We start from the raw sequence: 71,230 nt of genomic DNA, 5'->3' as shown, positions 1-71,230 counted from the left end.
TATAAAGTGGATTTGTTTCGTTTTACACCTTGCTAATCCAGTTTATAAAAATGGAAATAGTTAAAATTTGGGCTGCACGCGGTGCTGTGATGCCCAAATGTGTGCTTGTCTGCATTCCATCACTGTCACTGAGGAGAAACATGCACAAGGACAAAGCTGCGTTTCTAACAGACACACCCCCCCCCCCCCCCCACACACACACACACACGGTTCCTCATGCAAAAAGGTTTTATCCCTATAATTTTTACATCCAGCACATTTATAATTTGGATGGACCACTCTGGGACCGCAGGGTTAAATAACTGAACCGTGGCAACCAGCTTTACGCATGACTTCCCCGTGCGTGCCGTCCCTTTTCCTGGTCACATCGCTTTGACGCATGGAATACCAAAATCACAGCTAATACAGAGACACCGCGCTCGGATCAATTTGTTTTTTCTGTATTTTATTTTTAAAGACAGACGTTTTGCGCTTAAAATGGCAAGTGCGTGCGTTCTGGTAGGGTTGGCTCGGAGGAAGAGGTGAGAGATTTATATTGAAATATAACAGATATTCAGACTGAAAATTCTATTTGCTGATGTGCATGTCTTTAGTGTTGTAACAGTTTACCAAGGTACATCTCATAAGAAGACAAAAAAAAAGAAAAAAAAAGAGCATGGATAAATTAATCCGCGCAGTGGGAAAGATGACAAGTGGGTTAAAGCACGACTATAGACAAAAAAAATTGCTTAGGTTCGTAGCGCAATTTGTGTATGCAAATTATTACCCTCCTCTTGAAAGACATGGGCAGTTATATGGAAAGAATCACGGCTGGTTTTATCCGGTCACATCAGATTTCCATCTCTGTGTGTCCAGACACAAGGAGGTTACAATGGCAAAAAATGGACCTAATAAGAAATATTATGAACTAGAATTTGATTTTCCATCAAACAAGTAATCTGACAGTGATAAAAAAAAAAACCAGCCAGATATAATAAAGAGAAGCCTGCAACTTTCTTTGTTGGATTTGGCACAGCTCATTGGACTGCCTTTAGCTGCCTGCTTTGTTCTCAAACATTTGTTAACTGCTTTTGTATGGTGGCTTCATGGTGGAAAGAATCTTGTTTGTAAAATAGACTCTGGTAATATAAATCTTTTTTTTTTTTAATCTTTCTATGTACTCTATTCAGTCAGTCAGTGAAGTCTTTCTTACCAGTCGTCATCTGTATATTTTAGACTGGCCTTTTAAAACAACAGCTGTATATTATTTAAATGCTCCATATGTATTGCCATTGAAATTCCACATAATCTTGATTCCAGAGAAAAAAAACACAACAAATGAAATGTGAATCATTTCTCATGTGTCTATTGTCCTCTTCCCTCTGCCTTCTTCCTTTCTTCTTCAGGTGCTTAACCTCCCTCCTGCCAGTTCTGCATGGTCATGACCTGTCATCACGCCCCTTCCACAGCCCACCTCATCCTATTGGTCCTGCTCATTGTCACTCCACAGCTGGCTGGCACCGCCCCTGCGTGGGCTGAGGGAGGGGAGGGAGGGGTGGAGGGGCGCACACGGACAGACCCTAAAGAGAAAATCCTTGCCCCCTTTCTCTTGCCCCAACCCCTGAGTCTCTCCAGCCCTGACAACGAATCGCTAGACCGGGGCCAGGGCCCGGGTCAAGATAACCAATCCGATAAAGTGACGGACCCTGCACAGGTGCTCGCTGTTCTTTTGGAGGCCCTGGACCACCCGGGGGAGAGTAAAATCCAGGCGAGCAGAAACGGAGACTGGGAAGAGGATCACAGTCAGGAGCTGCCCTCGATTGAAAGCTTGGAGGGTGGTGAGATAAGGAGAACAGGGGAGACAGAGGGAGCTAGGGGGGTGGAAGAGGAGAGGGAGGGGCGAAGAGCTGATAAGGCTATTGAACAGCTAATTGTAGACCATTTGACAGCTGCTCAGGGCGATGACTTAGAGGAAAGGGATGAGGAGGATAAAAGCACAAGGTCAGAGGAGGATCAAGGGTGGTCTGTGGAGGATGTGGTACCTGATAGTGTAAGGGAGAAGGAAGGGAAGGAAGAAGATGAGGTGCAGGAGGAGGGAAATGACTTAGGAAGCTTCTTAAACAAGGCCAGATCGAGTTCCACCTCACATGGAGAGGATCCCTCTCTGCAGCGCAAAATAAGAGGCTATTTCCAAAACATTGACTTGGGTCTCCAAGATAATGAGATCCTGCCTCCTCTGAAGGGCTACAAGGCGTACAACACTCAGCTAGCACGAGCCGGGAAGAAGCTGCACTGGCAGGAGAACCGGTCGGGCAACCGACCCATCAAGGGGGGCAACTTCATGGATGACTTTGAGGATGAAGGAGAGGAGCTGGAGGAGGAGGTTGAGGAAGAAGAAGAGAGCCTCTCCCACATGGAAGAAGAGGCGAGAGCGCGTGCAGAGAAACAGGAGGTGCTCCGGCAGCAGGAGGAGGCGGAGCGAGCCAGAGAGGAGGAGCAGAGGCTTGCAGACATCGCCTCTGACATGCTGCTGCAGTACATGGGGAGGAAGCAGCAGTCCTACATGAAGCCCCGGCAGAAAAGCAGCATGGGGGCTGCCGGCAACACCGCCGAAGACAAGCGCTCAGAGGAGGTTCTTCCCGATGAAGATGACCTGGACCAGCAGATGATCGACAGGCTAATTGAGATCAGCAGCAAGCTGCACCTGCCTGCTGACGATGTGATTGAGATTATTAGTGACGTGGAGGAGAAGAAGAAGAAAAGGAAAGAGTTGCAACAGCAGCCAACCAACAGCAACCCTGTTGTCCCACGCTTCAGGCCTCTGGTACCTCCTCCTCTGGCTGCTCCGCCTATCTACCACTACACAGCCTCAAAAAACCCCAAGAAAGCCCCTTATAAGTACAACAAGTCCAACAAGAAATGGCACAAGGACAAAGTTAAGTCATTCAAGCAGGACTATTGGTACAAGCCTCAGAAGCAACTTGACTACTGGTATAAACCCCAGAAACAGTTTTTAGCCTTCCCCTCCTATCCATACTACCAGAAGCCATATCGAGCATACTACCCTGTTTATTTCCCATATCCCAAACCACAATATTATGGCAAGCCCTCCCCCTCCAGAGACCAGCCGTTTGGCACCCAGGAACTTGACCTCCAGGCCCCAAGGCGCAGGCACAGGGCTGGGGGTAAGAACCGTGGACAGGGCTGGAGGCAGCAGCCAGCCCCACGGCTGCCTCTCACCCCTTATATCTCTAACTATATCCTTCCTCACCCACGGACCTACCAACCCCTACCTCCGCCCAAACCAATAACCACACCCAGGAGAGGCAGGCGACCCCCGTACTACTATCCACAAGTCACACCGGGAGATGACTATGAGGAAGATGGGCTGGTGCCTCAGCTGGACAGTGAGGAGGAACTGGAAAACTTTATTGAAAGGATCTACATGAAACGCAGAATGTATTGAGAGACTTTTTGGACACTTGTCAGATCAGAAGGACTGACAGAGGTGTGATAGATATACAGTAGCTGGAAAAAAGCTAAAAGAGAGGTGAAAAAAAGAGGAGATATGTGTTATGAGCCTGATGGAAATGTAAGGTCAAGAAGTAAAGTTAGATTTAAGTTGTTGTTTTAATCACTGTACTTTTGTTGATTTTCTCAGTCAGGGAGAAGATGAAGGGGTCCCAGTTTAAGCTCCCTGTTACCATGTTCAGCCTCTTGCTCAGTTTACATTTTGAAACAGAACATACCATGGTGTATGTCTGCCTCCATTCAGGTCAATCTCTGATGCTATTGCATTAGAGTTTTCTAGAGGACACACACACACACACACACACACACACACACACACACACACACACACACACACACACACACACACACACACACACAGGCACACATGTACATCAACACACCTACATATATTCACATTTATGACACATTCACAAGCAGGTGTGCCCATTGTAAGAGAACCATGTTTACAACATCACTTTGTATCTTTTGTTTTATATTCTGTATGTCCTATTACAAAACTAAAGTAGTTCAGCGACTTCTTAGCTACACAAATATAAAAAACTGAACACTGCTATTGTCAAATGATGACAGCATATTTTTGTTGTATTTGATGTGTGTAGTTGCCTTTGTTATTCTCGATTGGATCAACTTTAAACAGCTGCAATTTGCAAAGGTGCCAAATACACACATTTCAGTTTTTTCAAACTCAAGATTCAGATTTTTGCCTTACAAGCACCATGGTTCTATAAAGGGAAATATCATATTGCATAATATTGTCATCTCAACCAGGTCCCAATGTAGAAACCCTGTGGACTCCAAAAGCACAAACTTAAACACTAAACACTTCCAACCTGGTGGACGAAGGGTTTTCAATCATTCTGGGATCCAGAAGTTATTGTGTCAACATATTTATGGAAGATCCACCTTAATCACCGTCACCACCACCATATTCCTTGTCCTTCATATTTTCTTTCATTGTTCATCTCCAAGTCACATCTTCACTCACCTATTGTTTGTGTTTTTTTTCCACACACACATCACATCCATTAACTCTCTTTATCCTTTCTTTCCAAAAAATACTTGAAATCACACTATCTGTTCTGCAGCCTTCTTGAACAGATTTCCACAGAGAGGCTGCAAACATTTTGTTCATTTTCAGAGGAAATTCACTGAAAAGTTTCAGGCCGGGGAGTCAGGGAATGTGCTTAAACCGTTAAATGCACGTCTTTCTACTTGCATCTTAAAAAATGAACAAAAAAAAGAACAAAAAAAGAGAAAAAATAAAACAGTATGGGGAATTCAAGATGGTTGTTTTCTCTGAATAAACTGTGAACATAAAAAAAGAAATCTCAAAGGAAGAGGGCCACTGTGTCAACAGTGAAGCCATCTGTCTTGTAAAAGGAGAGTGTTGTTGTTGATGTCACCTTTAGCATTGTAAGATGTACAGTGTGAAATAAATATGCCCGTGCAATGTGTAAATAACAGCATGATGATTAATAGTTTTGCTATATGATAAAAAATAAAAGCAATTATTTTATTAAAGTTCAGTTTTTAATGGCTTTTTGGCGAGTGCTATGTTGTACTTGTAGAGCAGCAAATATAGCAAGAACCCTTGATTCCTGAGTAACGAAACCAATCAAAATACACAAAAGAGGAAGACAATCGGTTGAAGCTAAGTGGCAGCACGACTCATATAGTTCACAGTTGCATCAGTATGGAGACAAATGAAGAAAAACCTATAGCGGGAGTTTATCATATGTCAAGACAATCAAAATAAACATCAGAGAGAATGCAAGAATGAGACTGAAAAGGGGAGGAATAACTGGAGAACAGAAAAATTCAGAAGGAGGGAGGGAAATGGTAACTGCAGTGATTGATGAGTCACATGATTGGTGGATGAGTCATCCATCTGTACACTTTACTGCGCAGGACCACACACTCACACACAACACACACACACACACACACACACACACACACACACACACACACACACACACACACACACATGCACATTCTCTTTGAGCTGTATAGTAATTTAGCTGCTGGCATTCAAGATAAAGATTGAGTCATGTTCGCTCCTGCCTCAAGCCAGCTAGTGGAAAGGTGTTTGGTAGATAGGTTTTGCCATATCTTGTTTCCACACCTCCTCACTCTCACTTCACGCGGGCAATATGCCCTTCTGCTAAAATTCCTTGAAGTGCTTCTGGCTGCCACTTGTTTGGCATCAAAACAAACCTTATGTACGCTGTCAGTGGTGCAAACACTGACGGTGATTAGCAGGCTGTCAATATGGTCAAATCGCATGTTATCTTGCCAGCTTGCTCACCAGTTGATTGGAACGGTACCTTTCATGGCTTTATCTTGGCTTGTTGAGTGATTCTTGGAAACCATGTTATGAATTCAGATTTTAACTGCAGCATGTACCTTCTGTAGATGTCCTAGCTGAGTATTCATTGCCAGACTGTAAGAGTGAATATGTTTTTGGTTATCTGTGGCCACAGTGATTTCAGTTCAGGCTGTTTGAGGCCACTGGGCACCAGCAAGCTGTGCTCAGTAAAACACAACCAGTTTCAGCAGGACTATGAGAGTCGCTAACTGTAACATTATACATATGCTATGGTTGCATTGTTGGCAGGAAAAGGCAAATGATTAGTTTGACATTTTGGATATTTAAGAGGTACATCAGAAGATCAATACAATTCTCATGTCTGTAGCAAGTGTCAGTAGGCAAATATCTTAGCATAATAAATTATCATTAGTTCCTTAACATCTAGGTTTCCCCTGCTGTTTCTCTTAAAGGGGAAAGTCTGTTAACAGGTGTTAGGGGCTACACCTTTGTGAAAAAAGTTGTGAAAAAAGTTGTATAAAGCACAGGCTGTCCTCCACAGAAAACCAACCAAATATGTAGTTTGTTCAGCCCGTCATTACGACCCGTATTTATTGTGGCAGTGACCTACAGTGGCCATATGACGGTAGCAAGGGAGGAAGTAGAGTGACGTAGCCTATTATAAATAATGAGAAAGGAGGTGGATTGTTAAGGAGGTGGATATGGTTCTACTGTTCACACAGTAGAACGGCTTTTGAAACCCATGTGAAACCAGGTAAATGATGAGAGAGTTTTAGTTAAATACTTCCGTCATGTGATTAACATGAGTTCTATCACGTGTGACCTCATGGTATATATGTGTCTTATGTGATGTAGGCTACTTATTGTAACCCAAAACACTACGTTTTCCTAAATCTAACCAAGTAGTTTTGTTGCCTAAACCTAACCAAACTGCAACCATTATACAACATTAACCATGTGTTTAATGTCATGTGACTTGCGTCATGTGACTTTCTATTGTAGTTAAGGTCTGGTCACCTGTCGCTGGGCTGATACGGGAAACTCTCATATGTGTCATAGTGGGAGGCATGGACAAACTACCTATTTTGTAGTTTAGGTTGCAGGACTTGTGGATAAAGCCTTTTGTGGCTCCAGATGGAGCTGCACGAACATTGCCTCAAGTGATGTCACTTGAGTCAGGCTGAGGACTACAAATTTGAAAGGGAAAAAACATCTGTGGAGTTAGTAAGAAGTGTGCTTACCATACATCTGCAGCGTGCTCTTCATCTATGCTTGAGTGTTGCGGCTCAAGGCGTCATTAGCTGCTACTAGCATAAAACACCCGAATATCCAATTGAACTGTCTGTGACTGAGTTGCCTTGTGTGGGTATTGTAGGTGCCATAGTTTTGACAATGAAGAAGAATGTGTGGAATAAAGAACAGCAACCCCTTCCATTTTCCATGCAACAATATTGATTATAGCTGCTTTAAGCTATGAAGTATTCACAGATTTAATCCAAGAGTGGACCGGACATATTGGTATGTTTTGAAACTTTGGGATGTCCACTAGAATTTAAAATAAACTTTTAGGTTTGGCTGCTCACTTTGAGCTTTAGATGAAAATACCATGCAGGCTGTTCTTATTCTGTAATTTCCAGTCAGCTCAAAAGTTGCCAGTGTCTGGATGTTGAGTTGCCCTGAATACTGCATCCATCAATATCATTGCAACATAACTTGTTTTTCTCCACATGCTCAGGTATGACCAAATATGATCTTTGAGCAATGATGGCTTTTTTATCTCTACAGATATAACAATGTAGTGTATCTATCTATCTATGTATCTATCTATCTTTCTATCTATCTAATTTGTAATTACATTTTTGTTGACTAATTGATTTACGTTTGAATTCAATTTAATTTAATTTAAATTAAGTACATTTAAATTAGAGTAATCTTATTGATTTATTAAATATGTAATAACATTTGAATATTACACCATCCATCCATCCATCTATCCATCTTCATCTGCTTATCCGGGATCGGGTCGCGGGTGAATATTACACATTCAATGTAATTTGTTTATTTAAATTGTGTTGTTTTCTTATTTAAACAATTTTATTCTAATCTAATCCAGTCTAGTTCCTTCTTATGCACTTCTACACACAATTCTAAAGATCTGTATAACATAATGAAATGAATCATTAAGAGGTGGTATAAAAGACCACATTGCAATAATACAAAGAGATTGTTGCTAAGCGGTCCTGTGCTGTTAGGCTAGTCGTCAGATATGTCAGTTACATCTAACGTCTCAAAATTGATGGATCAGAAACTATTTTATTGCCAAGTAGTTTTACACATACAAGGAATATGCTTTGGTGGCTAGGTGCGTAGCAGTTATAAAAATCTGAATAAGATTTACAAGTTATAAAAGATTAATAGAGACTGTGCAAAGTAGCAGTTATATACATGTACAGTCCTGCACCCCACATAGTGGTAAATACATGATACATAAACACCTGTGTAATGTCTATGCGATACAATAAGTTCAGTTTTTCTCCCTCAGTGGATTTCACAGGTTTGAGACCTTAGGATGTGGCTAAGCATGTCCACACTGATATATCATATGAGTTACACTCAGATTGTTGCTTCTAAAAGAAAGCCTTTCATAAAGTCCTGTTTCACACCTTGTTGCCAAGTCGTGAACACAAAGACCATTGTTGAGACGCTGCTATTTACATTCCCACATTCAGATTTTTGTGACATACTACACAATTGAGATTTAAAATTTTCCAGCACAATGGGATAATTGTGTGTCAGGCTTTAGATCACATTAAGTCCTTATAGTAATCATTTATATTTTGCCTGGTGGGTGTGCTATGATTAAAATGCAATTTGAATTTTTCAAAAGGTTCCAACTCTCACAGGCTCAAAATTTGGTTTACATCCAGCTCCTGGCACAAAAAAGTCTGACAGCACAGAAATTCATCAGTAATGGCCCCAAGAAGCCTGTACAGAAACGTGAGGGAAAATGTCAGCCATTAGTAGTATGAATATTGAATTAATACAGCTGTAAGACCTTTACAATCTAATTAAATAGAGATCACAAAATTCTACAGTAAGACTTTGGCTCAACCTTTAACTTTAAATGTCAGTATGATATTAGCTAAACTTAATGTACTACGCATCTCAATGCACTAGTTTACACAGTAGTAACACAGATGTTTACACAGTTAAAATGTAAAATGACCAACACTGGCAAAAGTTCTGGTTTTGCAAGAGTTCATGCACTGTGTGTTTACACGACTTGAAAAAAAAATAACATGAACACCACATGAAATAGGACGAAATCACCATTGCAAACTGACACCAAAATGGGTCATATTAGGTTGCATGGCAACTAGCAATATCTTGTTTATGGTTTTTGGTCAGTAAGTGTATATTGTTATGCATTGTTATGATGTTTTTTTTCTGTTTCCTTATTCCCATTCTTTCTGTGTGTGTCTGGTCTGTCTGGTCCTACATTCATGTGATTTTACTTGATTCTGCGTTATTTTTGATTGATGCACCTGTTTGAACACAAGATGATTTGGCCCCATTGAGCTCTGTAAGTGCCCTCTTGTTGCTTTGAAAAACCCAAGTCAAAGTGTTGATTTCCACACCTCTTTTGTAACTGAGAAATGCTGCTAATTGGTATTTAACCTGCAATATGAACCTATCTTTGTTGCAGTGTTTGTAGTTGTGATTAAATGACTTCAGCGTTAAAGACCACCAAGGCATGGCAGGATGTCTTTTCTGACCCAGTGAACTGTAGTCCAACATGTATTTGACATATCATCACTGAAAACCTGTACAGTGCTTCTGAAAAATGCAATGACAAGCAATGTTGTTGCAATTGGTGATGCATTTATATTCATAATTCCTGATTTGATTAGAACAAAGTATAAAATGTGATTTTCACACAGCTTTAACAGCTTGCAACTTGGTGGTTTGTTAGTTTGAAATTTGCTCAGCTTTGTAGGAGCTGAGGACATAAAACCGTTCAAAAGTAGAGAGAAACATGAGGTATGGCAAACACCAACAAATTGATTCCACCGGGCAAAATACAGGGTAACTATTAGTATCACAAAATGAGAATGCCATCAAACCTAGATACACCTCAAAGAATTTTATGCCTTGCGTCCGTATATGACACCTAATGGTGTAGCAGGTAAGTTGCTGAAACATAAATGAGTATAGGTGATTATTAGAACTCTAAAAGTTGCTCAAAGAGTCCAGATGCTTGAACTTTCTCATATGATGTGGCTCCTGACCTCAAACCTTGTCATTTCAGCTCTCACCTCCCCATGTTTGTTAATGTTGTCATCTGTTAAAGTACCATTGTTGAACATAATCTTTGCCACATAATATGCCTCATCAGCCATGCTTTCACTAGCCATTAGGACAAAAGAGGCAGAGCTGCGAAGGCCTCTCCCTTGAAACCGCATCCTTTGTTTGTGATCTCTGCAACCCTTGTCTTTTTGCTCTCTCCTTTCATCTTGTCTTCCGCTTTCTGTATCCCCCTCATTCCCATCTTCTCCCTTTTTTCCTTCAATTATCCATGGATCCCCCCCAACCCCTTTAATGCTCCCTAACACCCAATCTTCCTCTCCTTTTCTTCTTTATCCTCTCTCTATTTCTTGTTTTGTATGCAAGCCCCAAGGGAGAGGAATGGGTGAAAAGCACTCTCTCTGCACCACTGTCACAAAAGACTGGTGAGTCATCGCCACTTATGTTCCTGTCTCCATCCTCCCACAAAAAAACACACATATACAGGAAAAACACTCAAATTACTCCTTACCTGCCGTGCACTTACAGGAATACGCGCACAGGCACACACATTAGTGAATGTGCTACCACACACACACACACCATTTAGAGACACACAAGCACGTTTTCACACACACACACACACACACACACACACACACACACACACACACACATTCCACAGCTCTACAAAATGGCCCTAAAATTAAAAACCCATGTCACATAATTTAGTTGATAATTGCGGTTGAAAATGGCTATCATTGATGTGTGTTGCCTATCATATCTTACAGGATTATGTGGAGTTCGTATGGTGGAAACTCACGTCAGTGAGGAAATTAATGCAAAGGAATGGAGAGCTAAATAGAGAGCTGCTAATGCAAGAGATGCGCCTAGACTATGGGAGATAAAATAGAACAACTGGCAGATAAAATGGACAACAGAGAGGGGAAAAGAGAGAAAGACAAAAATTCCCTAAGGAAGCAATGTGGCTTTGGTAGGCCTATTGTTTGTCCAGCCACAAAGTGGCAAATACTCTTCCTCCATCTGCTGGAGGACTGAGTCACTTACAACGCAGTCATGCCGCTGTTGTGTGCACAAGATGGCAGTCCTGGATGAACACAATGTGTGGAATGACAGCTGCAGCTGATGAAAAGAATTTGAGACATATTTATTTTGTAATTATCAGTTTTTACAAGGTGTGAAAGCTATCTGTCTATCTATCTTATCACAGAGGAAGAAGTACACAGATCCTACTTACAGTAAGGAAAAGTACCAAAAAGTAAAAGTACATATTAAGCATCAGAATGCCTTTCATATGGTAAGAAGCATTTTAATGCAGCTTGTGAAGGTGGGGTTATCTACTTTATTGTTGAGGAGTTAAATCTACATAGAGGCATCAAATTTAATATGGTGATCATATGTTTTTCAGTGTCAAATCCTAATCTGTAAAAGTACCTCAAAACTGTAGGCCTACTTACAGGAAGTACAGTACATGGCTAAATGTATTTAGCCTACTGACTTTCCACTACTGGATATTTAGCAAGCTAGCTTGCTCTAACACTTGCGACAGTACATTACATAGTACATAGAATTATTTTATGTTTTTCAACAAATCATTCTAAACCTGATGATCATTCTCTCAATTCTCATTATTGATGTTTGATCTATATGTCAAACATTTGTGAAAATCATAATTTGCAAAAGCCAAAGATGATGTTTTATTGTGGGGGCGGCTTTGGCTCAGGAAGTACAGTGGGTCATCCACTAGTCAGAAGGTCGGTGGTTTGATGCCCGGGTCCTCTAATCTGCATGTAGAAGTCCAGGGGCAAAACATTGAACACCATGTTGCTGCAGGTGGCTGTGCCATCGCTGTGTGAGTGTGTGTCTGAGTGTTAGTTTGCTTTTCTGATGAGCAGTTGGCACCTTGCATGGTCTATGTAAGTGCAGTCCATTCACTGTTTTGTTTAACAGTCAAATAAATCGAAGATAGAAAAAACTGTTGTTAACTATCACAAAAGCAGAAAATCCTCACAGTTGAGAAGCTTGAACAAGTACAGTAATCGATTATCAAAATAGTTGATATAATATACTTTATGTCAATCGACTAATCACTTCCGCTATAAACCAGTCAATAATTAGCACAAACATTAAAACATACAACAGACACACACAGCAAGCAAAAAAGTTATGGAAAGACAAAGGTCAGATGGTGATTCATTCAAAGAAATAGATTTTACTGTAATGTTGTAAATAAGTCTCTGTATCAAGAACAAGACAAATCTTTGTACTCTGTTTATTGGTGCTGAATGAAGTGATTGTGCTTCTAATACATTTAACATATACCAGGGATCCTGTGGGAGCACTGTGTGGACACTTTCTAGGTTCAAAGCAAAGACATCAGAGCCCTCACCTGATTACTCTTTGCTTGTGAGCTATTCAGACACATCAAATATTGAAAGCCTGGGGTTTCCGTTTCACACACAGAGAGGGAGGGGAGAAAGCAGAGAAGCAGACAGAAGGAAGGATCGACAGGGGCAGAGGAAGAGAGGGGAAAGTCAAAGAACGGTGGGATTAAGAGGAAATAACACATCAGGCACCCTGGGAGGGAGACACGTGAGAAGGGATGGAGGAAGAGAGGGAGGAACAGGGAGAGAGCACCCAGAGGTAAGGCAAGGATGGTCTGAATGTTTATGCCTAATCAGGTGCTTGTCTTGAGTGTAACAGTAGAGGCTGTGACGGCGTAATCAGCTGTAGATTGATTGGCTGATAACCTTCTAGTAAGGCAGTTAGGAGGGCATGTTTTTTAATTCTGCTGCTTCTCTCTCAAACCTCAGTGGGACAACTTCTACCCAGGCTGACACACCGACTCAGAACTTCAGTGAGGAGAGCGATGAGCCCCAAAACCTACAGGAACCAGAGGAAAACGACCAGGCCGACAGTGGAGCAGGTGATGGAGTGGTGGAGCCCAACCAGGTCAGATTTAACAGGAAAACTTAACACTACACCAGCATTCTTAAGATGCACTGTAACTTTATGTCCATCAGAGAAAATAGGGATTTGGGGACACAAATTTCTGCTTAAGACATTGGTGTCTCTGTTATTTGGTGTGGCCGATGAAGGTTGGGGAGGATCTAAGTAGCAGTGACGCAGAGACCTTGCCACAGGAGACTCTGATACCCACAAACACACAGGACAATGCTGACTGCCTTCCATTGTCCCCCCTGCCAACACAGGAAGAGTTGACCCGCCCTTCAGTGTCATCTCATCCCTCCAACACACAGAGTAAGTCATGCACACACCCACACCCACACACGTTTACTTATGTTACTTTTGGGGATATTACATAGACTTACATGTATTACCCTACACTACATGACTAACTGACAATTGATTCATGGGACCTGTAGGGTCTTGATTTGTGAGTGTTGTTTTAAGGAAAACGGTGTTACCGCTAATACTGGTGTAGTACTTGTGTTTGTGTCTTCACAGATCGCCCGTCAGAACCCTGCTGGTATTGCCTGATGTCCCTTGACTCAGAGTATCGTCCTGAAACTCCTAAACAGGTTTCAACATTTTGGAATAAACGCACAGTTTCGCTGAAGCTGATACATTGAGAAGTGGAAAAGCTGTTTCTCTGAAATTATTTTCTTTCAAATTTCATTTGATAAACACAAACTGAATTGATAACATATTCAACTTCTTTGGGCAATGAATAATAACAACAGTAACATTGGCGCAAAGAAATGTTCCCATTTTAAAATACATGGTAAAAAGCAGCCTGGCCTTACAGGACATTCATACCTTTTTTATGGGAATAAACTTGTGCTTTTTTCTGTGACCTAGTGAGATTAGAAGAAATACTGTTTATAGTTTGCATGAAATAAATAATTCATATTTTAGACCTACTGTACTGAATGTGGCTGAAATGTATTATGCACAAGCTGATACATTTGCACAAATGTTGCAGCCCTGTAAAGGTACAGATAAAGATTTGAAAAACCAACTATTTCAATAGAGAGCCTAAGTCACTGGCTTCTGCTTTCGGCCCATAGGACCTTATGTTTGGAAAAAATAGGTATGGCAGCCTAGTCAATGGAGAGAGACAGCTTTTTTTATCCTATTTTAACTGTGCCCTGTATTACACACATGATGTTTGTCAATTAAAAAAATTATTTTGTCCGTCAAGAAAGTTGCAGTTTGTCGTAAAACATTTAGTTTTTTGTGAAAACCCTTCAATGAACTACATCTCTCGTCTCGCACAATATATGTCACCAACATGTAATGCAGTCATCTATGTTCCACGTAGAAATATATCTAAGCCGATGTGTTTAATCCAATGACTCTCAGCCCTTTTGTCACATCATCCTCTCATGTGTAGTTCTTTGACATTAGCTTCAGTAACGTTAGCTTCAGTCATTGAGAGAAAAATTTACGATGTCACATATGCGATTTTTGGGTATGTGGTCTTTGTAATTATGCATTTTCACTGTCTTATACCTCAACTGTTTTACATCAAACTGCGACTTTCTTGACTTTTATATGTATATTTTAAATTGACCATCATCATATGTGTAATTCAGAGCACAATTCAAACGGGATCAAAAAATTAGTTGTCTCTTATCATTGACTACAGTACATATTTTTTCCGATGTAAGGTCCCAAGGTGGTCCACCGGAAGGGGAGGGACTTAGGCTCTCTATTGTCAAAGTTTTGCCATCGAAGGAATGACTTTGCAGACCAGAGGAAATTTCATTAGGATAATCTTCTTTTCTTTTGCGCTTTCTATAAATGTTAATATTCCCATTAGAACATGGTGTTATTACTTTTGATTCAATTCAATTCAATTCAGTTTTATTTATATAGTGCCAAATCACAACAACAGTTTATCTCATAGAGCTTTTCATAGAAGAGCAGCTCTAGACCGTACTCTATGATATTATTTACAGAAACCCAACCATTCACACCAAGAGCAAGCACTAGGTGACACAGGCAAAGAAAAACTTCCTTTTAAGAGGCAGAAACCTCGAGCAGAACCATGGCTCAGGGAGGGCCGCCATCTGCCTCCACCGGTTGGGGGTGAGAGAGAGAGAGAGCGAGAAAGGGCAAGAGAGAGAGATGGCAATACCTAAGTCAGTTAATTGAATCAACCACCCTGTAATATTTCTTAAGATGTTTGATAATTTAAAAAAGTCAACAACTACAAAAAGCTGCTTTAAGCTGCGCTGTGTATCAATACCTGAAGTAATGATGATATGTTGGCCCATTGAGACTGAATTATAGTAATGAGCCTGTGGGTTTATAGAATTGTGATTAATATTGACCATCAAATTTAGTTTTATCTGAATGTAAGGCACGCTATTACAGTTTTTCACAATTGCTAAGACATTTCTTGAAACCATCCATTTCTCGAAAATTTAAACACAAAACCTAATATTTAAAATAAATTCACAAAACCCCTGACTCTTCTGGCAAAATCAAACAATCGCCCCAAAACCATGTAATCTATGCTGATAATCAAACACTGCTTTCAAAACATACTGTAAAACTTCAATAATCTGAGTCCAAAATAGCCGCCTACCCCGTTTACTGACCTGGTGTGGGAACACATTTTGGCAAATAAATGCAGGTCTCCGTTAGACACCTGGTCTGGTTTTCATAGAAGTTCTTTGGATGTATAAAACCTCTTAAAATTGCCCGCTTTAGCTACTTCTAAGCAGCTTAGATCGTGCTTACAAATATTAATGTTACCTTTGAAGTGCTTGTTAAGTCTGAATGTGTCCATTCCTTGATTATTTGGCCTATGTTCCTTTAGTCTGTAAGGGTCCACCGATCAAAATAATCAAAACAGCTTTTCATAAAAATTATTCCAAGTTGTGAATTCCGTCATGTGAAGTCCATCGCTCTCTGTCTGTTAACTTCTGCCACATCTTTTTCTCATCCTGCACCATGTTGTTGGGTATGTTTGTTTTTGTTATATTGCTGCCTACAGAATAAAAGTGCATAAGCTGTCTGTCGGAGCTAGATTAGTGTATTTGATATTATTTGATATAATATTTTTTTATGCAAGTAATATTCATACTGTTTGAAATAAATAAACTGTTTTCATAGTAGTTTCAGTTTTCTGCAAAAGGAATTAAAGGCCTGTCACATATGGACGCCTGTCCCAAATATAGGCAATCAATTCAGTGATTTTAGCAAACAAAAACACAGTCTATTAATCAAAGTTTTGTGGTAAACACAGCCAGTCAATATATAAAACACTACAGAGCATTCTTTAGACACTACATAAAAAAACACAGAGAAGAGAACACAGCGTCCAGGGCATGTAGTTACAAAAAAATGTTTTTTGCATATAGGAAACATCTCGGGTTACGTATGTAACCCTTGTTCCCCGAGAAGGGGAACGAGACACTGCGTCGGTGACGACACTATGGGAACGCCTCTGGGCGTGGCAGGGCTGAACTATGAATGAAACTACTCCAATCCTATTTGTGTTACTAGAACGGTAGTGTGTGACGGCGTAACCGGAGGGGGTATATAAGCACGCCGGCACATAGGACACATTAGCCCTTTCTATGAAGCAAGGCACTCCAGGCGGGGTGAGGTGTGGCGGACCGACGCAGGATCGGAGCCGCCGCGACGCCTCAGCGACCGCGGGGCCTGTGCCACGGGGGGAGCGCATCCGACCATCCTCTAGAAAAAGAGCCGCTCGAGACCTCAGCACCCTCAGGGGCAGGGCCTTGCAATGGTCGCAGGCAGCCCCCTCAAGCACACTGTCGGAATCGCTTCGACATGATCTGCTTCGTCTCGACTTCAGGTAGGATGATGGAGCTTCCAAACATAGCCAGAGTGCCTGCTGAATTGAAAGAAGCTAATGTGTCCTATGTGCCGACGTGCTTATATACCCCCTCCGTTACGCCGTCACACTCTACCGTTCTAGTAACACCAATAGGATTGGAGTAGTTTCATTCATAGTTCAGCCCTGCCACGCCCAGAGGCGTTCCGATAGTGTTGTCACGGACGCAGTTCGAGTTCCCTCGAAGGGGAACATATTTTCCAAAAAAAAAAAATAGTAATCACAACTTAGTACAGTAAATATATACTGTACTGTAAGTACTTCAAGTAATACAGTATTGAGTATCTGTATATTCAGCACTTGCATAAAAATACAGCACAGTAAGCCCAAAGAACAAGAAACAAAGAAAACTCTAAATGAAAAGCACATTACACTCAAAAATGTTGTGCAACTGCAAAATTAGAGTCAATGAGAGATTCGTTGTGTGTAAAAGATGACAGCTGTGTTGTAGTGTGTGTCTAACTTTTGCCTCATTCATTTACCGTTTTGCAACACAAATGCATTAAAGTGCAAAATGTTTTTTAGTGAGAATGTATTTAGAGTTTTGCAGAAAGAGTAGATGTGATTTGCAAAAAGTGTCTTAACTACCTGAACTTTTCAGCTCACTATATCCCAGTAAAAATACTTCATTCACTCAGTGTTTTCAGGATTAAATTCACATTTCAAAGAAATTCTTTTTTAAGGGCAGATCCTTCCTTTATTGTAATACACTCTCCCCCTGCTGTGTTGCAGGAAAACTCGGATCCCTTGTCACCACTTCCCTCTAGTGGCCAGAAAGTGAGCTACCAGACAGATCCTAGACCTCACTTTGGCGTAGCTTGGTCCTCCCACTCCACATGTCGTCCTCTGTGGGGCAGCGAGGGACCCTGCTGGGGCCAAAGACTCCCTGAAGTGCCCGATCAGACACACACCTGCCCTCACTGCCATCTGGGGCTTCCCCCTGACACACTGCGGTGGCATGAGGTTGGCACAGACACAGGCAGACATAAATAGAGACACAAGCTCACTATTTCCACCAAACATACCTCAGCCTATGCCACTCTGTTTACTAGAGATCTTCTGTTTTCTTTCTCTCTGCGCAGGCTAAGTGTGTTCTGTTTGAAGGGCTGAGGAACACAAAGAAATAAATGGAGTCACCGTCAGAGAAAAATGTTGCTTGTGCTTTCTAAAAAGTAATGCTGTGTCTCTGTATTAATACTCTCAGGAAATACATTGCATTTAAAAGCTATGTGCAATATCTGTTTCTGCTAGTAAACAACTGTATGTTTACACCTAGGCTTAGCCATGTCCATTTCTTATTTCATGTATGTTTACTCATTGAGTTTATGTTTACTTTCTGCAATATTTTTATGATGTGTTATAAATAAATAAACAGCATGTGTATAAAAAACCTGTCTGTTTTTTTAAATATAAAAGGAAATATTCTTTCTGTCTATGAAAGGAAGGCTGTAGGCCCACCTCTGCAAAACAGAGAGAAGAAAGGAAAACATAAACAGTACTGATATTGACAATATTGACGTTTCATGTCTATAGTAATACATAAACGTTTTTTAACTCACACGTCCCTTTGTGAAAAGGACAAGAATCATTGCATGGTGCTGTCTAAAATTATTGGCAAAACACATACATCACTTGCACATGCATCCCTTGCATAGAGCTAAAGAGCTCCTCAAAAACCCATATACAATTATGAATGATTCCATATATTTCCTTTATGGCCACCAGAAGTTTGGCTGTAGGCTATTTAAAACAAATAGAAGGCTAGTTTTACTCCATAAAACATAAAATAATTAATTTTATTCCATACACTCTATTATTTTGTAGTTTGTCTGATAAGGTAGGGCTTATTAACTATTGATAAAGCTATTATTTACAACATATAAGTCATTTACAAATATTTATGCAGCTAATAACGTTCTCTGTAGTTATAAATGTTAATAAGTGCAGCTAATCTCCTAGAGTCCTATTGTTTTTGTTCTCATTCTTCTTCTTATTATTATTTTTCTCCACTAAAACTGTTTGTGCAGCAAAAATTGCTGGACAAAAACTCACCAAAATTGTCAGGTGTATTGGAAGTTCCACCTACTACTCAGGCTAAAGAAATGACGCTCATTGTCCTCATGGTGATGCTATAACAATCAACTTTATGTTTTTACAATTATCTCAAAAACAGCTTTTCTTAGAGTAAATATTATTTGATCATTTTAATCTCTGCATTCTTTTGCACTTTTGCAACTTTTTCTCACAAAAAAACATGCCTTGCAGTTTTGTGACCTGCTTGGTCCCGAACTGAAGGCATTATTCATTTTCCAACAATGAATTGAATTTTGGCAGCCTAAACGTGCTTAATAAATCTCAAAACTTTGCACAAAATTCAAACGTGGTAAAATTTTACATCTCATATGGTTGTCACACATGTCTGCTATACCTACTAGTAAGTGGCCTACTGTGTCTGTGGTGTAGCCCCTGCAGCATGAGGCCTGGCATATTCTTGCTGAAATAAGCATGGATGTCCCGGGAACAGACGTCACCTTGATGGCAACATACTGTATGTCTCTAAAATCCCAATAATTCCCTTTGCCTAAGTACCTTTACACACATGCAACCCACCCATGCCTTGGTATGGTATGGGGGCACTGATGTACCATTTTACCATCACAGATGCTGGCTTTTGCACCTTTGGCTGATAACAATCTGGATGTTGTTTTTTTTTTTTTTTTTTTCCTTTTTTGGGATGAAGAACTAAATGTCTGTTTCTCCCGAAAACAAGCTGAAATGTGGACTCAAGAAGTACACCCAAGCCCATGTAGCTATATTTATAACAGAAGCATGATGGTTTCTTAGGCAGTGCCACCTGAGGGCTTGAAGGTCACGCACATTCAACAGTGGTTTCCATTTGTATGTTCAAGACGTCCTCTTTGTTTTGGAACCGACAGAGTTGTCTTTCGTCGAATTGGACAACCACGGTGAAGTTAGTTTTAAGTTGGATATTCGAGAGACATTCACCCAGGATCCGGTGAGGGCTTCTTATTCAGTCACCCACAGTCAGGCAAGTGAAACACACCTCTTCATATTAGATTTCAGTACTTGTTTTATTTTATATAAATATTTGTTAATATTTTATTGGAGAAAATTGGTTTGGAGTCCATGAATCACATGACATGGAAGCTATTTAAAAAATACTCAAATCTCATATGAAGAGGTGTGTCTGATTCGCCTAGTGTAGTTCTACAAGTCGGCATTGGAGTCGGTAGGTCACATGACATGGAAGCTATTGAAAAAAAGCATTATTTTCCATAAATAATTAATAAATATTAATATAAAATAAAACAAGTAGGCCTACTCAAATCTAAAATAAAGAGGTGTGTCTGATTTGCACAGTGTAGCTCTACAGTTCGGCGTTGGTTTGATGTCTTTGGATCACATGACATAGAAGCTATTGAAATAAATGATGATATTCCCATAGCACTATTTTAACAATTGTAATTTATTGATGGTCCCTAAGCTGACCCCCAGTGGTTAAAAGCGAGCTGTCAGAGGTGAGCTAACCGCATTTATACTGCCGACACTGGGTGGCTGAATAAGAAGCCGTCACCGGATCCTGGGTGAATGGCTGTCGAATATCCAACTTGAAACTAACTTCACCGCGGTATTGGACCGGTAAACTACTGCAAAGCATGTGAAATGAATTGTGATTTTGTGAATTAGTTAGATAACGTTAGCTTGACTGTAAAAACAGGCTGTATTTTAGCTGTGAAGGTAATAATGTTGCTCTGTGTGATGTGTGTGCAAAGACAGTGAAATACTTTGGCAACACCGCAAACTTCGCTAAACATCTGAGATTAAGTCTGTCACAATAATAGGATGATGTTATGAAGCGGCAGTTCTGAACAGGATATTTTTTATTATAATTTAAGAAGACGACAGTAGTTTGATGTCTTGTCATTATGCAGCTATTATTTTGAAATGGTAAGGCTACAGCGTAAACCTTATTTCTCTCATAAATACAGAAACGGGAGAGGGAGGTCACATTAAACTAGAAATAAAAGATGTAAAAAGTATTGGTATGGGATCGGTATCGGCAATACCAGCCAGGGTATTACTTGGTATTGCATCGTATAGGAATTAAGTGGTATCGCACATCACTATGGGCCGTTTAGCCGATCAGAAATTAAAATGTGTTGTTTCCGGGTGAATTCCGTGATCCCGCTGCAAGCATGTTCGTGACAAGGCAACATGGATGCGCGTGCACACACGGAGTGGCAGTTGGAAGCGCAAGAACCGATGAATGCGGCAACTGGATGATTTTATGATTCCTGGACAAAATCACTTGCCTGCAGCTAGTGACAGCGGCTGATGTTGGGGAGTACAGCCAAATTCGTGCTAAATTATTATTGATGATGCAGTGAAAAACTCTCCAACCTCTTTGCAACCAGAAGCTTTGGCTTTTTTTGCCAGTGGTGAACAAAGTACCATAGGCCTATTCAGATCCTTTAAAAAATTGAAAGTACCAATACCTCACTGTAAAAATACTCAAATACTGCTTTGAAAAAGTTAAGTAAAAGTATGTAAGTATTGTGTATTAATCACACAATATTTCCCTTAAAGATGTGATGAAGTAGAAGTAGAAAGTGGCATGAAAAGAAAATACTCAAGTTCAGTACAAATACCTTGTGTACTTAAGTACAGTACTACTTTGTTACTGTCCACCACTGGGCTTAGCTTTGGCTACCTGAAATTAAGGAAAGGACTAGAGATGTTTTTCTATATTTGGGCTCTGGACAGAGCGCTTTCATCCATCATGATGGTGAAAATTGCTGACCTTGAGCCACAGGGCCTCAAGTGGGAGCCCCCTACCCCTGTCATCAAGAAATTAAAATGTGCAACAAATACAAAATTACCCACACAAAACACCATTCGTAAGCTGAAATGTGTAGCCTACTCACACACACAGCTTGGCATGCGTAGGGTAAGTTCTGCCATCCTTCTGTAGGCCTGTGTGTACAGCACTTTTAGTTTTGATACATTTCTGTTTTTGAAATACAAGTATATGTAAAAATGGTCTTTTATCAGATTTACCTATTGTTATCATTTCTATTAGTGCAGGTCAATCATGAACTATAGGTAAAATTTAACTGCTAGTAACTTAAGAGAATTGGCTTTGGCAGAGGGGCCGCTGCTGCAAATATTTGAGTGGCTCCTCCTCTAACACGTGCTATCTCACTCCAAACTTTTGATAAATCTTGAGAGCCCTGCATAAACCATCTGGTGGCAACTGACAACTAAAAACAAGCTACAGCCACAATTATGGTACTTTGGACAGTATATTTACTGTTGCCTTATTGGTGTATTAATTGGATTTAACACCAGTGTTTTCTCACTATTTGTTATCTGTGTTGTAAATAGCTGGACAGATTAAATAAATTAAGTTTTATGCATATTTTGAAAACTGTAAGTCTATACAGTACGTTTTGAGGTAATTATATTGAATTACAAGTTATATTTGGAGCAAAAAAAAGTTTTTTAAAAATACTACAAAATTTTTTATTTATTATGATATGCATCTGTTTTACAAAACAATTAACGAATGAACAATAATTGGTCACTTTAGTTTGTCGTTTTGACGCTGAATGTTTTTCTCAGGGAGGTGGGGGGTTGTGGGTGTGTGTGTGAACCTTTATACAGTCTATGGTGGGAACACTGACCTACTTTCACTGGAAAGGGTGGTCTGGGGAAGCAGTGTGTGTATGTGTAACGTTATGCTCTGGTATGGCGAGAGCACTAAGGGAACAGGGATTAAGAGGCAACAGAAATATACTCCACTCTTGATTGCGTGACTCATGACACACTAACAAAGGAATAAAATATATGGTTCGCTTTCAATCTTATTAATAATACTTTATTATTATTATAATAATATTCTATGGCTCTGAGAGAATTAGTGTACATCTGTATCTATCTATCTATCTATGGTGATAAATTGTTGTGGATCATCAGTTCAGTCTGGCAGACTAGAAATAAACCTCACCACATCAGTAAAACAGCGTCCTGCACGCTATTGGTGGCCAAATGTCATGCATAGTCACATGACATGAGTAATTGCATTAGGCGGCGTGGTGAGCCAATGGCGTGGCCCATCACCTGACCGCTATTTGAATATTGATGCTCCCTCAGCCGTCACATTGGTGCGCCTTCCTGGTGTTGTTGTGTGAGATTGCCTGCTTTGGGCCATCACCACAGTGAGAGATTTCTATCACCAGACCCGGCGACCAAAATGTCCTCACTGCTGAAGCCGTTTTCGGTGTGTGAGGGGCCGTGCGACAGCTGCTGTGTCAGGAGAGGATGTCCGAGCTCGGCTCCCCATCAGCAGCTTCCATCCCGGCGTCTGGCCGCCGCGGCGGGGCTTGGATTTCTGCCGACACACCAGCGGTCATCCGCGGCGAGGAGAAATCTGGCGGCCGCTGCCGTCGGAGGGAGGAAAATCACGCATCCTGGAAAGGCCATCCTTGCAGGTTGATTTTGCAACGCAAATATTCATCCCGCAGATGTCACCCTCACAGTCGCCCATTGCTTTGTGCGCAGCACATCCTAACGTTAATCTGTCTGTCGCACATTAAGGCCATGCAGAACTGGGTCAAAACGCACCCATCCAGCAGTGATGCTACAGCAGTTGCTTGATGTAGTTGTTTATTTATTACGGCACACATTTTATTCATTTAAATAAACCTAAAAACAAAGACGTTGAAAGGTTCATCCTGACTACAGAGTAGAGACGGGTATATTCAGTAGTCCACTGCTATTATTCCAACTCAGTACAGACGCTGCTGTGTAATCACATTAGCATTTAATTAAAACACAAGATCTAGCATCAGCCACCTCATCTGTTTTATACTGAAATAGAAATGCTGGTAAGTCCTCTCAGAACATTCAAGAACAGTCATGCAGAGTGAGTCAACAAATCCCGTGTTTCTCTCCTTTCCTGCCTCTCACTCAGGTGGCATTGCAGGAGGAATCGAGATCTGTATTACCTTCCCTACAGAGTATGTCAAGACCCAGCTGCAGCTAGACGAGAGAGCCAACCCGCCACGATACAGAGGGATCGGTAGGTCACTGGGACATGTATGACTGCTGACAGACTGCAGGTTTGTGTGCCAGTCTTCTGCTGGGTTACTCACTCCTGGATGCTGTGTGTGTGTGCACGCGTGTGTTCAGGTGACTGTGTGAAGCTGACCGTGCAGGATCACGGGCTCAGAGGATTGTATCGAGGTCTCAGCTCTCTGCTCTATGGATCAATACCCAAGTCTGCAGTGAGGTGAAGATGCACACACATGATATAAAGTTGCCTGTAGAAAAGCACATTTGGTTCATAGCATTACAGGGTTTTAAACTTAAGTTAGCAGCTGACTGATTTCAAAGCAGTGACTTAGCATTTCTTGGTACTTAAATTAAAGGCAGCAACATGTGTAGAGTAGGAATTAATGATTATTTTCATTATCAGTTAATCTGCAGATTATTTTCAAATTAATGACTAATTGTTTGTTCTACAAAACATAAAAAAAACAGTGAAAAGTGGCTCATGGAGCTCAAAATGATCTCAAATGTCATGTTTTGTCCTACCAGCTATCCCAAACCTGATTGCCATTCTCACATTTGAGAAACTGGAACAGTTATCAAGACAGATCAACATGTGGAGCTGTGTTATTCTTACATTTGTCACCTTCCCATCTTCCACAGGTTCGGCACGTTTGAGATGCTCAGCAACCCAATGCGAGACCCCACGGGACGGCTAGACAACACGCGGAGCCTCGTGTGTGGTTTAGGAGCAGGCATAGCAGAGGCCATCGTGGTTGTCTGCCCCATGGAGACACTCAAGGTCTGTGAAGCTGCATGCTATTTCCTCTACTGTGGGAAGCTCTTTCCACATCGGTTTTTCTCAACAAATCACCTGAAAGAACAGACTGATTAAATGGTTCTTTCCTCATCCTTCAGGTGAAGATGATCCATGACCAGTGTTCCCTCAGACCTCGCTACAGAGGCTTCTTTCACGGAGTCAGTGAGATTATCAGAGAACAGGGTAAGGGAGCAGGATGACTCAGCATAGTGGAAACAAGTGGCTCTTATATCAATACACTCGTTAACACACAAAGACTTCATATACATAGGAGTATTTGAGTCGAGAGTCTCTAACTACAAATATGCATATGTGTGGTTTGCGCTCCATAATCAAACATGTTGGACTCATTTAGGTGTGAGGGGGACGTATCAAGGTCTGACAGCCACTGTGCTGAAACAAGGAACCAATCAGGCCATCCGATTCTATGTGATGAACTTGCTGCGCAATTGGTACAAAGGTGAGAAAGCCTACAGCAAAAAATCCAAAGTCTCTGTCCTTACTTGACCAGTATTTTTCCTGTCCTTTTAATTGATGCATTTCCCTCCTATTTCCTGTCATTCTCCATGAATCCAACATTTGGATTCTGCCTCTTAGGTGACGACCCCAGGCGAGAAATGCACCCAATTGTCACGGCGATGTTTGGAGCGACGGCGGGAGCTGCCAGCGTCTTTGGAAACACACCTCTGGATGTGGTGAAAACCAGGATGCAGGTAGGAAAACACACCCTGTGATGGTATTATGACTATCATCAGATCTGCCATTTATATGACACTTTTTTTTTTTTTTTGTAGGGTTTGGAGGCCCACCGCTACAAAAACACAGTGGATTGCGCCTTCCAGATCTTGAAGCACGAAGGACCACAGGCGTGAGTAACCCTGCTGTTTCAGTTTTTCACCCCTGAAGACAAACCGTCTAACCTCATCTTATCTTGTCCTTCGTGCAGTTTCTACAAAGGAACAGTCCCCAGGCTTGGCCGCGTGTGCTTGGATGTGGCCATAGTCTTCGTCATCTATGAGGAGGTTGTCAAACTACTCAACAATGTGTGGAAGACCCAGTAGACAGACCAGACCAAGGTCCAGAAGGAAGCACAGATCAGTGCCTCATGCTACGCACAACTGAACACCTCTATTCTCCTTCATACTAGCTCTTTGCGTTGCCCTGAGCTGATGACTCTTCATTAGGACCAGTTTCCACTATGTTACATGTCAACAAGTAAACGACTTGCAGGACGTATCCTAAACACAATGATGAAAAAAGGGGGAGGGAGATTGGTTGTACAAAACAAAAATACTTAGTAATCAAGAGGGATCACGTGATTTAGAAGAAAAGGCAAAAGTCAAAGGAGGTAAGGAAACAATGTTATTCTGTGTGTTTGATCAAACTTGTAGACTCAGTTTCTTGAGTCTTATTACCGGAAACATTAGTGTATTTAGAGAAGAAAGATTACTAACCAAAGGCTGAAATTAGAGGGGGGAGGAAAAGAAACAAATTACTTGAGTAGGTAAAAGGGATATTGCGTATGTCTGATGTTTTAGCTTTCTATGACTGTTGTTACCGTACATGTTGTAGAGTGAACACTTTGTACTGAAACCATAAACGTGTCTTCTGATTCTCTGAGTACTTATCTATACTGAGCGAAGAACAGAGATGCTACCGGACAAAAACAAACGTCCATGCAGCACGTCAACACATCTGGGCGTTGGACATCATTGCTTCCTTGACTGTGCTCGTGGCGTCGTCACACTACAACATTCACAGTGTTATCCTCGCTCTCTTGGTGATGATTGTGCATTTTATGGCTGCTGCTGACTATACAAGATTACGGCTGCATGAATCTTGATGTAGCATCTGTCCTGTTTATACGCTGAAAGTGGCTCACAGCACTTATTGTAGGAAACAAATCCACATGTAGCACAGTCTTCACACGCAGTCTTACGAGTACAATAGAAGTTAGTGAGTTCTTTGTTGCCATTCTGGGAAAATTCCTACCATATCAACATCAGACAAGTTCCCGAGACTTTCAGTTGGAGGGCGAGTTCTCTACAGCTGCATGTGAAGGCTTTATTTAGGAACATTTGACCAGTAATGCTTTGATCAGACAGTCAGGCCGCTATTTCCAAGATGGTGCTTGTGTGCAGTCTAAAATACAAAAGTGATTTCACTTCTATTCAACATGTCCAACTATGTAAGCCATATGACTTCAATGCGCTTGAGCCTTCAGTGATTTTCTTGCGTGCTTATTGATTCAGTCATCCAACACTGTCCTCGTGTCAGATATTTCCACTTGAATATTCTTTGTCGTCTCCAGCCAACCTGCTTCATAAGCTTTTTGTACGCAGACTGATGAAATCGTTTATTAGCCATGTTTGAATGCACTCATTCTTCTCCAGTAAAGTGTTTACACACGTTGAACGACATCACGGGGACAGTAGATATGTCAGAGGCTCGATAACGTAACAAGTGACTAGTGTTTCAGCAAGGCCCAGGTTTTGATCGATCTAGTTGCACCACACAGCCTTGCACAGAAGCCTTTTACTCCTTTTTGCCAAACTATTTAAGTTGACTTTCTAATGTTTTATCCCTGATAGGAGCAAATCTTTATTACACATTAAACCAAGAGCGGCAGCATATTGCTTAATCTTTGTCTGTCATTTTGTTTTCATTCAGTCAAGGCACATTTTTACTATATGGACTCTTAAAGTGTTAATGTTTTGCAGCTTTTCATAAACAGCATGCATACCTCACTGTACAGCATATCAGATTTGGTGCGCTCACTCACTTTCAGAAGGTCCTGCAGACTGAATGATTAATTTGTGTTGAGGAAAAGCTGAAATGTGTTGGTATGACATCATAAGTGATATTGTTATAAAACATCAGTGCTCCAAGTAAAATCTACATGATGAGGAAACCACTTGAATAAACATTTAAACATAACCTGCTTTCACTGGTTTCAATTGTGATTAATAAACCCGATATGTATGACTCTGGAAATTTGTTCAGACATCTGTAATACTATAGGGCACGTGTGATATATGGAGGAGCCAACTCAGCTTCATAACAAGTGACTGCCTTTATTTCTTCCCCGTTTTCTTGGTAAAGCAAAAACAGTTAATATTTTTATATACAGCTTTAATGGCTCACTGAAATGACACCTGTAAGGGGGACAGCAAGAGAACGTTTATCTTGTCCCTCACCTTGACAGTAATTGCATCTGAGTAAATTTTAGCTGCAGCAAATGTCCAGTGACATACAAAGATTGCTGTTTAAAGTGACATCAGTGAACAGTTTAGAGTTGCCATACAAAACTCTAAATCTTATCATACCTGTATGTATCTGTTCTGGATGCAAATAGAGACCTGTTACTGGCAGCATTTAACATGAAGTTCTCAATGATGTATGACAAATGAAAACCTGTGAAACATTACCTGTACAGGGACAAGGAGTAAGAGTTGCTGGAAGTGGGATAGATGCATAGTCACACCCTAACCCTAGCTCAAGCGTTGGGTTACGCCTTCAAATCAATATTAATAAGCCACGTTGTCAACTGATCTTCAACTACATAAACACTTGACTTAAAGCTGCTTCATCAGGTAACGTAAGCTACAAGGTAAAAGTTGGGATGTAAATATTTATTGTTATTAAATATTCACAGCCAGACTCATACAGAAAATAAAACTGGTTATTTCAGCTGGAATGGTGAGCCTGCTTTTTCCTCAGTGGGAAAAATCAGCGGGCCGAGGCTTTGTTGATTGCAGGACAGAGATGATTAAAGGTTGAAGGAGCAGGGTGAGCGCCGTTGCTATTAACATCACAGAGGAAGGTATTAGCGTTCCCACCTGTTGCCCCGCCAGTCCACCTGTCACATGCAATATAGTCCGTCTAGCGAGGCTTAAGGTGAAGTAGGGGACAAGCTGCTGAGAAACAAGTTAACCACCTTATGTGCTGGTTAAATTCTTATAGACTTTTCATCTCATTTTAGAATATATTCTGTGTTGAGAAATTGAAGCATTAGGTTCAAATTTGAGATGCCGCCACTAACATACATTTTACACTGTACATTCTACGATTATAAACCTTTATAGTTAAGAATCCCACATCGGTTTCAAACCTAGAGAGGTTTAGGTTTGTATGATGACTGGACCTAGATTTCCATGACATAATGCCATTGACAGTGTAATAAAGCTGAATGGGGGGTTAGCTACAGTCTAGCCACCCTTGCTCCAGCTGGCAGGCTTCTTGTAAGCAGTAAATGTGAAATCTTCTGCCAAATTAGGAAGGGAACAGAGGTGTGGCTATCTTCTCCATCTGGAAACACAAGGCCAAAGGGTTAGGTTTGAGGAAACACTGGTATTTAACTTTAACTAACTGATAAAAAGATAGGATGGCTTTTTGGCATTGCACTCACATTCGGAGACATTTGTCTTTACCGCCACTGGCCACTCTTTGGCCATCAGGACTCCAGTCCACTGCATAAACCTACACACACACAAACACACACACACACACACACACACACACACACACGAAGGCAATTAGACCAAAAAAATAAAATAAATAAATAAATACTATCAACACAACTATCAGGAAGCTTCACATTTGTCCTTCCCTCACCTCATCAGCGTGGCCAGGTAGGTCCATGTTAAGCTTTCCAGTCTTGATGTCCCAAACTTTAAGCGTGCTGTCGCTGCTGCCACTGACCAGCAGCCTGCTGTCTGCCGACCACGCCACTTGATACACAGATGCCACGTGGCCACGCAGGGACGTTAAATACCTTTGGGCGAGTGGACAAGCAGGCAGAGACACAATTACACGGTGTGACACACACACACACACACACACGTTCCTCTATCTAATCTCGCTGAAAAAATTCCCCAGCCCCTTAACTTAACCTTTACCATCACAACTATGTGCCTAACCTGAACACTTACCCTAACCAAATACTGTAGTTGTCCAGGTGATGGTTCTGTAGGCCCAATATTTGTGTGTGTGTGTGTGTGTGAGAGGGGGGGGGGGTTTACTTATTCATGCCAGAGTTCCCACAACTGGCCCTAACCCTACCCCTAACCCTTGACGACTGCCATTTGATTGACACCAGCATTGCGTCGAGTCCTGCTCCCTACTCTGCCTCTGAATGGCTAATCCTAACCGGACCCTAACCTTAACAAACCCTAACCAAGGGTGGCAGTAAGTACTATTCAGAGTTGTCGAAACTCTGGCAGAAAGAATAAATAAATAAATAAATAAAAAAGGGCCACACTTGCAACTTTTAGGCCTACAGCACCGTCACCTGGACAGCTGCAGTATTACACACAGATTCATTTATAATCCACTCCACAAGACAAGCTTTGCTGCTCTTAGTGGTTTAGAGATCTTCTTACTTCCCAGTGCGTCCATCCCAGATTTTTATGGACTTATCAAATGAGGCGGAGGCAAGGAGCCGGGTGTCTGGGGAGAAGAGCACTTCATTGACCAGAGCGCTGTGGCCCGTCATCCTGGCCAGTGGCTTCTTATCTTCTGCAGGGTTCCATAGGAACAAGGTGAAATCATCTGAGCCGGATACCAAGCGCTCTGGAGCTGGACCCTGCACCACAAGAACAGGAGTGAGGGTACTGATACAAAGGACATACGGACTAGAAAAGATCAGTACAGACAACAAACAGTACTTACCCTAACTTTATTATATCTCTGCAAAGCTTTTTCCTTCAGCTCTTCCACTAGGGGGTACAAAATGATTGATACATAAAAAAATCCTCTTGCAAACATCTAAGCCAGATACAACGCCAGAGAAGCAAATATTTTCAGTAGCACTGTATCCCAAAAGAAAGTTACACAATCCTTACGTGATCCAGTGAGGTCCTGGGGGTTGACAGTGGCAGTTGCAGGTTCAAAAGCTCCAGTGCGCAGGATGTAGTCTGTGCTGAGAGCCAGGGTGTTCACCCAGTGGGCATGACCCTGCAGAGTCCTGCACTGGACACCCTATACCCACAAATACACGCACATTTAGTCTCGCTTTGACACACAGAAGTCTCATTCAACTCATTCTGTCCGTGGTAACAATTGAATGTGTGTCTCAGCCACACACACTTACATCTTTGGCTCTCCAGACTTTGACCGTTCTGTCCTGGGAAGAAGAGTAGAGGAGTCCATCTCCTCCCCACTTCACACAGGTGACTGATTGAGTGTGACCAGTCAGGATCTTCTCACAGCGTCCTAACACAGTGTCCCAAATACGTATTGAGCCATCCTTAGAGCTACTGGCCAAGTACCGACACTCTGGGTTCCTGAAAGGCAGAGAAGGAGTTTCCCAATTCAAAATAAAGTATACACTACGGAGAGCTAAAGTCTTGGTCTCTGGTTGGTCTCTATTCCACTAGCCTTTGTAACTCCTTGCAATTTCTCATTCAGCATTTCTTACAATGGCTTTTCTGTCCACATTCTAAGACAAATCAGCATCCACTACAGTACTTGCAGGGGTGGGTATTCTTTAAAAAAGTACGATTCCAGTACCAAAACCAGTACCCTTAAAGTGATACCAATACCACTGGAGTACTTTATTCAATACCTTGCGTAGGATGCTAGCCTCAAAACCCCAGCTGTATTCTAACATTAACTTATCTCTCTTATCAGCTAGGCTCCTTACATGCTTGAAAATAACTTTTTTAAGCTGGATACTCGGAAGTATCACCTTGACCGTCTGACAGACACAGAACTGGATGAAACGAGGAGGTGCTCATGCCCGGGGAAAATGAAACTAACCGAAACCTGTGATCGAGCAGAAATCTCCGACTCCACACACACAAGTTCAGCACCTCTGATAAAGTGCCGCTTACAATCCCCAACAGAGCAAGGGCTTCAGTTTTTAACGTTATATTTTTTATAGCCTACTGAAAGTACTGTATATGCCCGCTTTGGCACAAACTGTCTGCAACTCACAGCGCCAGATGGGTCCACATTACTTGCTGGTGTCTCAGCAAAGTTGCTTTCAGGGTAGGTCAGACAGTGGAAAATCCCTCTTGTAAATATGTAACCACTGCGATAACGAGACGTTCACGGTGTATTCCTCAGAGAAATAAACACTTTTCCACGGTAATACCAAGAAAGAGAGCCTCAATTTTCCAGAGTTTACACAGTAAACACCATGTGGGTAAAATTTTACAGATGATACTTTGATTTCCCATTCCCATGAAGGCAGCACGGAGCTGCACCACAAGTAGCTGATGGAGAAAAAAATACACCGTCTCGCCCAGTCGCAGTGGACTAAACTGGCAGGTTTTAATGTTGCAGACCAGAGTTTTTTGCAAGTAGTTTAAAGTTTGAACTTGTATTGGTGTGAATCTTTGGTGTAAACATGCTTTAGAATTTCCAACTAACAAATTCCCCCCAAAAGCAGCTCAGCACCCCCCTTTTCAAAATATTGCTTCCAGTGTCCCACCCCCCATTGTCCTCGGAACACTACCCTATCTGAAAGCCAAGCTTGTGGTGATAAACTTGCAACAACGACAAATGTGCCCAAGACCGCAGCTGATGCTTTTCACGATTTTAAACCACAGTGAATTTGTTTTGAATTGAGTGCTCACAGATGGAGAGGTTCCCAGGAGAGCCAAGTGATCCACTTGGTGTGTCCGGTCAAAGTCTTCCCCATCTGGTTACCCGTCACTGGATCCCACAGACAGATCTAAAGAAACAGCACCACAAAAAATAAATACATCATGTTCAAGGGATACTGCTTAAAAATACAGATGAGAGGTGTGTGTTGTAAGCTCACCTGACTGTTCTTGCATCCTGAAGCCAGCTTCTTGCCATCAGGTGACCAGGCAATGCTCAGTACCCAATGTGTGTGTCCTGAGATAAAACAGAATGCTTAATGGTGTCTAAAACCATAAAATCAATCACTTGTGTCTTGATGTTTAGCAGATCATACTGCCCTATAGAAGTGGCTTTATACCTCGGGCTGTGTGGTGAGGGGTCTCAGTTGTCAAGTCCCAAAAACGCACTGTTGTATCACCTGAACCGCTGGCCAGATATCTGAAACAAACAACGGCAATTTAATTAAAATGATGTCTAAATCTGCCTTCAGAATATTATTTGTGCATATTGTTATATCATTAGGAGCAGCTGGCAGCTGTGCATTCTGTATAAGTTACTCACTTGCCAGTGGGGCTGAAAGCAGTCGAGATGACGGCCTCTGTGTGTCCCTGTAGTGTGCTGGTGCAGCGGGCCACAGCTCGGACCCTGAACACAGCCTGAGGCTGGTACACCACTGGCAGAACTTGCTCTGTCTCAACCCCAAGAGCCTTCACACACAACCCCAGACTGGACACCACCTCAGCCTCTCCATGCACAAAAAACGCCAGTGGCACTGGCTCCTCCTACAGAGGACAACAGCAGAAAAGAAGAAACAGTCACTGGATTTTAAATTTCAGCTTAATATAACTTTAATAACTGTGTCTGAGAAGGGTTCAAACTGAAACCAATGTATCAGCTGTGAGGTGTTTGAGAGATGGTCTCTGTGTAGGATATTTATGTGTAAGGGAATACTGAAATATCTGCATTTGGTAACTTAAATGTTGTTACTTACAGTAAGTGATACCGCCATTGTGGTATCCTTAAAGTAATATTTCATTCACTGTTCATGAATGCTATCCTTTACACTCACATTGTCATTTCAAAAGAAATACATACTGTAGATGAGGACAAAACCTGGCTGTACTTACAAGACTGAAATGTCTTAAATGCAGATGTGTACAGGCTAGTCACAACTTAAACTCAATATTTATGTTATATAAGCCAGCATGTTACCTTCTGTAGCAGTGCATTGCAGACGAGCTGCAGCTTGTCTGCTGTGATGTCCAGAGGCACATCAAAAGGGGAACCCAGAACCTCCCCGTCCTCGTCCTGAAACTGGATCAACAGCCGCTCCACGTCCTCACTCGTCATCCTCTCTTTGGTTTAGATCCAAACCTAAGAATACTTTACTTAACGTTACATAGATGGAGGAATAATCACTTACACTTATTTAGGTACTTTAAATAACGTCAGAAAAATCTACAGGCAACTGTTATTGTTTAGTTTCCTCTAAGTGTTTGGGAGAGCTAAATGGAGGTCCAACTTATTTTAGCTTGAAGAACCCATCCATTCCTTAACAAGACAACATTATAAGTTAGCAAGCTAAACCAACGTCAACTTACCAGAAAAATGTCCATTAACTCACTAAAGTTGGTTTAGAAAACAGGACAGGGAGCAACACATTGTAGAGCAATGCTTAATATTGTTATTGTAAAGATTTAGACCATATCGTGCCACCTGCAATGCAACTGTTTAGCGATTTACTTTTAGCTAGCCTATGTCAACCACAGTCTATGATGTCAACCAATAAAGCTAACTCCGCTAGCCTGCTGTTAGCCAGCATTTCAGACACATAATTCCTGTTTATCGGCGATCGCAGGACAGAAAAATAACAGTCACTTGTTTACACAACTGTCTCCTTTCTTATATGACATTAGCTTAACAAATACATTTGCTAAAACTGTACCTTTAGCGAGGCAGCGTTGTGTTGAAACGCCCCACGTGTGTATTGCCGAAGAGCCTTTAAAGGAAAGATGCTCCAAGTAGCCGGAGTTGTCAGCGAACGGATTCGCGCAATGAATTATGGGAGAATAATGTGGTATTTTGTTTCCTTAGTTAGATCGCCGTGTTACTCTGCTCATCTCCACTTTTATTATATTTCTGAAAGTTCTGTTGCGCAGTCTTAGAAATGACATACACTTGTGTTCAATAATAATAATAATAATAATAATAATAATAATAATAATAATACATTCTAAATAAATAAAAGAATCTGACACACACACACACACACACACACACACACACACACACAACAGACACCATAGTGGGGCTGGACAATAAATAAATGTTTGATGTAATTCATTTGAATCACGAACGAATTAGCACTTTTTTAATAAGATATTTATTTAGTTGAGGAAAAGGTAGTGAAAAAAGATTTTACTTAATTTTACTCATATTTGTTGAAAAAAGATTTTATCATAATTGTTTTGAATGTTCTACTTCAGTGATCCACTGTTTGTCATGTTCTGACCATAAAGAATAGTTTAAAACCACAATTAACCATCTGACTTCTTCAACTTTCACTCAGGAGCAAAACTGTAAAGAAGCAATGATTTGACATTTATCGTCATAGTCAAGTGATATCGAATTGTATGAAATTATTTGTCGTGCCTCGTGATAGCTTTCTGGCAATAGGCCTATCGCCTAGCCCTACCATAAATTTATACCTGCCTATCACTTGCCATAAAAAACTTACATATTTTCGTTTAACTGTTAACAACTTTTCAGCAGCAAGTGTAGCAGCAGCAACAACAGTCTGGATTAACAACTGGCAGTTGTTTGAACTGCGGAGATATGTAAAATCGGCAAATGTATTTATTTCTGTTGTCATTTTCAGCCAAACACAGTGGTCCAACCTGACATTTCTGCAGTGCTTATTTTATGTACTGTATTACTTTCTTTTTGTCTTTGATAAACCATATCTACCCATTACCTGCAGGAAAAAGTTTAGTGAAAGTGTTGTTATTCATGAGATTTGAAAACATATACATGTAGTAATTTAATTTACTCATTATTATCCCACTCATTAATCATTAAACCTGAAAAGATATTGTGTCATTTTTATGAAAGCAATCAAATTAAATACTCTTTATATGTCAATGAAATTTCACAGTCAGTTGCTTACATTTTAATTAGGCCACAAAAATTTAGTTGGGGTTTAAGACATTTTCATCAAGAGGAAAACAGAAGTCCTGCTTGCAATTTTTAAAAAGAAGTCACTGTGGCCAGGGATTAACTTGAAAGGCATTTTCCAGCACTTCCCTAACCAACAACTTGTACTTATTATACATTATTTCATTACCACAATAAAACACATAATGCACAATACACATCCTACAAACTGATTTTGTTCTGTTGCTGTGACATTGTTCACTTAATCACTCCATCAATCAGTCAATCAACATTTATACACAATTTCACTATGACACACGCACGCACACAGAAGGTTTGACACTTCTATAACAACAATCATCATTTTTGCATTGGAACATAAAACGTATTCTGGATTGCATTTCTATGACTACAGATAAGACGTTTGCAGCAAGATAGATACATAATTAATGAAAATCTTTAAATCCATGTGAATTGAAAATATAATCTTGTCATGATTCTGTTCATTACCTTAAAGTCTGTCGCCATACACATTACATTTAGATTATCGCATATAGATCTCAACATATTTGTTATAAAGAAATATGTGACTGTAGAAGTCCACATTCTTGGAGGAATTCATGTGTACATTATATTTTAAATCTTTCTCCCATCTTTGCCATTCCACACTTGGGATAAATGACTGGTGCAAATAATCATAGCAAAACATTAAAAAACTCAATTACCAATATGCATCTTTCCACATTAAGACAGTGTAGATAACGTATTACAGCCTGCATCAACATAGAAATTTCTATACAACAGTTTCTGATGATTGGCAGATCTACACTTATTGTACAGCCCTCTGCACTGGCACTTATGTAGACCAAACCAAAACACATTAAATATATTTCAAATTCAACTTGACCAAGGACTGTTTTGACCAGCAGTGTACATCCACTACTTTCAGAAACGAAACAGGCCAAAAAAATGCCTGTGGATAAGATGGATGGCTGCTCATTACAGCACTAAACCTTTTTTGTAGAGAAACTATGCCAGCCAGAGTGAATCTGACTTCAAGTGAACTCCTTAGAGGCAAAGTTGGACACAATAATTTGCAGTTTCCAGTCCATGTGATGGCACAGTGTGGCGGCCATTTTTTAACAACTGATTCATCTTATCTAGAAGAGGATGGAATTGATCTTAGGCAATTGAAAGTCTGAATCAATACTGTATGAATGTCCAGGGGAGAGAAATAAGACTTGGCACTGCATTGAATTTATGCTTATTTGTTGAGCCCATTGATGTTCTCAGGAACAAGGCCTTCCATGACAGCACGCTTCGACTCCAGGATCTGCAAGATCAAACAAAGATGGGATCTCAGCCCAGTTTTGTTGCCTTTGTCGGAAATACGTAAATTCAATTACTGTATATGTTTATACTGAGGTCATTGTGGTAGTGTTGCATTGGACTACATTAAATTGTCCTCTCCATATCAATAACTTTTACCCATGCACGGGCTTAGCTAATAAAAAAACACTTAGGGTATAATACAGTGTGATAGGTGCTACCATCTGGTCCAGGCCCGCAGATAATACAATGCAGATAAACATGATATTTTGCATTAAGAGCCTTAGGGGAATCATCTTATTTTTGTTGCTGATGACAGTTCAGTAAATGTGTGAACATGACAATCACTAGTATCCAGTAATCCAATATCCCAATATGATGACTTTATGTAGTAGTGGTGTTAACAGGTACACAGATCCCCAGAAAGTTACGTTGAATGCCCTTAGAATGGTAATGTATATAATATAAACTCACACAAACTCTGCTTTGTACTATTTGGCATCACTGATTTCAGCGTTAGTCAAGCCCATTTTTTATTGGCAATATCTACAACAATGAATGTTAATGATTGTGACACAAACCTTTTCCTAAGTAAACAAATGATAATGAGGTACTGACATATAATAAAGTATAACTATGTAAGTATAACTATAACTACTATTACAGATGTGATGGTGGTACACTCACCTGGAAGTTATCACTGAGGCCAATGATGCTTTGCATGTTTGTGCTGTAGTAACCCAAGACATACTGTCCACTTAGCAGAGGGATCTCATCCTTATCCACAGAAATCTGCAACCAAAACACACACACACACACACATTTTATAAAAGCATGCATTTAATAGATATTTGTCCAAACATGACAATACAAATGTCTAACTTGCATTTTACCTGTATGACTTCATTTGTCTCTGGCAACTCGTCCTCTCTAACCCAAACAAAGGTTTCATAATCGGACGGACTCTTGAATCCCACCTGCAGGAGAGCATCCCCATAAGTTTAAATCAATCTTGTATTATATTGTTTGTTTTTTTCCCTCTATGTCTGTCCCAGTACCTTGTACAGGCCAATCCAGTCCCATGTGGAGGACAAGAAGTCCTCTTGGATGGTGTAGTTAAGAACTGCATCCTGGTCTGCGCTCCATACACCCACATGAGATATGTGCACCAGGGGTGTGTCAAAGTACTTTCTCAGCTGCAGGAAAAACAGGAGCAAAGAGAAGTGGCTTTAACATGTAAAAAAATCTCTTAATTTAGTGGTTGTATCAGAAGGACAAAAGCAACCTCATAGCACAAACATAGACCATTCTACAGTGAGTCTGCTCTCACCTCCAGACTAAAGGTTGCAATGACGGGCTTGTGGTCACTGACTCCGTAGCTCATCTCACTGGTGTATTTTTCCTGAGTGACCAGGAGTGGATACTCATCCACTCCATCATCAGCAGAAGTTGACGCCTTCTCATCGTCATCCTCTGATGGTGGGGTTTTGGGTTTGATGCGCCAGAGGATCCGATCCGTCCAGGCTGGTTTCCTCTTCTTGCCACTGAGCAAAGCAAAGGCACATGTTGATACCACAGTTTCCTGTCTGAGAATGAGTGAAATCTCGGTTTCTTTTTCTTACCTGATATTTCACCATTCCATTTGTGTCTATCCATGACAACCTTTCCATTCTTATTTATATAGGAAAATAATGGGAAATGTTCTACACACACATGCAATAAAATGCTATACCTACAGTGTAGCATGCAGTATAGAAATGATAGATGTTAGGAGTGGACAACATCATTTGACATGGTATTACATCTTAAGTACACATTCACTATAAAAGACAACACATATGTTACGCAAGAACAAACAGTGGGTAGCCGGGTGCAGAAGGGTTTTATCTCAGGTCTAATGATGCAGATCATGTCTGTATCATCATATATCTAGGTCATTATGATTACTAAACCCCTTTGTGTTTTGTCATTTATATCAGTCTCTCCAGTTATTTTGTGATTGTAGGTTATATGTACATAACTGCCAAGGTGCCTTCTCATTCCATAGTATGGGGCCGTCTCTTATTACTAACTGGTATGTGTATAGTAGTCTTGTTCACAGTGAGTAGGCTGTAGGTATAAGCCAGCATTATTTTGCAAGGGCACCATTTCCACTTCCTGGGCTTAGGGCTTAGGCTCTAAGACGATTGTGATTGGTTTAAAGAAATAAAAACAAGCCAGCGTATTTTCCCCCTAATACCAGAATGAAAATGGGTTCAGCAAGACCTTTCTCCAACGCTGGCACACCGCTAAAACAAAGTGTGGGGATAGGTTCTGGCTACGCAACACTACATCTATGGAGACACCCACCTCGGCGGGTCTAGCTCCCTGTACCAGGCCCCCAACCTGACAGAGAGCAGCCCCCAGGTGAGGGAGGTGAGGAGGAAGAAGAGGGTGGTGCTGCAGCGCTGCAGAGGCCTGGGTCTGTACATGGTTAGGGGCAGCGCCACAGTGCTCTTTCTGAGAGAGAACCATAGAAGGTGCTAGTGTCAGGAATGGATATGACTCACAGAAAGAGCTGCTCCCAACTTCACCTATTCATCAGGGTTTACTGCTTCTGCTGCTTTGGGTTCCTGTTTAGTGTGTCTCAAGGGTTTCACTCCAGCTAAAGATGCGGTGGCAAAAGCTTCGGGGGAAAAGGGCAGATGGTACGGTGACAAAGAAATAAGGGAATGTGGGGCATGCAACACGAAAACCTTTGTGTGTCTTACTTAAAACCCAACCATGTCTTCAGAGTGCTGTGCAAAATCCAAATGGAAAAAAGAGCACAGGTCAAGTTTGAGAAATGTGTTGAGTGTTTGTGTGTAATGTATTTGTTTTTCGCACATGTTACCTGGTATCATAGGTTTCAGAGTTACGGTCAAACTTGTAGGTGGGTTTAAAATTTAATGGCCCTTCCTCAAATTCCTGCAGGAAAGGCTCCTTCTTCTTCATTGTGAGGAGCTGCAGGAACATGAAATAAATTGAGTGAGTGTGTTATTGTGTGTGTGTGTGTGTGTGTGTGTGTGTGTATACTGCGGAACATCACCTGGTCTTTGTTCCACAGCAAATTAAAGCGTCCGCTGTTGATGGCTGAGCGAAGGAAGTGCAAGCCGTGGTCTGCAATACGGAAGTTCAGGTCGCCAAAGCAGAACACCGCCCTGTGTGAGAGGGATGGAGTCTCACTTTACCTGCTGTACGACAACCCTCAGTGCATAAATTTCACTTCTAGGTATAGTAGGTGTACTGACTTGTGGTCCAGGACACGTGGGGTGTCAGAGATGTCAAAGTCTTGTGCCTCCAGGATGTACTCAAACTCATCAACACGCTGCAGAGCATAGTTCATGTGAGCTGCTAGGTGGCAGTTAAGGAAGCACACCATGTGGCCGTAGAGGGAAAAACGCACAGACACTCCTCCTTTATTACCCTGACACAGATAAACAGAGGAGTGAAAGATCAAGAGGTTTTCTAAAAACACGTAGTCAGATTTTTATTTTTTAGGAATAACGACTGCAGACTAATCATAAGCAAAAATACAGATTCATATTACTGCAGTATGTTTAAAAATCACCTCTTAATCCCCAGGAATAAAACAAAATGTGGCCTTTATTTAATCAGATGATGTTTTTCCCTTAACGTGGATTATGGATTAGCCCGTTTGTCTTGTAAGTGTTTGCCCCAGTGTACCGCACCAGTTTTAGTGTTCTTTGTTTGTAATTTCAAACAATGTCAAAGCTGTTGCACAGTCCACTAAACAAACACAATAGGGCTTACATAATGTGTTTAATCTCTACACCCTCTGATATCAATGGGATTCCTGGTGTGCAAAGTTTACTAGTGTTGTTGTCTATTAGGTTCAGGGCTAACCCGACCATCACTGTTATTTCCTACCCAGTATCCAAAGATGCCAGTGCGAGTATAGGTGGTCTGGATGTTTCTGATGTAGGGGAGATGAATTTGTTTGGCAAAAACCAGCAGCAGCAAACCCTGCATCCTCACAGATGTGACCTAGACAGAGATGGTGATAGATATATTTGATTCTTCTTTTTTTTATTTAATTTTTGATTTTTATGCAAAGTAACCCCAGGTTTTCAGAGACACACAGTAGCCTTCAAGACACTAGTAATTATATCAGCTGTCAACTCCACATAGACTCATTAATACACAGGACCCAAATGCCAATATTCTGTTTACACACAGTACTATCTCCCTTTCTCTCCCTATGTCCTCTCTCACCTTGACGAAGCCTCTAGGTGCCAGTGTGTCCATGAAGATGTGGCTCCAGGAGTCCTCCACTAACAGGTCAGAGATGAACCTCACAGGGGCGGCATTCACCTCCTGCAGGCTGACACACACCAACACAAATTAATGGAAAACACAATGCACTGATGTATAGGTTGCCAAATCGTTAAAAATGAGAGACTTTTATCCTTCCGTCCAATTCCTGGCAAATGTATAAATTCCAGTTCCCATATTGTTATTTCTCACCCAATCACATAGAAGTCTGTGGGGGGTTGGACATCCAGTTGTAGCAAAGAGGTGACGTCTTTGGGAGGCTCCGCTGTGGCCACGTTCCAGGTCACCATGTGCAGTCTGTCAGTGTTTGGTAATGACAAGAGTTGAAAGTTATGGAAAAAGAGCACATCCTGACAAATTTCAGTTGCATTGCTACATTTTCCTTGTTACTGCTGTAAATATACAAGTCTCAGAGTTACTGTATTCAATTTTCTATGGAAATTCACAGTATTGGTATGCAAATGTAATACTACAATAATCCGGGGAAACAGTTTTTTTGGATTCTATTGAATTTTACAGTTTTTGTTTTTACTTTATTTCTCTGTCTACTTTATTTCCTACCTATGCAATAAAATATAATACTTAATACAGCATTCAACAGTTTTTTGTGACCTCAGACATTAGAAAAAAAGTATAGTAAAGTAAAAGAACACAAGACATTAAAAACATATTCACTTTTTTTCACATCCACATTAAAAAAATTCTTATATGGATAATTAGACATAAAACTGGTCAAACTCTAAAGAAACCCAGACATGATCCTGATAAATCTCAATTGTAGTTCAGGATTTTGCACTTTTTGATCTAAACAACGGAACATGTGTCCTTCTCTCTAAAGTGGTAAAGGCTAAAAAAGCATAAAATAAGACCTTGATTATGTCAGAGAACTGAAGCCCTTCCTACATGTGCACCTGAGTAAACGTGTGTGAATAAGCACGTGCTCATGTCAACCTGAATGGATCAGTGGGAATGAAGCGCCCACAGAGCTGAAACGCTTCATCCAGCGTGCGGGACACTTCTTCACTGGCTTCATCGTCAGAGCTCATGTCCTCTATGCAGGTCAGCAGCTGAGACAAACGCTGGCGGAGGAGCATCTTGGACCTCGATCCCTGAGACGCTGAGCTGCTCATGCTGTCTGAGCGCACGCGTGGACTGTCTGTGCAGGGGTCCATTTTTGAATGTGAAACTGAAAAAGGGTCTTCCTGGTGGTAGCTTTGTTACCTGTATGTTCTCAAGATTACTCAGATAAAAAATTAAGATGCTGTCCTACAAGGGAAAAGAAGCAAAATCCAGTGGAAGAGATGCCTTTGGCTTGATTTCAGCTTCTTTGGTTGGGTTGGTTGCGGCCATTTAATGCAAGAGGCCTCCCACTCTGCTCAGGCCACTGGAAGTAACATGAATTGATTCCTTGTTAGTCAAATGTCTCCGCATGTGTATTAGCCAGCTTCTGATTTAGGTCCTCAAACCTGGCCAGGATGAAAAAACCCAGGGTGAAGTTTGTCTGTGCTGGTGCAGTCCTTTCTGTGGCAGAGCCCAGTGTGGTCATGCGGCAACGACTGACAAAGCGGTGGGATCAACTCAGGAATGTGGGCAAGAACAAGTTAGATTTGGACTATAATCGCAGGAGGGAGAAAGGCATGCGAGCATGTGTGTGTTTATCTGTGAGTGTGAGTAGTTGTGGAGAGTAGAAGAGGAGGACCTGAGGCTGATCCTCATTGTGAGTATTGTTACAACACTTGGGTAACGCTTCAGATCCCTAAGAGGTTTACTACCAGCATTCTCTCCATCTGAGCACACTGAACAATGCATGTAACCCCACAACAAACAGTCACGTATTCGTGAAGGGACAAGAGCATTAGCTTCTTTTGGCCTCAATCCAGTCTCTCCTCATTTAGGTGAAAGGTTATCTTTGTAAACCTAAAGAGAAGTATGGGGTTTCATACAGTTTTGTAAGCTCTGTCACAAACATTTAAGTTTTGTTTTTCTTCTATGAACAAAAGCTCAAATAGTTCTCATTAACAAGTGTTACAGCCCAGAACAAATTACACAACCGGCCTACATGAAGCAATCAGCAACTCCAACACATTTTGCCTAATACGTAAATGGTTTAAAGATTTCAAAATCATTAATGCGGTGAGATAATATTTTCAACTTTAGATGTAAACTTGATTTCCAGAATTAAGTAACCAGTTTTGGAAAATGTCAATCTCTTTAAAAAAGAAATTGTTAGTAGGATACTGTTTACTGTTTTACACACTGGATTCAATTATTTATAGATCCTAATCTATAGACATAACAGTAAAATTGGAGTTTTACCAATATGTCTTTAGAATTTTGGAATAGTCTACAATTCTTCACATATTCTCTTCAGCAAACTTGCAAACATGAGCCTCAGCATTTTCTTTACATCCTTTACACTTATTTTCCCCTTTGACTGATTTATGGAAAACAGATTTTACTAATTAGATCATTGACTCTGAAACTATGATCATCATCATATATGTGCATGCATATATTGTTGATTATTGCCATGTAGGGGAAGTATTCCAAAAGCAATGTAAATTCATTGAAAAAGCATCATTGAATCCAGTTTTGGATTGAATGTACTCACTTGGTTCAGTTTAAACAATAAAAAGAAAGATCAACGCTTGGAGGATATAAACAATCAGAAGAGATTGTCACATACAAAATAAAAATGCTAATCTTGGGTACCCCAGTTCTCCCTGCCACTTCATGTAACAGTGTCACATGCAGAGACTTAGGGCACATTCTTTAGCAAGTAGTGTTAAGTGGATAATCGAGGAGGCTCACCAGTCCAGTGAGAAACACTGAATGGGAGACTATTTAAGTTTTATCAGAGAGCCCTGCAAAGACTCCAGCAGCCTCAAAGCTACTTATGAAGGTTAGGCAGTTCAGACACCGTACAGGAGGGTTGGTCTCTGCATACACACTTTTCTGCCTGAAGTCTGTGGTTTCTCTCACAGTTACTTTCATTACCATTCTCTCTCTCTTTCCTTTCTATTCCTTAGCCTGGCAAGACCACTAGAGCACAAAGCAGAACAAGAGGTCTGTGTGGGATTTTGATCTTACCTGCACTTGTCTCTCCCACCACTTTGAAATCTCCCAGTGCTCATTTTCTCTCCTATAGGCACACACAAACACATGTACGCTTAACAAAGTGTAAAGAGGAAGAGGAAACACACATACCAAACAACGCTTGCCTTCATTACAGACAGTTTACCGGGAGCACAGACAAGTGCCCAATAAAGCAGACCTGACAGGGATGCCTGAAAGTCATTTCTGAAATGGCTTTGTAATCATGTCTAATCACGGTCAGATTCATCCATGTTAAAGTGACAGTGCCCCGAAGGTCACATGTAAAAACAGAAACACTTTATTTTTGTAAAACGGGATCACAAGATTATGATGTATAAAAATGAAGAAATGTACTGCAGGAATATTTAAGATTTGTTTTTGTCATTCGGTTGCCCCGGCCTTTCTGTGTGGAGTTTGCATGTTCTCCCCGTGTCTGCGTAGGTTCTCTCCAGGTGCTCCAGCTTCCTCCCATGGTCCCACTTGAGGCCTAGGTAGATTGGTGACCCTAAATTGTCCTTAGGTGTGAGTGGTTGTTTGTCTGGCTCCAGCCCCCTGTACGCAGGATGAGCAATTGATGATGGATGGATGGTGGCAGCAGCATAACTTGCTAGCAAATTATTTGGCTGCAATTTACACATGCAGCTGACACAGAGCTGCATTAGCATTTATTTGGAGTTGTGATTCTGGCCACCTGACACATGTTATTCAGATATTCACTCATCTTTTAGCTCTGTTTTGGTGGCTTTTTAGTTCCTAATTGCTGTTCACCAGCAAGCTAGTCGCTAACTTTGTTTGTCTGTAACGTGTAACGTGACAGTTGTCTTTTAGAGATTGTTTGCTGAAACCAGCTGCTTGATGAGGCTGGAAACAAGGTTGATGAGAGCAACAGTAATAGATACCAAAGTAAAATCTAAATAATTAGCTGAAACATGCTAAAACGCTCAGAAGAGATGAGGGAAACCGCAATCAGGTGATACTTATCGAATTAGTTCGAATTTACAACTTACATGGCTCTTCTCACTTTACATGTAGACATAGTCATCTGATCCATTGCTAATATAAAACAATTGATTAGTGTAGCTTTAACCATAACTGCTTTCTGCCCAAACTTTCCCGCACTTTCTAAAATATCTTAAAGGCTCAGTGTGTAAGTTTTAGCAGCATCTCATGGTGAGGGTTGCGTATTGCAACCAGTGGCTCACAGTGCATTCAAATGCTGTGAAGTTCTTCCGACTTCAGCGTGTGTTCATGTGCTCTTTAGTCAGAATTTGGACTCAACTTGGACGCTACTACAAAGATTTGTTGGATTAGCATTATCAGAGCATATAAACAACACACAGACATCTACTTCACTCTGCGTGGACAGCAAACTAACCATTATAACCATATTACAAATTACAAGTTTGCAATATATGTACATGTAATACGTGATTTTGCATGAATCAAAGTTCTGTATACCTCTTTATATCCCATGTACACTTTATTTCTCTTTTTGCAATAAATATTTAAGAAGGAAAAAAAGATTATTTTTATTCTGACACCACATGAATACACCATCAGTCACCGCTCAGCCCTCCCTTTCCAAGCGTGCTGGAGAAGCTACGCTGGCCGACACACTCTGTCAGCTCTTGTGCTAAATAATACGTGTGGGCCTCCATTTGTCCAAATTTTTCTTCTAATAAACCAGTCGACTACTACTACTACTACTAACATAACTTGTTCTTTGTACGTACGTATTCAACGTAGAGACAAAACATGCTCTGTAGAGCTGTTTTTCCATTTAGGCTACTGTAGATGGCGGCAGAACATGACAAAGTCCATGTAAGGGTGTATGTAGATAGAAATGGCTCATTCTAAGGTAATGAAAACATAATGGTACATTATGTAGGGTCTTTATTCAGCACTGAAAACATAGTTCTGGATATTATATTGCATTTATGTTAATAGATTCTACTAAATATCACACATTCAACCTTTAATAGGCTTCTGAAAGTTTTAACCCTAGAATTAATGATTTACTTCGTTGGGACCACATTATGGAAACAAAATGCAGCTGTGTGAATAGGTCTTTGTCCACACAATGTTATTTAAACACACACTCAGACACACACACAAACACACAGCTTAACACAGTGGGGGACTGGATTTATTGTAGTAATACCACACAGGCATCAGAGAGAGGAAGGATTACAGAGGAATATTGAATGAAACAGAACTGACAACTCTTAAAGTGTCCTTACTAGATTTTTCCTAAAACCAATTTCGCAAACTAGTGTTTTAATTCAAGGGTCCAGCCAATGCGATCATATTTAACTGAATGTGTTATACTTGTTGACCTGATTGGACAGAAACAAGGAAACAAATTTGCCTCCTCCACAGTGTCCTTTACCATTTTTAGTAAAAAAAAAGGCAGACTACCCCTTTTATTTAAATCTCTTCATATGCAGCAAGGCATAATGTATGTTGTGTCATTTTGTGTGAGACAGTTTAGTCTTTTTTTGAACAAGAACATTATTCTCTCAAATTCAGAAAGGAGCTTGAATCAAAATTTATACTCTAATTACCACAGTCTGCCTCTCTTGAATGATTGTTTCTTCCATTTTAATGACCTGCCAGAAACAAAAACACCATCATTCATTCAGTACAGTACCTTTCTTTGTGTGTCTTTCTTGTGGTGTCCGGAAAAAAACACAGACCCCCTGTTCACAGATGATGAAGGTCTCCAAAGGGGAGTTGAGAGACTGGATCTGATTTCCTATGGTGAGTCCCGTTGTTTGACTGTTTGTTCTCTTTTTGGTTGCCTCACTTTTTTCGCAGCTGTTCCCCTTCTGGGTGCAAGGTCCCACACTCACCCTGTTCTGGACTTAAAGCGTAACATCGGATCAAGCTATTATCCCAGGTTAGTTAACAACCCGGCGAGAAAGTATTATCTTATTCATGAATGGACATGTCTGTTTGTTGAATGTCACCATGACGCATGGTATTTGTTGCACTAAAGCTCTCTTTGTATGTTCATAAACAATCTGTCATATTCACAGTATGGAATGTGTAGGGTGCTCTGCTCTACTGTGTGCTATTTCAATTAAAGTACATTTAAACCTGCATTTTCTCAGGGAAAGACAAGGGCAATGTCTCTGGGCAGTGCCATGTTGGGGAATAATATAAATCTTTTCACATGATAAGCTCTTATAGTAATGATTAAGTGACCACCTGTAAGCGTGTGATTTGCGGTCTGGATTTAAAATAAAGGTTAGCTTAGAATATTTTTCAAAAACTTATGAGCACATTGGTAATTATTTAGTTCATGTGAGAATCCATAGCTCATTTGTAAAGATCACAAGATGTATGAAGTTATCTCAGGCCTTCACCCTTTCCTCCTGTTCAATGTTCTGTTGTTCACCTAATTTATAAAAGGAATTAGACATAGACATGAGAGTGGTATCAATCCTCTGATCTAACTCAAGAAGGACCTTGCAAGAAAGCAAAAATGGGTATGTCCAAAAATGTTGTACTACCTATAAATCTTTCTTAAAGAGAAGTACACCATCACCAAGTTCCTTTCTCTAATGATCAACACTGACAAGAATTCATATTAAAAAGTCACCACTCAGTATTAGTTTGCTGTCTCTTACCATGTATTTCATTGAAATTTTCAATACTTTTCATAAAGTAGACAGTCAGAAAAAATAAGGTGTATGTGAAAAAGTGCGTCTTAAAACCATAGACTGTATATAAAAAAAAACAGGATTAAACCAGGATTAAGGATTAAGGCTTAAAACAAGGATTTCGACAGATATTTTTGAAAGAAATCAAAAATGTTTTTGTTCATAAGCTAAATAACCTTCATAAAGGTTTGTAGTTCAAAGGATGGCCTCTCAGACATCCACACACTGTGTAGTCTGATCAGTATCTCACAAAATGTTCAGCAGCTCTCTGTACTGTAGGTACAATAAAACTCTCCTTTAAACGTCCATTTGATTAATTCAATTATTTTTAGCCATTTGAAAAGCTCTCCAGTATAGCTTATTCATACAAAACCAAAGCAGGGAAGGGGAAATAGTAACGTTATAGCATGTGCAGTTTGCTTTCTTGACATAATGTGAGTTTATCGTTTTATTTATTTCACTACAAAAGCTAAAAGAGCTTTTGTAACGCATCAAACTCACCGCTGACTTAAAAGTATGGGAGATGCTGATTCAGCATCTCCTCTACTGACAAACTTAAGCATAGTACCTGTAAATAATAGATAACAATACTATTGTTTATTTTATCATCTGCATCATGCTTTAAATGTGTGAGGCCACCCTTTTTGTTTCAAGCCTCGAGCCAGGTGGTAGTACATTTTCTTATACCATGCCAGTATTTTGTGATTAATTGTGATACTTTTTGATGTATTTGTGCCCATCTCTGCAGACATGACAGTATCTCAGATGCTAAATCTGTAAACTAAAGCCAGCTGTTTAACATATTGCCAGAAGTGTGAAACGTTACTTCTTCCAACAATCTTAAATCCACCATTAAATTGCTTTATTATTGACCATAGTGATATGTGGATTATGAACAAATTGTCAAATGTTTCTAAACTTCTAAAAGCTTTTCAGGAAATGGGATGATGATTGTTTCCCATGACTGTAGGAAACTTACCACATGACTTTTGTTATGAGTCTAATGCATCTACAGCTGCCTTGAAGATGCCACTATCAATGATCCTGTAATAAAACCTGTATCATTTCTCTTCTTGCCTGCAGTTACATTCCACCATTAGTGAATACAGTGAATATAAATATATATTTCTTATATATAAAATATAGAAAGAATTAGGCCTTCTATACAAATAAACGCCACAATGGTAACTGAGGAGATCATTGCCCTTGTGTTACCGTACATACATTACAGTAAAAAGACAACAAAAAACATTCACATCAAAAGGTAAATACAGTTGCTTTGCTTCTTTTTATTCGTTTCTTTACGTCTCCAATGTACAGTAGTGTTATTGGAAGATAAGATGACAAAAAGGCACAAATTCACAATAAAAGAAAGAAAAACAGGGGACAAGTTAACGGGAGTGAGAGGGAGAGTAAGAGAAAGAGAGAGAAAGGGAGAGATTTAGCGATTTTAAAAACAGTTTGGGATTGTGGAATCATTTGGTTTCATATTCTGATTATCGAGGAATCTAACAACAGGTATCTATGAGATTATCTCTGTTAAACCATGATCTCTCACAAGTTTGTATGGTATCTTCAGGCTCTTAAAATGCACCAACTGTCTGTTTTCAAACCAATTGTTTTTTTTCATCCTGTGAAGCTATAAACTTCAACCCTCCAGCACCCGGTTGAAGCTGCTCCTAAATGTAGAATAGTTTCCCCTTGATCCCCGTCAGTAACCACAGGAGGGCAATATCTAACTTGCACGGAGGCTCCACTTAGGGCTGACACCATCAGCTAATTATGTGGATCAACGAACTGACCCGAGCTGCCGTTATATGTTCCTTTTCAGTGAGAGACGCAAGTGTAGTTCAGAGACTGACAACAGAGGTACAACAACACTGAGAACAAAAATATATATCTATACACTGTCCTGCCAATGAAAGGTGAGGGAAGAACGTGACGAGGAAAGGATATAGTGAAAGGGGTTTTTGCTTCGCTTTTAATATTTTTAACCTCAAACTACAAACCACACAGCAACTCAGTTTTTAACTGCTTTGCTGGAGCATCCTCAAATATGCAGCAAAATAATCTATAACAATATGTTAGAATGCCTTTTTTAATGTCTACAACTGACAATATTCTTTAAAAATGTCTTATCAGCAATACATTTCAGCAACTATAGCTCTATATGTCCTAACATTTCCCGGTCTGTGTGATGCTGAGCATTTAGAGATGGAATAAGGGGATCAATTGTCAAGACGGTGTGCAGTAGGTTTTGGCAGGACAGTCTGGTCTATATATATGTGTTCATCTACATTTATTTATTTACTATTTACAAAGTCAATACATACAGTACATCCACAAATCTCCATGATTCAGTCGGTAGTCCCATCACAGACAGTGAGTGAGATGCTTGGTGGACACAGAGAGAGGTGGAAGGGTTAGACATCCAGGGCCAGTGTTGTCTTTAAAGAGGAGGCAACAGAAAAGGGCTCGCAGGGATGGGGTTTATAAACCTCTGACATACAGATATATAAGGACATGAACTACTGCCACAAGATGGAAGATTCTTAAAGTTATAAATTGAGTTTCTCCAAAGCAAGTCTAAACTACGCTTGAACAGTTGTCAATAATTCCCTGAGGAGTTGTTAATGGACTTTTTCAAGCCGTATCTTATGGCCAGGTAAAGCAGGTAAAGACATTTGAATTTGGATTTAGTGACTACTGTGCTTGGGCTTATATAGATTACATAAATGTATAGACTAATGACACTATTCCAGTATTATCCTGATTCATGAAGTATCCTACAACTGCCAGGAATCTTCTTAGTTTGACTACAATAATTTGCTTGGCTCTTTCATATAAAATTAGAGTGCATTTATCTGATTATACACTTCTTCTGGATTCTTCTCCAGACTGACCAAACTTTTCAAAAAATAAGCTGTCCTTAGGTCAGACCAATAAATACAGCAATAAACAACTACATAAAATGATGTAAATATTAAGCCAATGTATACTTTCTAAAATTAAAAACTGGCCTTGAGACAGTTAATTATAACAATTGCTTTGTAATGATTTACATTGTGTACATAAACTGTTGTATTTTTAAAAATAAAAATAGTTGATCCAATTTTATATTCATTAATATTAACTCATTAGAGTCCAAAATGTACACCTACAATGCAGAACTCTAGATATGGACCTCAAACTAATCAAACCTCTGTACTTGTGCTTAGACAAAAAGAACAATTATAATTATCCACTTGTTCTGTTGATCCAAATGTATTAATCACAGGCGGGTGACCTAAATCAGTTATATAGTGGTGTTATAGTATTGCCTTTCACATTATCTATCTGTTGCTTGCTCTTTAAAGTTTCCACACAGTTGAAAGATGTGGAGGTAAAGCGAACAGATGATGGAAAAGAGGATAATAAAAGTAACTAAGGACAAAAGAGGCCAAAGAGACGTCAATAAGAATTGCTGTTATCACTCCTCGAACTCTATTACTTCCTCCCTTCTTTGCCAAGCCAGCATCAGATCTCTTCAAAGACACGCTACTGTACATCACTCATGTACACTCATGCATATACCGAAAAACCACACAATTACAAACAACAGGCTTCAGATTCCAGCAGGAGAAAACCCGGCTAATCCAAAGACAAACACAATAAAACCAGCGTTTCATAAATAATTAATCAACAACTTAACATCCTTGACTTTCAGCTTGGGCTCTGCTTTGCTAAAACTGTTCCCAGAACAGGAACAAACAGTGGAGTAAGGTAGGTTAGCGATGATAAGAAGAGAGACCAACGTGGCATGGTAGTTATTGCTATCGCTGGATAAGACCATTTATCCACTGGAGGTGACAGAATGGGTGACAGGGCAAAAATTGATGCAGATCACATAAAGTTTTACTTTCAAAGAAACATTTATCTATCTACAAGCGGGAGAAGCTGTATATCCATGATGGCTGGTAATGGTCACCACCATGATAATGAGTTTTGCAGTTAAAAGGATGAGAATGAAGTCTGTAGACAGAAAGACTGTCAGACAAAAAGAAAAAAGAGAGACAGACTTGTTTATGGCTGGTCTTCTGTGTATTTCCCTTTGCAGAGTGATACATTTTACTTGTAAGTGTGTGGGTATGTGTGTGTATGTACGTACTGTATGTTTTAATTCTGAAGTGATCTTCAATTACTGCACTTTCAGCCCGATGAAACTGAAGAGCTAGAAATTATCTGGTGAAAGAAAAATGGCAGGAAACCTTGACGACCTTACATCGCTACAGAAACACACACATGCACGCACACATACACACCGATACACACACAGAAAGAAGCGCACATACAAACTCACGGAGCAGCAGAAAAGCCAATGAATGTGCCAACATACTAAGGGAGGTACTGGAAACAAATCCTATCTGTTAGGTCAGGAGCATAGCAGAGACAACCCTCTCAACACTCTCAGCACAATCCTGACCTTGCAGCTGCACTTTGTAGACCTGCAAATTGATTTGAAGAACAAAAGCATAAAGCATGACACAAATAGAGAGAAGGAGATACTATGACAAATCAAAAAATAAATCAAAATAAATCACAGGATCAAAACTTAACACTGAGCAGATACAGCTTGGTCTGGAAAAAAATAAAGATCCACAGAGAAACTTACAGACAAAATCATTTTAAAAACCCTGTTTATATATATATATATATATATATATATATATATATATATATATATATATATATATATATATATATATATATATATGTACATATTTCAATACAATTATTCAGCTCCGATATACGGTACACTGTATATATACACTATTGGGATCTTAAATAGAAATAAATCCTAGTTTGCAGAGATAAATGACACTATTCTCTGTAGTTTAGAGAGGTTTAGAGACTGAGAGAGAGAAAGAAAGGACTGACTGACAAGATCTATACTGTTGCTACTAGAGGCCTCAGAGTTGTTAATAAGACAGGGGCACTAGATGGAAAAACAAATAGAAATGGATGAGACTCAAGGGAGGTGGGATGTGGTGGAGGAGATCAGCTGGAAATTGGGAGTTTACTGGGTCCAGGTCCCTGAAAACCAGACTGTACTCGGGGGGTGGGGGTTGGAAGGGGTTGGACCAGCCGGTCAGATGTCAGTTTGAATAGAAGGAGGATGTGAATCCGCTGGTGTCTGGGTATTCTGGTCTGAAAGAGACAGACAAATGTAAGAGTATAAACAAGAGGCGCAATCTGATGTTTTGGCATTTGGTTCACTATTTTTTACTTACTATCAATATTTTTGGCATGCTTCACTAAAATCAAATCAGATTTAGAGCCTGTCCCACACTGAACTTTTGAGGCGGATGCTGATCTTTAGGAGTATTTAAAATCACATTTTAACTTTCATGTTCTATCAGCTTTTAAAGCTGCTCTGATTAATATTTTCACATTAAGAATAGATCAAATGTCTACTTGTAATGCGAATAGGGGTCCCTCGTGGTGACAAACCCACAGATAATTATTGCCCCACTCATATCCCCCCCACACTGCAGATCCCTTCAGGAAAGCTACGGAGCTTGGCTTTGGCATCTTTCAGTTCGTTGTTTTGGTTTTTAGGCCCGCAACTTTAATGTTGTGATTCACTCTCACCGTTCTCATTGGCTTTGTTTCCAGCAGCAGTAGCGGACAGCTCAAACAAGAAGCTCTGATAAACCCTAACCTGTCCCCACGCCAAAATGGCTGACAGAAAAAGCTAGTGATTAGCGAATGAACATAGTGGAGAATTTGGCAGCTAAAGACAAACTATGTTATGGCTACATCGTTTCTAAATCAGCATAGGCATGTTTGTGCCATTTTAATAATTAAACTAAGTGAAATAAAATGCCAACATTCTCTGGTTCTTCTTCTTCCAGCTTCTCAAATGTGAAGATTTCCTGCTTTTCCGTGTTTTATATGTTTTCAGACAGCTGCTTGAAATAAACTAACACTTAATGACTCTGGGCACCTGCCATGAGCAATTTTTCACTTTTGTTTAAATTTTGTAAAAAAAAAATCCAATCAGTATTCATTTAAAGGAATGGGTCAGACAAATACAAAGGTACAAAGAAGTGTCACACAAAACATTTCAGTTTTAGTCCTCTAACCTGATGAGCAGCAGCATTCACGGTCCAACACAACCTCAGTCCTCTAGAGCCACCATCCCTTTCACTGGGTCCTTCACTCTCATCTGACACAAACAAGAAAGACAAATCTTATACTGAATGATCATTCAAATTCTTATCCAAACATAAGAGTGCACATGTCCACAGGATATTGACTTACTTGGTTTTACTAATTTATTTACTAGTTTGGGAATAAAATACTTCAAAAGAAGTCAGATCTTCAGGAATCTGTCTGGCTCCACAGTTGTTTTGCTTACCTCATCTAGCTCCCTGCGTGTCTCCTCCTCCATACGACGAATGTCTTCCATGTTCAAGTCAATCCACTTGTCGATCCAGCAGAACAGCTGACGGTGGAAATTAGTGAACAAACGCTTCTCTTGCTGTGAAACAACAAAGCAGGATAAAGAGAGAAAGTCATATTGAAGTTTGAAGAAAGGAAGCTGATTTTATTGAGTGCAAATGCCAAAATAAAGCCTTTTGATGATCACAGATGTTTCATTCTATCCTGCATTACCCTGTTTATCCACTAGAGGAATTATACCTGTTACCCTGTTAATCTACTAGAGGCTGGTGCAGCCTATATGTACAGCTGTATAGTGAGTAGTACTTTTCCACCGTTATCTCATGCTAACAAGATGTCAGACACTGTATACACTGTATATATGCATGAGACTAGACACCAGTCCTTAACATTCACACACACAACTGAAGGAGGGGACAGTCCTCCTGCACAACCAACATCATGTTAAACAGTTTGTTGTCAAAAATCCCTCCTCAGTAACTAGCCTTGAAATGTGGCTACCTGAATGTCATAGTGATCGTAAAGTGACAAACTTGCATATACACCACACACCTTTTGAATGAAGTTCTCCACTTTATTTTGCAGGCCCCACCACTTGAATTTGACAGTGACCAGTTTGTAGGCACACATGTGTGGGCAGTCTTTTTTGTTAGGAAGTTCCTTCTGCAAGTGCACAAATATACACACACATTTTTTATCATTTACATTCAGGGCCGTAGCCACGATTTTAAAAATACTGAGGTCTAGAGTCCCCCTGCCCCCAAACAACAACAAAAGGTTTCTAAAACTTTTGAATTATTGTTGTTGTCCTTAAGTGTATTTCCCCCACATGACAGCTTTAATGGTCTTCTCCACACTACCAGCAAATACATTTACAAAGAAATACTGAAATCTTTTCTATTTCGCTCTATTTATTTATCTACTTATTTATTTGTTTGTTGGCCTAAAATTTAAATATAGTGACTAATTGTTAAGTGGTTGTAGTTTTCTTTGAGGATCTGTTACTTAGGATGTCACTAAAACCCACAAATTCCCAGAAAAACATGACCTCAGGGTCCTCAAAAGTAGGTTCTGGTTACAATATGATGAAATGTTTGTCCTGTACTAAGTATTTCAACACTGTTGCTAAACAGTAGCTAAAGTATCAAGTGCAAGTAATGTTTTTGATTTTGCACATCAGTGATTAACCGTGGTCTGGTTGGTCTTTGTTTATCATGTATTTTAGTGGCTTCAGATGTGTTTCATCCAAGTGAGACATTTACAACAAGACGCTGTACCTTCCAGTCTGGTCCTAGAGGGCCTCGTCCTGTTTTCACTGACTTGTACCTGCAAGGATCCTCCTCTGGCTTGTAGTCCTGGAGAGAGATAAGAAAAACCCGAATGAACATGGCGAGGTGAGGTGACAAAAGAAGTAAGAGATCTAGTTGCTGTGATCAATCAACTCATTATGGCTCTTCACCTTCGGCTCCACTTGGCTTCTGTCCGCAATATCAATATAGACTACATCCACCTTCTTCCAGGTTTCTGCATCCAAACCGTGTACCTAAAACAGAACCACAGAGAACAGCTAGATTCAGGCACAAGTCTCTGCAGGTGGCCCACATACAACAGAGACCAGAACACAAGGCTCAGGGTAAAAAATGTGTGAAAAGTTAAAAAATTAAACATGGGCGATACATTACTCTGGCACTTTTTGCAGTTTTGCATGCTCACAGTTTATTTCTTTGCCACATGCATTGTTTAAAGCCCAAAAGCAACAATGATGCTCATAAAAAAGTCCTCATGCTGCTCAAACACATACATACACTTGCTCAGCTCATTAGTCTGTATTAATTACATTTTCGAGGTGTCCCGTGTCAGGTTTGTGCCATGTCTCAATCTTGATCAGGAAGTTATCTTTCATATACTCGTTCTGCAGAGAAAAGACAAATAACTCTCAGTGAAGAGGGAACAGTGGGTCTACAGCGTAATATGTAAGCAAATGGAAAACCATACAATACAATTTATTCTCTCTCCTCCCTCTCTCTCTCTCTCTCTCTCTCTCAATTCAATTCAATTCAAATTAGCTTTATTGGCATGATTGTGTAACAACAACATTGCCAAAGCATCATACATACAACATCTCTCTCTCTCTCTCTCTCTCTCTCACACACACACACACACACACACACACACACACACACACACACATTCACACACACAAACATTTAGCGTAATGGTGTCTGACTATTCCCCCTGCTGCTGTGTCACTGAAATAGATCACATTTCTTTCTCAGCTTTCAGGTTAATTTGTTCCCTCCATGGGCTTCAATGTGTCCATTGTGTCTACACACATGAAATTTGTAAGCATTAAAGGACATACTTACAGTGATAACTGCAGGGCCAGATGAAAGAAAGTGCAGGAGCAAACAGAGAGAAAGAAAAAATAAGGCAGTTGAAGAAATGTAATAGCATTTACAGTATTGGACAATGTACAGAGGTCAAGGAGAATTGCTAGACAAGATTATTCACTGAGTATTGTCTTTGTGGGTTCAGGTTGTGCCTTTGACTTGACTGCATGTTTGTATGACAGATGGCTGTTAGGCAGCAGGTGGACTGTGTGTGTGTGATCTCAGCCCGAGAGGCTTGAGTGATTGCATGGCTCTTCTCACTGGTCATACAGTTAATTATTCAAAGACTCCTTCAAGGTGACAGAGAGAAACAGATAAAGAGAGAGAGCGAGAGAGAGGTACCAAGAGAATGATAATATCTTTGACTTGAGTATTCACACTTTTTTAGGTGCAGACAGTTGTCAAAGTCTTGGGTAGTTGGTTTGGTTCAGATATATCTCTAACTGCTGTTTTATGTCTATTAGGGGACGGATATGAAACACCAAATATATCATATTTAAGTTATATTGGTGGGTATTTTTGCAGCCTCCAGAGTTATTTTGAGGCAGTGGAAAATAGCTGACGCTCCAGGTTTGAAGAACTGGTAAAGACGGCATCCTATGAGTCACTGCTCAGTAGATTAAAAGGTAGTTTGGAAGATGGGCCTTCCTCCTGGGACCTTTTAGACCTTTATATAGATCGATAGAGGGCCTGTTTAGATTTTAAGCATAGCCAAAAAATATCCCGGCTGTGATGTTCTCACTTCACGAATCTCTCACTTCTGAATGTGCTACTTATTTTTATTAATTTACTTACAATTTATCTTTTATTTCTGACACCATGTCTTATAATAGTGCCCTGTCCTGTATCCTTGAAATGATGTGAAGGTTATCTTGCTTCCATGTACCAACCCTTTCTTTCAAAAACAATAAAAACTTAAATTCCAATAATGTCGACAACAATTGCTACTTTTAGTGTACCGCTAAAGTTCATTGAGTCATGTATTACAAAAAAAGTCTAGAGTTTTATTTTGAACAGGTCCCATACTATGAAAAATTTTAAAAATACATGTATGCAGATGTAAGTCTAATAATCTGTGTGTGTGTGTGTGTGTGTGTGTGTGTGTGCTACCTGTGCGACAGTATGGGTATGCGTTCCAGGCCTTCTCGTGGATGTTGAGAGCTGAAGCTGGAGCCAACATTCTGACAAATGACGGCACTTTACTGCAGGACAGAGGAGTGAAGAGAGAACAAACCAGGGTAATTGCAATAGTATTTTAATTATTTTATTTGTACTTTTTCAATCTGGACAGATTAGGTACATGGGTACAAAGCATATAGTACAGTACATATTTTATGTTATAGTATCCTGCCCACATTCTTGCCATAACCTTACCACACCAAACCTTTACCTGATCCCAATGCTCTCTAATGTTTATCTAAACATAATTTTAATAGATAAAGATTTATTTTAAGACTTTTACCTAAAAGTAACCATCTCAAGTTCTCTTAATACCTAAATATAACCACTCATATGCTGTCTGGTTTGACCAGTAACATTGCTTCTTGCCACGACTGCGGTTTGATCCAACATTTTAGTGGACAGTGGTCGTCCAATTTAGACATCAGTGTCAGAAGAACCCCTTAAATAAGGGAATAGTTGACACTTTGGGAAATGTGCTTATTTGCTTTCATGCCACAGATAAGAAGATCAATACCATTCTCTTGTATTTATGCTAACAACAACACTAGAGCCAGCGGGTCATTAGCTTACCTTAGTATAGCTTAGCGTAAAAACCGGAAGCAGGGGGAAATGGTTAGAACACTAAACTGATGGGGAACATGGTCAACATTATACCTGCTTACCATCAACATGTTAGCATTATCATAGTGTCTATGTTAGTATTTAGCTCAAAGCTAAGAGTGGTATCAACCTTATCATCTAACTATTAGTAAGTGAGCAAAGAAGTGTAGGCTATATACCAAAATGTCAAACTATTTCATAAAAAGTAGTGGTTGTTTCAGCTTACTAGACTGCATGGAGTGGACAAGGAAGAAGACTTTAAAGTGATGGGATAATAAGCCGAAGCAGAAAAAATATATGAATGGATAGGAGCCAAGAGATATGGCCTCGAGGAAGGAATAAATGAAGGAGTCCTCCTGAGTGAAATTTCTGGACAACTGCTTACCTCTGCAAATGGTAGATTTTGTGTGTGTACTGTCCCTTCTCTCCATCTTTCTCGTAGGGCTCATTTTTTAGCACCTCCACTCCTTCTCCTCCACCAGTCTCATTTTTACTGGCCTCAGCCACAGAGTACAGCTGTCCGACCTGGTACTGAAAAAGAGAGACAAAAACTGGTTGGACTGAGGTAGAAAGTGTGTTTAAGGTGTAAAAGAAATAAGGAGCTGTTTCCCCTCAAGGCTCCCTTGATTAACACATGTAGGAGTCAACATTTATTATCCTGTAGATGATGCTTTCACAGTAACATACAGATATCCTTTGCTTTTTTTCATGTTTATTTCATCAGCTCATCCATTGATGGATTCCTTTTTCTTCTGATCCCTATTCTGATCACTACCTTCTCCTTTCCTCGCCCTTGAATCCTCATAATCTCTCCCATACACTCTTGCTTGTCTTCCTCTTCCACAAACTGTACACTTTCTCCTTCTTTCATCCCTCTCTTTCCCTCATTCCCGATCTTCCTGATCCCGAGTGTGCATGTGAGTGTTTAAACACAGGACAATGGCCGCTTTCATTTCCTAATCACCTCTAATCCACCATGTAACCTCTGCACAAACTGGACAAGAGCGCAGACGCACTTAGAACATCACAAAGATGTAAGAAGTCAATGTAGTCAGAGTGATTCTATTCACAGCAGTTATCACAGTTATTCTTTCTATTTCATTGTTGATGTAAAACACCATTCTGTAAAATCATACCATGAGAATGTCATAGTTTACATGTTTACACACATATAACAAAGCAACAATGCCCCCTGTGGTCAGTTTGCACACTTCATTGTAACAAAGAAAACAATGTAGAAACCAGAGTGGATTTCACATAGAAAAGTTTGAATTAGTCAAAAAATATATTAGTCATGTTGAAGAAATACAAGTAGTGTGCTTAGCCTGTCACAACTAAGTTGGACAGAACTAGGATTGGGCATCGTTTTAATTTACGATGCCAGTACCAAAACCAGTACCCTTAAAGTGATAGCGATACCAAGAGTACTTCATTCGATACCTTGTACAAAATGCCACCTGCTGAAGCCATAGTGGTTGATTGGTAGCCTATTATTATTTTTATTATTATTATGGAGAAACAATGTGATATATTTTACTTTTTTCTTGTTTCAAATAACTGTTATATAATAAAAGTTTTGGGAAATTGTATCAGATCACTCATCACGGGTAGTATTATAGGGCGAAAGACTACAGCTTGCGAGTTTTTTTATATTTGAATGAGAGAGAAGGAGTGAAAGAGTTTAGCAAGCAAATGAGTTGTGGGAAATAAATTTAAGGTAATATTTTGATACGTGTGTTGAAAGTAAACAATGGAAAATAATTTTGTTAACTTTCGATCAATAAACTGAATTGAAATATCTCCATGAGTGCTTTTTCCTTTATTGGTGAGTTGCAAACCTCCAAAAATGACAGTCACGAGTATAAAACGAGTAAGGAGTCAAGTCACTTAACTACACTAAAGACTCACAAATGGAGGAAAAGAGAGGCTGCATGTCCAGCCAATCACACCAACTACACCTGAAGCAGCTGCAGCTGCAGCTGCAGGCTCCTGAGTAAAATCAGCTGATCACTGCTGCGAGACAAAAGCGTTTAAATGATGCGATGGAACGCAGCAATCGATCAGTGAAAAGTGAAATGAATAGCAAATAAAAATGTACAGAGAACTGTTAAATGATACCAGAAGATTAAACCAACGGAAAGCCAAGCTTGTGGTTATAAACTTGCAACAGTGACGAACATGTCGGAGACGAGACAAGACAAGATTTAACCTTGCTTCACTTTCAAGCAGTGTTTTGGATAAATGAAACATGGAAACATAAACGATTAGCACAGCATAACAGAACATAAGACAACATAAAAAGCCAATAAATACGGAAAGGTAAAAAAGAACATATGCTCTAAAAAATCTACCTATTAATTGATTCTGGTACAGAAACCCTGAGAGAAAAGTAAGAAAAATTATTCTGGTGATGTAAGAAAACAGGTGAGAAAAAAGATTTGGCCTAGGATAATTTTTTTCAGGTAAGGTATACAGCATATACTGTATGTTAGCATGCTATGCACCTTGTGTTTAGATTGCACCTGGAAGAAAACATGTATGCTTTTAGTCTACTAGAACATGGGGTTGTGGTGCTTCTGGCTGAAAAGAGTATTACAATAACAACGACACATTTTATTTTTACCTGCCAAAACGATTTTTAAAAAGATTCAAAAACGTTTTTTTCACCTGTTCTTAAAGCCAGAATCCGTTACATTCAAGCCCTCGCCAAACAAGCTCACACAATGCTGATTATGCCTATCACCCGTGTTTTATGCCAACTAGAAACAATTGGTTGAAAGCTGAAGGGGGGAGCAACTGTAGTGAGATCAGCAACTCAGTATGGCAGAGCATATATGTCATATGCATGTGTCAACAGTGTTGTGCAATTACTCTCACTATCAGAAGGGTTAGGGGACGAACATTCCCTACTGCAGTCATTAACAATGAAATCACCTAAATAGACAATGAAACACTCACATCAGCTCCTACATGTACATGTAGTACTGTATATGTCAGCTGGTTGTAAATGTAGCTTTTAGCAGTTTTAACTTTTCTGCAATTACTGCAGCCAAAAGATTGTGCAACACTTTTTGTTGCACATATTTTAATGGTATGACATTGTTACGTTGATTTTCCTCTATCAAGAACATCAGGTTTTCTCCTTTATCAATTAATTTGACTGTCCAGAGGAAATTTCAAAGCTCTAGGAACATTTTCCCTGACCAATTACATGCTTTAGGCAAGCCAAGAATTGCTAAAACTTGGGGAGTACTTCCAGATAACTCATTAAGGCCATAGCTATGAAATTAACAAGGATAGTGAATTGAGGCCAAATCCTAGATATAATGTATTTACAGTGGGACTAGGACTTTCACATATAAATGATTGTCATTACATTCAAGACCTCGCCAAATGAGTTCACACAATGTTGATTAAGCCTATCCTCGCCAGGTAAATATCTCTTTATTCACAGTATACCAGAGTTTTTAAACAGAACAATACAAAACATGTGTCTGTGGCAACATTCTCGTGCTAGTGCACCAGTAGTGATGCGTTTTAAGTAAAATGACCTTCACATAATGTGAACACTAAGATGTTTTGGAGAGGAGAAGTAAATGTGACCATGGTGGATTCAGTTACTTACACACCTGAGCAACAGAGAGAACGTCAAATGTAAACTGGAGACTGTTCCCTCAAATCAGCAGCTCATACTGCAACTGCCGACTAAATAAATGGGATGCAGGAACAGCAAAGCCTCCTGGGTGTTGGACAAATATAATTCAACCTTGCCTTGTGGCGGGAGGCCATGTCAAGTTATACCAGAACTTCCTTCTTTATAAAAATAAAACACTAAATAAACTTCAGGTCAAAATCAGCCCTTGGCAGGAAGTTAACAGACAGGAAATTCAATTCAGTAAATTCTTCAGCAGGAACAACAGCAGGGACAGTCTCGTCCCCCCCCAACAAGACCTTTGTTCACAGAAATTAATCCATAGTCGTGAAAATACAACTTTTATGTTTATTTTGTTTTAGATCTAAAGCCTCAATAAGCCAGAGGAAAAACAATGACAAGAAATCAGCGGGGTGTATTGCTCCGTCCAATGCCTTGTGGCTTTGAGTTGGCTTCCCGACTTCCTATGACTGGCATGGCAATGATGGGGCACAGTGTATTAGGTTCACAAAACTGTTTTCATGAATTGCTTTTTGGCTTTCTTTGTTAATGCAAGCCATTGCCGAGATGTTGGTGGAAAAAAGACTCCATGTTACAGATTTAAAAATTTTTACATGTGACAAATACACAAGACTATAAAGAAGATATGTCCTGCTAATCTCAGCTGCAAACATTTTCTCTTTGAGGACTCACTCGTGCTTTACACTCATACTTGCAACAGTTTATTGTGTTTAAGAGCAGATTAGGTGCTTGGTTGGGTGGGTGAGTGAGTGGGGTACAGAAGGAGTAATAATGTAGTTTCAGGTGATTCATTTACAATGCAGCTCTGGATAGAAGAGCAAACTGCAATGGGAATGAGACAGCAGGGGACAGAGGGACACAGAGATAAAAGAGGACGATGACAGTGAAAGACTGTGCTGACTGTGCTGATTGATTGATGGGTCTATCTGATTGGACCCCTCTTTAAAATGATGGATGCTCACCAGAGCTGTAAAATATCAAGATACAAAGAATTCTTCTCACAAGTTGATCACTGCTGCATATTTTCTATGCACAGGTTGCATAATTGATATATCACTTTTATATTATAAAAGTATGTATGTGTAGCACAAACAAGTCCAAAGGCCATCCAAAAAAACCCAGCTTTAGTTATGGCAGGCACTTGTTCTTCACTTCTCCAAATACAGTGAACCAAAGAATCAGATAACAAAAGCTGAGCCTTGAGCCAATTTAGGTAACACACACACTGAAATATACTGAAATTAAACTTACCTCTTCGACAGAGATTGGAAGAATCACTCGACTGGAAAAGAAAGGAAAAGGAAAAGTTACTCAAAAATCATCAAGTAACAATCAAACAATCAAAACCTTGCTCTTCCTGAACTCTGCTTGTTGTATTAGTTTGTGTGTTTGTTTGTAAATCTAAATGTTGCTGACGTTGGTTGGCTTAACGTACAGCTTAAACTCAGAATGTCTGTTTTCCCTGTGAACAACCCTGTTGTGCGCTTGTTGTTTTAGTCTGTAATAAATCACAGGAATTGTACGATAACGTTAATCATGCTTTCATTTTGTAAAGATGACCCTTATCTGTGAACTGGATTAGCCTGGAGAAATCCTGTAAGTGACACACTGACAACATGAACTGACATCTTTAAGCGTTCAGCTCGATACAGATCTGGACACCAGTGATCTGGCAAACATGCGTCTTTTCTATGATGCTGTCTCAGAGGACTCTTCAGCTGAGCTTGAGTAAGCCAACAGGCATTTGTAATGAGGAACTCCAGATGAGTGACAAATTTAAGGATAACCCATCATGGTATGGAGTCTCTATTGGAGGGATGAACACCATTCCTCCACAAGTATCTCCTCATCTATATATATACAACTTTTATTTAATCAGCTAATCTCATTGAGATCAAGATCTTGAGTACAGCAGGTAGAAAAAAACACACATAACCGGACATAACAAAAGAACATAGTATCTGAGACAGTCACACAAATCACTAAATATATTTGAAGATTAAAGTTTATATTATATAATTTGATGTTATGGAGATGGCGGTGGACATCATCGTCTTACATGTTGGTCCAAAATCTTCCATAGGTGTGAAAACAGGGTTGAGATCTAGTGACTATAAGGGCTGTAGAATTTTATTTGCGCCATTTTCAAACTCACCAAACCGTTCAGTGAGCCCTCAATACGTTCTATACTTTTGTTTTATAGTTGCAAAACAATGCTTGAACTTTCTGTGGGTCAGATGAACATTGACACCTCCTAGTGGACAGAAAATAAACACACATGTGGCCAGCATTGCCTGTACTTGACCTAAAATAGTGTAAAGTAAGCTGGTGTGTGTAGGCCTACACAGTCTGTTTCTCTTGCATAAATAAAGCTTGACAGTAGGATTATTCATATAGCCATTGATGGTTCACGTGTTCCTGCTGTTAATGCCCTCTGCCACATTTTGTTTGTGTCAAACATTTTTCTGTTTCAACACCAGGCAATGGAGCTGGCTAACAAATAGACACACCGCCAATAAAGTGATGACATCCATGCCAGCACTCTTTCAGAATGAGCCAGGAACAAATTTGTTCTTGTGCACAGTTTGACTGGGTGGCAGCAGGCCCGGTGAAACTAAAATAATGGTTAAACATAGTATGTTGCACTACATAAAACATGCAAATAGGAAAGACAAGTGAAAAGTGACTCAATAATCCATTATCAGTGTAGTGAACACTACGATGCATAAAGAAACAAACCCTACTGTTGTTTAATTCTCTTACATTTACATTGTAGCACAGCTGAGTGCATTACCTACAGCATTTCACTGAGAAATCTATTAGACACATTTACCATTGTGATCTCATGATCAGTGTTTCATGTTTTAGGTGACTGAACTCAACACACACACACACACACACACACACAGTATTAACATGTGAAGAAAGACTCATTTTGTGCACACTATTTCTGAGCTCTTTCATATTACACAGATTAACACACTGCACCACCACCTCCCCTTTCTCTGACACTTTTGCATTTCCTACCACATACTGCACATGTACAGGGTGCAGCTCTGTTGATTGTTTTGTAACTGTGTGATGTATGCCTAAATTCAGATAATCCTGCATCCCACTCGCCGCTGAATGTAATCTGGGTCTGAGTCCCAGCCAGACATTGGATGGGAGACCAGATGCTGCATGGAAGGCAGAGACAGTAAAAAAACTGTATGTGATGTCAAATGAAAATATTAAAATAGGACTGAATTTTCAGTTTATCTTTTCAGTATATTATTTTCTTCCCTATGTTTCAAAGAGCAAAGAGGACTTAGGTTTTAGTTAAATAAGGACTAAAGTCACCTTAATGCTCTCTCTCTCTCTCTGCAAATCTCCTTGGTCTACAGGTCTTGACAGGAAGATCAGGTGTCTCTCTGTTGCTTCAGAAAACAAACACCCTCTTCTCTCCTGCACTGCACATCTTTTCTGTCTTCTCATCTTATCCCCCTTTCAGTCTGTCTCTACTCTTTAACTGCTTCTATTCCATTGTCTTCATCACACTGTATATTGTGGCAGTGGCTCCTGTGTTGCTGTACACCTGCCAAAGCTAATGGAAGTGGAGAAACAGTGAACCAGGAGTGATGTAGGTCAGTGGTTCAGGTGAGCAGGACATAGTAAAGAAAAACTGTCTACAGCAGGACATGGATCACTTCACTGTCTCTTGACCCCCCATGATGCTGTCTTGGTGAATGTGAGTGTAAGTGTGTGTGTGTGTGTGTGTGTGTGTGTGTGTGTGTGTGTGTGTGTGTGTGTGTGCATGTCCAAGCCTCTTCCTGTGCCAATGTGTTGACAGTGTGTATAAATGCATTCAGCATTTAATCGTGACCGATTTAATTAATTTCCAGGCAGACTGTTGAGACTCAGGCTCTCCCTAATCACTTCAGATCTTTAGCCATGCCATCACTCTCATCCTGAGCTTTTTCTGCTGGGCTATTAATTGATGAAATACATGTGTTGAGAAATCAAGACAGCCAGACTCTGGTCAATATCGTTGTATTTTTTTGATCAGGTAGTGTTAATTTTAGGCATAAGCTACCGGTGGCTGAAAGTTGTTAACAGTTACAGTATTGCTCTGACCTTGCCTTAGAATGGCAATTTTTTTTACAGGTAGAGTCACAAGCTCCTTAATGCAAAATGAGTGTGGTGTACACTGACACCAGTTAAGAGCATGACAAGGAAGGAACCACCATCCATGTCTGAAGAGGACAAACTAATATCAGATTATTTTTAAAGCCAATACATTTGCAATCAACTGGCCCTACCTTCATTCTAACCACCAGCTGATTCTGAGGCCTCAGTCAGTTATGCTTACAGCGCGCTGAGGCCTGCGAAAGCAACGTGTTAAAGTAACGTGTTAAAAAAATCCCCAAATCGCTCCCTTTGCACGCACGACCCTACTTTACATGCTATCCAGTCCCTTCTGCCCAGCTGTCACATCCTCTGAAATGTCTGACTGGTGCGTCAAAACCTCGCCATTTACCATATTTTGCCAAAGCTTTGCAACCACCACCCGTACCTGCCCACTCCCACCCCGTCTCCCCTCGAGCATTCCTCTCAGCACCTCGCTATCTCAGTTCCTCCAGAGGTAAATGCCGGAATGCTCCCATCAGTCGTTTCACCTTCACCGCGCATCAATAACATGGCCACAGTGCTTACAGGGATGGACGCTGGCACGGCGCGGCGTACACCAGCCATCTCTACCCTCAGCACCAACGCTCCTCTCGAGCAACCGTCCCTTCAGCACCACCAGAGCAAATGACATTTTATTATCCGCTACGGTGAAAGCCTCTCGATTTCACTTGAAGGCTTGTGATGCAAAATGTGAAGGGCACAGCCATGCCTACGCCGGGTGCTGATGCAACTACAGCCGCCGCTTTATTACCTCTCGGTTTATTTGGTGAATGCTTTTAGGGTGATGGAGTGTCGTATGGTTGAAAAATTATGACGGTCAATGCGCGATGTCGACACCAGCCTGGCAGCACTCTTGTAATTCCACTCTCGGGCGACTGGCCACAATGTCAGCGCTGCGAAACCAGACGGATAAACGCGCACACAATAGCCTTCCCCTCTCTCTGCCACTGTCATACATACACACACAGCTACTTACAATTCTTTTATGAGCATTTTCGGCGGTGCAGTATATCCCAGAGGGAAGCAGCTCAGTACGGGTCCAGAAACAGGGTCGATCCCTCCCACCGACAGTCTCTTCTTTCGCCGCTTGCTTTTCTCCCACCTCTCCCCCTCTATGTCATTCTACCTCCACAGTCGCCTATTTTCTTCAAATTCACTTCCTGATCGGGGCCGCGGCGCGGCGTTGCTGTTGCGCGCAGAGCACCGAGGCCTGTGCAGAGCTGACCACACACAGAAAAGGATGGTCCACCAGGGGGTGGTTTGTGGTTGTGGTGGGTCCATGCAGCTAGACATGATGAGTGAATTGAGATACCCAGTTTTGTAAATGTATATTAAATATCTAAAAGCCTACTTTTCAAAATAAACATTGATAACGCAAGTGTCTACAAAATAACATTTTGCTGATTTTTGAACCGCTCATCCTGACTCTCTTTTAATAGATAGCCTACGAAAAACCCCAGACTTGGGAGCATAAATAAAATAAAGTTTAAGTTCAAAATATTGTTTAGGAATAGGGTCTATATTCCATCCATCCATCGTCAACCGCTTATCCTGCGTACAGGGTCCGGGAGGGTCTATATTCCAAATTTATTTAAGAAAAGGATCTCACTGAAACTAAAAGTAGGCTATCCTTGGCCATATAAAAACACAATTATAATGAATCACATAAAGTAGGAGAAGGATAATGAACTAATAGGCTAATACCGGCATTAACAAAGAATATGAGAACAAAAATGGATTAAAAAAACAAATCCAAAACCGGTAACACATCAGACAAACCACCAAAACAAATAAATTATCTATTTTGAACCATTTTCTTGAGCGTGTGCAATACCCTCTGCGTCATCGCTGTCACGATGATGTAGAAGCGTGGTTATTCACCGTCAGAGTGTATATGGGCATGACACGGGGACCACCACCGCTGGCACAGACGCACGGTGCGTCAGCTCTCTAAGCCCTTTAAACAAAGTCCACGCATCCAATGTGATTATCTGCCTCCAGAAATTCCTTACTCATTCCTGTCCACTACTGTCACATGAAATTATTTGTTTTACATTAAAACGACTATCAAATATATTTCTGGCCTGTGTGTTTTCAATTGTGACCATAAGATGAAACCGTGGAAGGAAGATACAGCCATCCTGATAAACCCACTTAGGAATTACAGGCTCTCTCAAGGTCCCCACGGAGGTCCCCTGGCCACGCTTTGATCCACCACCCACGGGTCTATAGGATGGCGCGTGATGCGATGTCAAGACATCACAAGTCCCTAATCCAAACCCACATCCCGGAGATCGCGGGATGAGAGTGAGTGTGTGAGTCTAAAATTATGTAACAGCCCACTGCTGCTGTATTTATAGCGCAACTGTATCCGTCTGCCAACATCAGCTTTTCATCCTCTGTCTTCTCATCTGTAGGGGCGTTTACACTTCCTGCACTGTACCATGAAGTAAATGGTACATCTATCTATCTATCTATCTATCTATCTATCTATCTATCTATCTATCTATCTATCTATCTATCTATCTATCTATCATCCACTCAAGTTCAGTCAGGTTTGAATTTATATATATCAACAGGAAGGTTGCTGGATATAATTAAAATAATTACAAATACCTTGTGCTAAAGTGTGCTTTATTACTGTATATTGCCCAAATGCCTTTTACCTTTTCCCCCTATTTGACTCACTGATTTGTATGATCATTTTGAGCACAACAGATAAAATGCCCTTAGCTCATACTTTCAGTTTTTCTCAGTCTCCTTGGTGCATTTCTCAGATCAGAATCTAAATTCTCAAAACTACTTGTTCAACCTCCACATCATCTTATCAATTGTGCACATCATAAAAGCAATTTCTAATTGTTTTGAACATATTACAAGTGCTTTGACACATTGATGCAAATGATTATGGACAACTTTCTGCTGTTTCCTACATTATCAATTGCTTATGTCATGCTGATCACAATGTATTATTATTGCAGTCTCTATTCATTCAACTTACACTGTAAAATTCCAGCTAAACCAAGGCTTTTTGAAGACCCTTTTCTCTCTCTCTTTGGCTAGCCTGCCATTCACTGGTCTTGTATGAAGCTTATTGTTGACCCCTTTCTCTCTCTCTCTCTCTCTCTCTCGCCTGCCATTCACCAGTCCTGTGCAGAATTTTGCATGCAATCCCTGCTACCGACAACTGCATGCATGTCAAGGTTCCTCACGGGTCTATTTCAAATTATATTATTGCTTTTTAATTTTTTTTTATTGCTATTTAAAAACTATATAATATTCTTTGTGTGGTTGATAAATTATCCGACTGTGAGATTGACAGTCGAATTAGTCTAGCCCATATATATATAGAGAGAGAGAGAGAGAGAGAGAGAGAGAGAGAGAGAGATCATATATATATGTCAATCATATTTTCTACACATGTCTATTAGACTTTTTTTTGTAAATATCTCCAGAGATATCCATTGATGTGGATAAGAATCTTAGACCTGACAGACAGAAACATCAGCCTAAGGAGTGTTTCACATGCTTACATTTCTAATTTTGTAATTTCTACCATTGTGCTATGCAGTCAGTTTTTCTTTTCTGTATCACAATGATATGGTCTGGCAACAAATTATAATACGAACAGTAAAAACTTTACTGTGATCCTGTCAAATCTCTTGCAATGTATAACTTTATACTGTTGAATTTGATATGCCATATTGAAAAAGTGCAACACTGTGCATTTTCAATCTCATCAAAAAGTTAGCCATAGTTTACATCAGAAAACACTTACAGAGTACAGTTATATTGATAACATGACTAAACATTTTGACTATCTTGTTTGTAAACAATGATACAAGGACTTCTCATTCTGATTGCACTGACATGTTCAGTGACATAAAGATTTGCTTTTGAGAGATAGACTAAGGATTTTGAGCAAGTTACAGGCTTTTGCAGGAAATCCACTATGTTGTGCTGTTTGTTCGATATGTTTCGAGAAATGCACTCACTGTTTTGCATATGTTATGGATAATTTGAGAAATGTGAGTGAGAAAAACTGTAAGAAGTGTGTGGTCAAACTGTTTCAACACTACTTGCTTTACAATGAGTCTCTAAGCCAGTGGCATCATATTGCTTCTTTGAACTGTGTACCTGAACAAAACACAGCGGTTGGCCAGCCAACAAACAGTTTCCTCCTCAGCAGCAGCAGCAGCAGCAGCAGCAGCAGCACCAGGCCAGCAGAGCTCCAGGAGCCACTGTGGATGGGTTGGTCCCTGATGTGAGTGTCGTTCTCAGATCTATTCTCAGGTGACGAGAGGGGCTGAGGTGTCAAGTGAAAACAATCTGCTGGAGTGTAGTATCAGGTGGCAGAGCAGAGTGCTGACAAACTTGTAGTGAGAGTGTGCCGGGAACATCTGGTGAAAAAAATTCTGTTCAAAATTACTCGTAATCTCACCTCTGAACAAGCTTCTCTGAGGGCATGGAATCAGGAGACCCTGTCGTTAAAGTAGATTAGCAGTTCATATGTGAGTACTTTCTGGATAAATATAACACATGGTACGTGAGAAAACCGTGCAGTTATACAGAACGATGTGCTAAAAACAAAAATCAGGCTCAATTAAGATCAGAAGCCACGTCCTTATTTTTCCAAACTTGGTATAATTGTTTGGGAAATGGGTTTCTTTTATTTTTTATTTGCCAGTGTGTTTCAAATCCAGGTCTTTGTGTATCAAATATTCAGTAAACATAACTATACTTCAGTTGCAATA

At 40.2% G+C, this 71,230-nt stretch overlaps 5 protein-coding genes across 10 annotated transcripts in view; 2 read left to right on the top strand and 3 right to left on the bottom strand.

The window, feature by feature from the left end:
* The window catches only part of si:dkey-175g6.2 (neurosecretory protein VGF), a 5,004-nt gene extending 985 nt beyond the window's left edge, over positions 1-4,019 (top strand). The window contains exons 1-2 of one of the 2 annotated variants that reach the window (XM_038707440.1): positions 239-521; positions 1,386-4,019. In XM_038707440.1, coding sequence (XP_038563368.1) covers positions 1,415-3,445 — 2,031 coding nt within the window. In that variant the 5' untranslated portion in view covers positions 239-521; positions 1,386-1,414 and the 3' untranslated portion in view covers positions 3,446-4,019. Of the gene's footprint in view, positions 1-238; positions 522-1,385 lie in introns of those variants that run through there. The other variant, XM_038707439.1, reaches the window with a different exon arrangement.
* A 19,151-nt stretch (positions 4,020-23,170) lies between these two features.
* On the top strand, positions 23,171-27,806 carry slc25a1a (solute carrier family 25 member 1a). Its single transcript, XM_038708418.1, has 9 exons — positions 23,171-23,494; positions 23,977-24,084; positions 24,195-24,294; positions 24,717-24,855; positions 24,972-25,056; positions 25,229-25,333; positions 25,471-25,586; positions 25,668-25,741; positions 25,820-27,806. Exons 1-9 carry the CDS (start codon positions 23,257-23,259, stop codon positions 25,932-25,934), a joined length of 1,080 nt encoding a protein of 359 aa, XP_038564346.1. The 5' UTR covers positions 23,171-23,256; the 3' UTR covers positions 25,935-27,806.
* A 125-nt stretch (positions 27,807-27,931) lies between these two features.
* Positions 27,932-34,499, bottom strand: nle1 (notchless homolog 1 (Drosophila)). 5 transcript variants are annotated; one of them, XM_038708411.1, is made up of 13 exons: positions 34,409-34,499; positions 33,676-33,851; positions 33,025-33,245; positions 32,822-32,901; positions 32,642-32,718; positions 32,454-32,551; positions 30,965-31,157; positions 30,717-30,852; positions 30,544-30,590; positions 30,255-30,457; positions 29,488-29,647; positions 29,282-29,352; positions 27,932-29,181 (listed from the first exon to the last, which is right to left on the bottom strand). In XM_038708411.1, the coding sequence occupies exons 2-13, from the start codon at positions 33,811-33,813 to the stop codon at positions 29,169-29,171; spliced, it is 1,437 nt and encodes a 478-aa protein (XP_038564339.1). In that variant the 5' UTR covers positions 33,814-33,851; positions 34,409-34,499; the 3' UTR covers positions 27,932-29,168. The 5 variants fall into 5 exon arrangements, with proteins under 5 accessions (XP_038564339.1, XP_038564343.1, XP_038564342.1 ...); XM_038708415.1 differs by having other exon boundaries at positions 33,676-33,837; positions 34,409-34,492; XM_038708414.1 differs by having other exon boundaries at positions 33,676-33,846; positions 34,409-34,475.
* A 1,086-nt stretch (positions 34,500-35,585) lies between these two features.
* Positions 35,586-42,686, bottom strand: inpp5kb (inositol polyphosphate-5-phosphatase Kb). Its single transcript, XM_038707504.1, has 13 exons — positions 42,211-42,686; positions 41,452-41,556; positions 41,200-41,308; positions 40,855-40,971; positions 40,215-40,390; positions 40,013-40,124; positions 39,818-39,927; positions 39,696-39,722; positions 38,276-38,489; positions 38,004-38,141; positions 37,839-37,922; positions 37,633-37,737; positions 35,586-36,949 (listed from the first exon to the last, which is right to left on the bottom strand). Exons 1-13 carry the CDS (start codon positions 42,429-42,431, stop codon positions 36,881-36,883), a joined length of 1,587 nt encoding a protein of 528 aa, XP_038563432.1. The 5' UTR covers positions 42,432-42,686; the 3' UTR covers positions 35,586-36,880.
* A 6,603-nt stretch (positions 42,687-49,289) lies between these two features.
* pitpnab (phosphatidylinositol transfer protein, alpha b) lies at positions 49,290-67,675 on the bottom strand. The gene is made up of 12 exons (XM_038709157.1): positions 67,453-67,675; positions 63,561-63,591; positions 59,022-59,167; positions 57,965-58,056; positions 56,831-56,838; positions 56,302-56,376; positions 55,924-56,007; positions 55,742-55,819; positions 55,017-55,127; positions 54,421-54,543; positions 54,146-54,228; positions 49,290-53,207 (listed from the first exon to the last, which is right to left on the bottom strand). Exons 1-11 carry the CDS (start codon positions 67,467-67,469, stop codon positions 54,181-54,183), a joined length of 813 nt encoding a protein of 270 aa, XP_038565085.1. The 5' UTR covers positions 67,470-67,675; the 3' UTR covers positions 49,290-53,207; positions 54,146-54,180.
* Positions 67,676-71,230: the final 3,555 nt, after the last annotated feature.

This window comes from Micropterus salmoides, unplaced genomic scaffold (genome assembly GCF_014851395.1).
Source record: "Micropterus salmoides isolate LMB-PRFRI ecotype aquatic unplaced genomic scaffold, ASM1485139v1 Ms_hic_scaffold_9, whole genome shotgun sequence".
NCBI lineage: Eukaryota > Metazoa > Chordata > Actinopteri > Centrarchiformes > Centrarchidae > Micropterus > Micropterus salmoides.
This window is presented reverse-complemented; position numbering and strand designations above follow the sequence as displayed.

Excerpts from the sequence above, each read along its gene's own strand:
- slc25a1a (XM_038708418.1), top strand. The coding sequence starts at position 23,257 with ATGTCCTCACTGCTGAAGCCGTTTTCGGTGTGTGAGGGGCCGTGCGAC. Across the intron at positions 24,085-24,194 it reads GCCACGATACAGAGGGATCG|GTGACTGTGTGAAGCTGACC; the intron begins GTAGGTCACTGG and ends GCGTGTGTTCAG. Across the intron at positions 24,856-24,971 it reads GCCCCATGGAGACACTCAAG|GTGAAGATGATCCATGACCA; the intron begins GTCTGTGAAGCT and ends CTCATCCTTCAG.
- nle1 (XM_038708411.1), bottom strand. The coding sequence starts at position 33,813 with ATGACGAGTGAGGACGTGGAGCGGCTGTTGATCCAGTTTCAGGACGAG. Across the intron at positions 33,246-33,675 it reads GCAATGCACTGCTACAGAAG|GAGGAGCCAGTGCCACTGGC; the intron begins GTAACATGCTGG and ends TGTCCTCTGTAG. Across the intron at positions 30,591-30,716 it reads CCAGGACCTCACTGGATCAC|TGGAAGAGCTGAAGGAAAAA; the intron begins GTAAGGATTGTG and ends TGTACCCCCTAG.
- inpp5kb (XM_038707504.1), bottom strand. The coding sequence starts at position 42,431 with ATGGACCCCTGCACAGACAGTCCACGCGTGCGCTCAGACAGCATGAGC. Across the intron at positions 41,309-41,451 it reads ACAGACTTCTATGTGATTGG|CCTGCAGGAGGTGAATGCCG; the intron begins GTGAGAAATAAC and ends GGTGTGTGTCAG. Across the intron at positions 38,142-38,275 it reads TTGCAACCTTTAGTCTGGAG|CTGAGAAAGTACTTTGACAC; the intron begins GTGAGAGCAGAC and ends TTTTTCCTGCAG.
- pitpnab (XM_038709157.1), bottom strand. Across the intron at positions 56,008-56,301 it reads ACACGGGACACCTCGAAAAT|GTACACGGTTTGGATGCAGA; the intron begins GTAATTAATACA and ends GTTCTGTTTTAG. Across the intron at positions 54,229-54,420 it reads CACGCAGGGAGCTAGATGAG|ATGAGAGTGAAGGACCCAGT; the intron begins GTAAGCAAAACA and ends TGTTTGTGTCAG.